This window comes from Nicotiana sylvestris, chromosome 3, assembly GCF_000393655.2.
Source record: "Nicotiana sylvestris chromosome 3, ASM39365v2, whole genome shotgun sequence".
Classification (NCBI taxonomy): Eukaryota; Viridiplantae; Streptophyta; class Magnoliopsida; order Solanales; family Solanaceae; genus Nicotiana; species Nicotiana sylvestris.
Genome location: NC_091059.1, coordinates 166667537 through 166739625, shown reverse-complemented (window position 1 = coordinate 166739625; position 72089 = coordinate 166667537). Strand labels below are relative to the sequence as shown.

The following is a 72089-nucleotide window of genomic DNA, read 5'->3' as shown; positions in this document are numbered from 1 at the left end:
ATAAAATTACATTATGTCCATTATAAGTATTCATAATACCAAAATTGCCCTTAGTCAAAGAAACCCTAAAACATGGTACTCTCTCCGTTTCATATTATATGAGGTAGTTTGACTCGGCACGGAATTTAAGAAAAAAGAAGAAGACTTTTGAAACATGTGGTCTTAAAAGCTTAAAGGGTAAAAAGTTTGTGAGGCCATGACATTTGTGTGACTATAAAAGCTTCTCATTAAGGGTAAATGAGTAAAATGAAAGAGTTTAAAATTGAATTATTTTCAAATTTAGAAATGTGTCATTTGTTGTGGAACCGACTAAAAAGAAAAGTATCTCATTTAATATGAAATAGAGGAGTACTTCTCATATTTTCTTCACTTGTGAAGACTGTTGTTCCTCTTCTTTCCTCTTTCTCTCTGCTTCATCTTCATTTTTTCTGCACTTTTCCTCAAGCATTTCAGTGGAAATCAAATCTCGTTGTAAGTTCTTCTCGATCTTTATTGTAATCATGATAATTTATTGATATTACAGCGTCTTTCTTAATCCATATACTTCCTCTGTTTCTACAATATGTATTTTGTATAGCGTTTTAGAAGAGAACTACATTAATTCTTTACTCCTTATATTTGCACATATTATAAATAAGGTCTTATGTGAAAAGGATCGGAGTCCTCCTTATGTGCTGGTTATATGCGTCGGTATTTTTGTAAATCTAGAAATAAAGGTAAATTGTGGCAACTGGCGTAAGTGCAGTAACCTAGTTATGTTGTATATTTTTGTTAGCTTCACAGAAAAATTATCGTGGTGGGGAGAACACTCAAATGCTTATAAAATATCCATGTACCAAAATTGGGGACTAAACTTTCCTGACTTTTCCTGTTTATGAGAAAACCTGCCAAGTTATCACAGTAAATAGAGCCTACTTGATGTATTGGATATTTCATTAGTCACTCCAACTAATGAGAAAAATTTTTCTACTTTAATTAGATATTTGTTTCTCATTTCTTCGGATTATTTACATTCAATCATGACGGAAAGTAACGCTAAGTGGGACGATGAGGTTCATATTACATTTATTGAGTTGTGTGAGCAAGAGATTAGAAAGAAAAATAGACCAAACACTTACTTATCTAAAGATGAGTGAAAAAATATAATTAATGAGTTCGAAAAGAAGACGAGAAGAGTGTATAATAAAAAATAATTGAAAAACCATTGGGATTACATGAATGCTTAATGGACACATTTTAAGCAGTTGATGAGAGGAGATACAAGTTTAGGATGCGATGCCACAAAAAATACAATTATAGCAGATGATGATTGGTAGGAGCAAAAAATTAAGGTACATCTCTCATATTGCTACATGTGTCGTTTTTTCTTTTTCATTGCTAAATTTCTTTTTTAGCTTAAAGTGGCTTTGAATTTATTTACAGGAGAATGCTCGATATAAAAATTTAGGAACAAAGATCTTTCGCTCATATTGTTTCGCTACGATGCACTATTTGCTGATGTTGTTGCCACAGGAGAAAGAGCACGTACAGCAAATCAAGAGCAATCGTCCGGCATTGGACTAAATCTTGACGAAGAGGGAATAAATCATATTGATGGTTGTGACAAGAACACTTTACTCTTCTTAATGATAAAATGAGCGATGAGAGTGATGATCTACATAATATAAATTCTCTTATGTTTCAAGAGCCATCACTAAAAAGACAAAAATCAACTGATGGTGTTAGCACTAGCTGTCAAGTAAGAAAGAGTAAGAAAAAAACAGCTGCAACATTAATAAAAGAGGATGTACACTCTCTCATAGAGTTTATGTCTAGCAAAAGCACTGCTACATCTCCTGCAGTTGATGAGACATCCATCGAGAAGTGTATTGGCACGTTGTAGCAAATTCTTAATATTTTAGCAGGGAGTAAAATTTACAGTTTCACTATGAATATGTTCCGCAAGAAAAATAACCAACAAATATTTTTGGGGATGCCTATTGATGAAGCTCGAAAGTCTTGGTTGGAGTTTAACTATCAGTTATACCTCAAGAAAAATAGATAATGTATCGTTGTGGTTGAATATTTTTATTGTTCCGTATTTGAATATTGTAGTTGTATGTGTAAACTTTATTATGGTTTTATGTGTAAGCTTCAGTTATGGTTTTTATGTGTAAACTTGCACGGAGTATTTTCCTACACATTTATGTGTAAGCTTCAGTTATGGTGCTAACTTCACTGATGGTGGGACTCATCTTTGCTTTATCCGTTGCCTGGTTTGTAGCTACCTTTCATTTGCTTTTATTTGTTGCCTTTCATTTGCTACCTTTCATTTGAGGATTAACAACATCAGATTAGTACGTAGCTACCTTTCATTTCCTTGATTGTTGCCTGCCTATCTTCTATCTTTGTTCTTGTTTTTCTGCTTACATCATACTTAGTCTGTCTTTTCCATAACCCTATGACATTGGAGGCACAGGCATCCATATCTTCCTTAACCTACTCAAAAGAAGTAAAAGAAGATTAACATTTTGCTTGCCCCTTCTTTATGTTTATAGTGATATGTGTTTTGGTGCTGTATAGGTAGCTACTAATCTGATGCATGGCAATATCTATGTGACAACTAAAGATATTATGATATGCATCCTTGTATATTTCCTAGCTTGCAATGGTCATGTTTTGTCTGGCGGAAATGGAGAAATGGAAAATGATTCCTAGCTTCAGTTAAGTGTCTGTTTCCTAGCTTCAGTTATGTGTATGTTTCCTAGCTTACAATGGAAAATGAAGAAATAGGTTGAGATGATCTGCAATTAGTCAATTAGTTAACTTTATGTTTCTGATAGAATATAAGGGTGCACCAAACTATATAGAGAATCAGGTTCAACAGAATGTACGCACACAGCAGTAAGTAATAACAAGAGGAATTTTACGTGGAAAATTTCTAGCTCAACGAGATCAAAAATCATGACCTACCCTTGTAGGATTTCAACTTCACTAATGAAAAACTTTTAGATTACAACCTATGCAACCTAGGAATTAACCTCTTAATTCCTCACTAACTTGTAATACTTTATTACAAGTGACTTTGTAATAACTTTATTACAAAGACTTTACAACTCGACTAACTCTAGCCAAGACTCAAACACAAAGGTTTAAGATTTACAAGAGTTCCCTACAGAATACTTCTAAACAAGCTAAGTAGGAATTACAATTGAAGAACTAATACAAACTTTCAACTCTACTGAGGACATACAAAGACTTGATATAGGAACTGGTCCGTAGCAGCGTCGTACTTTGTTCTTGATGCGCTGGAGAATCGTTTTTCTTGATGATCAATCACTTGGAGTGCTTGAGTGAATTCTCTAAGTGTTCAAGTGAATATGTTTTACCTTCCTTGATGTTAATAATACATGTGTGGCATCAAATTCAACGATATAAGCAAGGTAGATAAAAAGCCTTCCACAGAAAGTTGACTGCTGCAATGTTCCTAACTTTAGCGTGTGTAGGCAACAACTTTTCCAACTGGAGAGTTGGCTTCGTACAGCCACATCGGGAGCTAGTAGGGACCTGTTCCCTCATATGTTCCTTTGACTCTGGAGATTTGAAACATATCTCAAGCTGGAACCTTGTGATCTTAAGGTCTTGAGAATGTGTAGCAGGTTCCTTATCTGGTTCTTGATAGTAAGTTTGTTAGATCATCAAAACATAAGACAAGGTACTCGTAACCACGGTACTTGTAACCTATAAATTTCCCCCTTATTGATGATGACAAACTTATAATTGAAAATCCGACAAAAACCAGATAGTGCACCAGGTACCTTAGTGAGTTCCCTCTGAATCTGTTTTTCCCCCTTAATCAGTGCACATCATCATTATTCAATTATGCAAAAATGCACCAGGAACCTCAGAGAGTTCCCCTTTAAAATTTGAACCACAGAGAGTTCCCCATTAAAATATGTATTTCCCCCTTTTGGAATCATAAAAAATACATAACAAGTAAGCAACATAAAGAAGTCTAGCTTGGTTAACTCATGACACTTGTATGCACAACATGATAGAAAATAGAGACAAGAGAGAAATAACATAAACAACAAAAGGGAAAGACTTGCATTAACAATACTTGGACTTTTATAGGCGGGATCAGAATCATTGTTACCATCCACAATTCCAAAACAAAACAAAAACAAGTACCAGAAACAAAAACATCACCAAAACACACTTAAAAGATAGACACTGGAAACTAGACACCGGGGGACACTACTTAGTGGACGCTGGAGGAAGAGGGCTTGGAAGAAAAAGCAAGGGTTTGGAGGACAAGATTAATGGAAGCATTCGCGGACATTTGCTCATTGAGCAGTCTTTCTTTCAGTTCCTCCACCTGTTTCCTGAGCTCAACATTCTGCTTTGTCAGGCAGGCAACCTCTAAGCTATGAGAACTACTGCAACCGGATGCCTCTTGTAGCCGACTGAGCTGACTCTGAAGAATCACGTTCCTAGCCTTCAACTTCCGGATCTCCTCTGTGGCACTATTTTGAGCATTTATCATTTGAGAGATAGTAGAGGTGCTTCCAACTCCTTCGACCTTTTCAATACTCTCACACTCCTCAAGAGTGGTCTTGGAGAAAGTTTACTTTTTAGTGCCCACTTTGGCCTGTCCCGGAGGCACTTTGAAGAATTCGAAGACCTTGGTGAGTAGAAACCCTCACGGTAGTCCATGGTTGATATCCTTAAAGTTTGACACCTTTTGTATATGATCAATCATTATCCCAGGCAGATTGATGGTGGTAAAATAATCCAGGGCTTCCATAAGGAGCAGGTCAGCTTTGGACGTAATAAATCTCCTCTCAGCGCGGGGAAGCAGCACTTTGTTAACCATCTCAAAAAGCAATTGATATACTAGAAGGAGTGCGTTCTTATGCAAATGTTCCCCCTGCTGGATTGCCTTGTCCTTGACAATGGCATTTCTAAAAATTGAAAATTGACGTGTAGGAACCCCGAATAGATAACATCCCTTCAGTAGGAACACCCAGAATTAACCCCAATACAGCAAAGTCCATTACTATGTCCACCCCATTTACCAACACACAGATTTGATCGTTTTCAATTGTGAAGAGGCCGGCTTAAAAACTCCGCACCTCCTCCACATATACTTCTGGAGCATAATTTGCAAACAAACAAGTCCATTGTTGGAAATCACAAATTTCTACTAACTGTCTCATCCTAGCAAGCTCTACAATGTTAGGGGCAAATGTGCGGCCTAGAGTACCTTTTGATTTATCAACTTCTCTTTCTCAAAACTCAAAGACTCACCAACATTTTGTTTCTTGATGGTACCTGTCGCACCCCCTTTTTCTCGCAAAATCGGGTTTATGACATTTGGGAGGACAACTCATTCCCTTTCGGGAATTGGGTTTGAAGTGAAGAGTCGCCACCTAATGATTTGAGTGCATTAGGACACAAGGGAAGGTTTGATTTGAACAACCAGAGATTGGGTAATGACTTAAAATTATCTCAAGTGGAAGGTGTTGGCACCCCTCAAGATCCACTAGTGTGGTGCCCGGCCAAGCTATTGCTGTGACTTAAGTGCAAATAACACATAGGCAAATAAAGGCTTCAAATAAGAGGGAATTTTCACGTAATGGTTACAAATAAACAAAAGTAAGAAAAAGGAACTAAAAGAGTTGATTTTCTTAAAAGAAATGGTTTAAAAAGATTTAAAAGAAACAAAGAAAACAAAGGGAAGGGGGTCTTAGGTTTATTAATAATATGGATCACCCCACACAACATCCGGTAATCACTCCTCAGTGAGGGGCTACACGTGATATTATCGCGTGGTCATCATATCCATATCTACCCTTTCCTACCCCGTTGAGGTATTAAAGCGCGAAATGGTCTCGTTTACTTATTGCATGCTATTACTCGCCCAAATCCCATCAGTCCCGGAGGCATTTAGGACTACTAATCCTAAAAGGGAGGTATGTTGGACTTATTTGTAGTTTCAGAAGGTAAAAATACTAAGGCGACAAACAAAACATATATGACATGTATGGGGAAACATATAAACAAATGAAAAAGGCTCAAACAAACCTCCTTTTAGCAGAGAAAAAGCAAGTAGTTAGCATGACTTACACATAATGTTTAGGGTCTGATTAAACTTAAAGGATCGAGGCAGACTGATTTATTGCATATTTCAGATAAGAAGTCTGAATCAGACCTGCCTACTGGTTGTAATTAATAAAATCTGATTCAGTTTATAAACTGTCCCATGGCTTGCCTAAGTGCTAGACGAAAACCTATAGGCATGATATCTACTGATTTCAGAAAAGATGAAGTATACTGATTTTAGAAAAAGGTTGTCAGTTATTCAAGAAAGACGAGTTTTGACAAAAGATCATAAATTCTGCAGACCTTAGACAATGACTTTAGATTTGTAGGCGAGTGAAACATTTCAGACTTGGTTATTAATTCCTATAGGCATGCTTTCTAGGCGTTGTTGATTTTAAACACTTTTACAAACATAACAAGAGTGCAGAAATCCAATAGGCATGACATCTAAATGTTGTACTTCGTTTAAGCCTATGAACATGATATCTAAATGCAGTTAGTTATTTAATCCCTATAAACAGGTTTGCCTAGTGACAGATGCATATGCAGGATTCAGATTTCCAGTTAACTATGAGCATGGTATCTATATGAGAGATGCAGAAATATAACTATAGGCAGGATATCCATATGAATGCAGAATTTCAGAAACTTATAGGCAGGATATCTATATGGGTGCAGAATTCCTTATAGGCATAGTATCTACATATGAAAGTGCAGAATTCATATAGGCAGGTCTATGTGATATGCAGAAATCAGAAATTCCCTATGAGTAGGACATCTACCCCTTTTACATACATAGTTATTCCTCCCTTTTTTCACTAGCCATCCCCAATAGTTTATTACAGTCCAAAAAAATAAAGTAAGGAAAATACATCGAAAATTAAAAGTACAGCCAAGGAGATCCTGATTCAGACTTCATGTTTGAAATATGAGGTAAACCAACTCCAAAGATCATGATCCAAAACCTTTCTCACATTTGAGTGTGTCAAAGTTCCTTAAGAGCCTCTAAAGGACCCGGGCAATGCTCATACCCAAATGTATTATCAGATTAGGACAAGTGCTGTATGGAAAGGCCAGCCCTTAAGTGTCCAAGTTCATAGGGAGCTCAACGGGTCCCAAGGCAAGGCTCACAAGAGAGGGGAAAAACTTAAAGACTAAGAGAGAATGCAAGTGCAGAAGTGAAATTTTGAAAGGGGAAAGGGAAAAGGGAATAACTTAAAATCAGTGCACATAGGGGTATAGGGGAGTGGGGGAATTTGCAAGAACACAAGAAGAGCAGGCTGATGGGCATACCCAGCAATGGGATATGCTGGCACACCCTCCAGTCTGTTTAGAGGTTAAGACCCCATTGGTTCAAAACTCAGTTCATGGACAACAACTCATATTGACATGCCCTAAGTGACCATTCACAAACACATAGGGGTAATGGGATAGGGAGCAAAGATTCACAACAGGAACATGCAGTAGAACATAGGCATACTAAGCTAAATGTCGAACTCCACAAAAAACAGTTAAGTAGACATGGATACAAAGACTGTACGTAAACACATTGGTGATGCTAAAACCTAAATTAGGACATACCAGTTTCAAATAAATAAGTAGAAAAAGCAGTAGTCTTATAAAAGCCAAAGTGCAAACGGGAAGATAGAATACTATAAGTGTGAGTTCAGAAGAGATTGTGAAATTGTAAAGTGTGAAGTCTGTGTTTGTGAAAAGGGTCGTGCCTTTTATAGTGTAGAAAGCAGGCAGAAATAAGGTAAGAAAATAGTTTGAAAACTGATTGTCAATCAATTACACAAGGCTTCCCTTAATTAAGGGATTCAGATTCAAAACGAGTAAAACCATTTATGGAAAGGAATTGAATAAACACTTTGTGTAAAACATCCAATTGAGGGCAAATACATAAAGGTTATTTAAGGACAAGGTTTTTGACAGTAAACAGTTTGTGCAAATAAGGTAAGGGAGTCAATTAACAGCCAGTAAATCACTAGGTTTGAGATTTGGTATGAATGAACCAAGTCATAAAAGATGAAGAAGGGTTTTACTTAAGTCGAGTAACAGAGGAAATCAATAAAAGATGGAAAGAAATCAATCAAGCTATATTCAGAAGGAAGTTTGCACTAATTGCAAATTTGAAAACCATTTAGAGGAAAATTCATCATATATAAGGAGCATGTGAGCATGAAAGAAGACTGTCGTGTAAATTAGTAGAAAAAATCCAGTGTAGAAGAGTTTAGCAAAAAGTTCAGCATTGTATGAAAACAAACATGTCCAAACTCAGTTCAGAGACTCAAAGTTAGTCTGAAAGAGTTAAGGGTTCTAAAATAAAACCCTAGTTCAATCAAACCTTGGCAGAACCCCCAAATTCTAGGGTTTCCACCTTGAATCAAGTACAGAGATGAGGAGGCAAGTAGTCAACATGCTTCTTCCAGCAACAGAACTCATGAATAGCATGTAAATACAGTAGAGGGGTTCAAGGCAAACAGAGGAAAGAAACTAATTCGAAACATGATGACAAAAGACTGATAAGAACAGTAGAAGAAAGCATGCTTAAGAAGATCCTTTTAAAAGAAACTTAAACAAAGTTCAATAGAAGAAAAATAGTAAGAACACTTAAGAACATGGTAGGCGAAATATACCAGAACATAGTAGAAGAAAATAGCGGGACATAGTAGAAAAACATACAAGAACATAGTATAGAAAGCACAGTAAAAGAACATACATAGTAGAAGAAAAACATAGAACACAGTAGAGGCACATACACACAAAAGAAAAGGGAAAGAAAGTCAAAGAAACACTTAAGCATTTTCAGAAAACCCTAGATCGGAAAGAAAGATTTTTTTTAAAAAAAGTAATTTTCGAAAGAAAAGTTAGGGAAATCGTTTGAAAACTCAAGGAGAGCACAGATATAGAACGGATCTAAAGAAATCGGAGAAAAACCTCGAAGGGTTAGGGCTTCAGAAGAACCCTAGAAATGAGAAAGGCTTTGAAAGGCCACCGATCTAAGTCGGAGAGGTCAGAAACAGGCTCAGATAACCTTGGTACGCCGGAGCAAGGCCAGAGATGACCTTGGAACCTCGAATCGATAGAGGTCTGTGCTCATCCTTTCATGGTTAGGCTTCAAATCTTCAGGTATCAGGCGCGTGGGAGCAAGAGGAGGTGGGTATAAGACTTCCATAGCCTGAGAAGCCATGGATCCCGGTGGGTTTCAAGGTAGAATTGATGGGAGGCGGCTAGGGTTAGAGAAGGTTCGAGAGTGTTTTGAGAGAGGGGAGGGTTTCAGAGGAGGCTGGTTAGATGAAATGATTTAGGGTTAAGGGGTGTTGGTGGATTAAAAAAAGAAAGGACGGATTGTGGTCGTTGATCATTTTGATCAACGACCTGGATTTAATGGGGGGCCGGGCGGATTGAACTTAATTGGATCAGGGGCGGGTAGTTTAGGAATTGGGCCGGTCCATTTGAAATTGAAATTGGGGTTAATTGGGGGGTTGATTTGGGCTACAATTGAAATGAAATAGGGCTAGTATTTAAATAGCCACTTTTCCCCTTTTCTTGTTATAAAAAATAGTAAATGATTTCTGAAAATAAATTAAAGGTACAAAACTAATTAATAATGTATAAATATTAAATAAAAATACTGGAATCAATTTTGTAATTATAAACGCAATTAAATCTTACAATAGGCTGAAATTGCAATTATATGCAATTTAGCTTTAAAAATACTAAATAAATTTATAAAAATGTGTAAAAAATTACCTTAACTATATTTTGGTATAAATATGAGAATAAAATAAGTTAATCACTCAAATGATAATTTGAGGAATAATTATTAGTTTTTGTACTGCTAAAATAGGGCAATAATTTGATTTAAAAATCTTTAAAAAATTAGGAAAAATACTAAAACATTTGGACACACTTATATATGCATACATATGCTATTTTAAAAGTATTTTTAATTTATAAAAAAAATATACAGGGAAATATTGGTTATCAACAGTACCAGGTTCCTCATCATCATCCACTTTTCTTTTCACTGACTTGCGGATAGATTTTTCCTTCTCCACTGACATTTTATGCGTATGTTCACCAGAATTTTCCACTTCTTCATCATCAAACTCTCCACCACTCTTTTTCACTACCTTATCACCAGATTTCTCCACAAATGTTTCACTAGGAGCAGCATCGACACTCTTTTTTGGACTATCAACACTTGTAGAAGTATTTCTTTTGGGTTGAGGGTGAGAGTGCTTCTGCTTCGGGGACTTGTGATTCAAATAACTAGGTTCATCTTATGCTTCCTCATCTACATTTACCACAGGGACAAACGTTTCATGCACAGCTTTTCCGTCCTTTACCAGCCTTTTCTTTCTTTTACTCCTTTGACTTTTCTTGAGAGCAGACTCTAGAGCCTCCTTTTTCTGCAACCGTGTAGTGGGTCGCTTAGTGGTTGGCTCTGGAGATGCAACTTGCTTACTCATAGCCCTAATAAAGCTAGCAATCACCAAATCATCTATATCTTCTTCACTATCAGACTTCATCTCAGACATCACCATATTCAGAGGCTCAGCATAGAAGTGGGGAGAAGGACCAGGATCAACACTGACCTGGGGAGATGACCCCTAGCCTGGATCCTCCGCGGAGGGATCAGGTCCATCACTTGGGACCCCAGTAGCATCATTTTGGGCCGATTGTTCAGATTGCACAAGTGCTACCCTTTCTTCTGTGGACTGAGGCTCTTCCCCCTGAGACTCAGACCCTCCTCCACCTTCCTCTAAAATAACCCCTTCTGAAGCGATGGAGAGCATATTTTCTATTCCATCCTTTTCTTGTGGTTCCATGGAAACTTCAATAGAGGGAGGAGTGATACCTATAGAATCGCAACCTGTCATGGTTGTCTCAGCCTTTTAATGACTAATCACTAGATTATCACTAGAGGGCTCATCCATGGATAGAGTTGACATTTCCTAATTTTTTCCTTGAACCAAGTCACCCTATTCACTTTGTTTGACCGGTGAGACTGGAGGAGGATAGGCATTCTCAGACTTGCTCAGAGTCATCTCCTCATGACTTTGATAAGGAAAAAAATATGAGTGGGTAGGAGAGGGATTAGAGTATGGAGGAGACTCTGCTTTAGGGTTTGGACTGGTGGTTGTGTTGGGGGAGGAGTCTACCGTTGGAGTTCTTACTGGTGTAGACTCAATGAGAGTACTGTGTGTACACTGGGGGTTGCTTAATTTTTAGACATGGTGAATTTTCACTCGAAGAGTTTGTTGATTGAGAAGAGAGAAGACAAAGAGAAGGTTTTGAATTTTGAAGAGAAGGGTTGTGATGTTGACATACATATTTATGATGAGGGGTCGGTTCTGAAATGGTAGCAATTTTGCTCGGGGAGTTGGATCGTTCAGAGCAGGTGAGACGCTTTAGATGAAAAGACACAACAAAAAGAGACTGACATGCTGATTATGTGGCATTGTTTTTGTCCATTTTAAACTGTGTATGAGAGAAAAAAGGATCTACTAACTTGTGTTAAGAGAACCCGGTTCCCTGACAGGTTTTGCAAGTGAGTTTATCCCCTTTTACTAGTATGTACTGCATCAGCTGCTCGGTAGTCATCATGCGTGTCTACCTGTAATAGTATAGAAATGAGTTAGACATGGCCAGAAAATACTTTTGCTAATGTTACCTGTATATGACTTTCATAACCAATCATTGGGAACCAGGTCCTCAGTTAGGTTTTATCAACCCTAGTGCTAGGCGATTTTTCTCTCAATATTTTCTTCTCAGGGCTTTGGTGAAGATGTCTGCAATTTGATCTTCAGTGATCAATGTACTCAAACCTCTTGTGTTGGACTTGATTTTTGGCTATGTTGAGTGCACTTGTTTTGTCGCACAAGAGTGGTACACAATTAGCGTATACCCTAATGTCTTCTAATAGCTGCTTGATCTACAACAATTGAGCATAGTAGGAGGCGGCTACTACATATTCTGCTTCAGTTGTTGAGTGTGCCATTGAATTTTGCTTCCTTGTACCCTACGAGATAAGATAGGAAAACCCAGAGAATATGTCGTTTCAAACTTTCTTTTCCTATCCACTAGATAACCTGCATAATCAACATCAACTTATCCAATGATATCAAATTATCACATGAAGGATAGAAGAGAACCAGGTCCTGTATTCCTTTAAGATATCTCAAAATTCTTTCAGCAGCCTTCAGATGAGACTCCTTTGGATTTGACTGAAACCCACTATGAACACAATGTCTGTTCTACTTGTAGTGAGATACAAGAGTGATCCAGTGATAACTCTATGCATGGTTTGATTTACAGGAGAACCAGGTTTATCCATGTCTAGACGTGTAGCATTGGCAATGGGAGTGTCGATGACTTTTTATGCTTCTATGTCAAACCTTTTCAGCAACTCTTTGATGTACTTCTGCTGACTTATCAATGTTCCAAAATACCCACTTGGTTCCTATAACAACTCCATTTATAGGTCAAGGAACCAGATGTCATACCTTGAACTGCATCAACAACTCTATTTTCAGCGTCTGTTGTTGTAATTGTGAGACCAGGTTCCTCGCTAATGGATGGAGAAGTAGTTGTATTATCTTTACTGGATTTCTTGACATGACTCATCATGTCTACCTTCCCATTTGCCATGTTAATAACTTCATCTGGAATCAGTAAGTGTTCTCCATCTTGATCAGCATTCCCGTCCCTTTTTTAGACGAGTAAACCAGGAAGATTCCTTCATCTCTTTTAGCATCAAATTTTCCAAGATGATCCTTGCGATTGTTGAGAACATAACATTTGCAGCCAAATATCCTCAAATGAGTCAGCAACCTAGGTGAAGATGTTTGCAATACCTTTGTCAACTAATATTGATCGTGCCATATCTTCAATAGTCTTGTTCTTTTTTTCCTTAACTCCATTTTGTTGCGGTGTTCTTGGAGCTGAGAAGTGGCGAATAATCCCACTTTCAATATAAAATTCATTGAATCTAGCATTATCAAACTCTATCCTACGATCTGATCTGATGCAAGCCATATTTGTTTCCATCTTCACTTGGATCTTCATGACAAAAGCCACAAATACTTGAAATATCCCATCCTTGGTTCTGAGGAATAGAGTCCAGGTGAACCTGGAGTAGTCATTCACTATCACAAAGATATATCTTCTTCCTTTTCTGTTTGACTCCCTCATTGGTCCACATAGATCCATATGAAGAAGATCACGTGGCCTTGAGGTGTTGACTACCTTTTTGGGTTGAATGAAGATCTAACATGCTTTCCCTTTTCACAAGCATCGCACATTTTGTGTTCCTTAAAGCTCGACTTGGGCAGACCGCGAACTAGGTCCTTTTGGACCGGTTTATTTAGTAATGAAAGGCTTGCATATCCCAGCCTTCTGTCCTATAGTTAAGCATTGTCATCAATGGCTCTTCAAACAACTTAGATTGCCACTTTGCAGAGACTCAAACACAACAACATAATTATTCTTGTATCTTTTGGCCACAAGCACCACCTTACCAGTCACAAGATTTGTGACTGTGCATCTCTTGGACAAAAATTCCACTTTATTTCCCTTGTCACATATTTGAGAGACACTTAAAAGACTGTACTTCAGTCCATTGACATAGTGCACGTTCTCAATTGAGTGAGTGATTGACTTCCTAATCCTTCCAACTCCTAGAATGTATCTCTTTTTTCCATTTCCAAAGGATACACTCACTCATTGCAGGGCTTTTACTGAAGGAAATCAATTGTATTTCCAGTTATGTGCTTTGATCACCACTATCCACGTACTATTTGTAGGCTGCTTCCTTTTGTTGTTCCCTGCACAAAAAAATCAGGAGTTAGACTTAGGAACCCAAACTAGTTTGGGTCCCTTGTAATGAGGAAATGGGTGAATGAGGGATCTTTTAGTCCTGTCGTGCCCCTTTTTTCTCGCGAACTCAGGTTTATGACATTTGGTGGGACAACTCGTTCCTTTTGGGAACTGGGTTTTCTCATTTGAAGAATCACCACCAAATGAGTTAAGTTGCATTAGGACACCAATAGAGATTCAATTATAAGTTTGTTTAGGTAACTAGAGATTGGGTAAGGGCTTGAAATTATCCCAAGGGGAAGGTGTTACGCACCCCTCAGGATCCACTAGTGTGATTCCCGACCAGACATTTATTGTGAATTTGGGGTACAATTGACATATAAGCAAATAAGGCTCAAATAAGATGGGATTTTGATACACAATAGTTTGAAAGTAAACAAAGTTTGAAAGAGCAATTAAAAGAGCAAATTTTAAATAAGAAGTTACAATGCTAAAAAGGAGAAGGGGGAAGTAAAAAAGGGGGTCCTAGGTTTATAAAAAATATAGATCACATCAATGCAATACCCGGTAATCACTCCTCAAAAGAGGGGTTATACGTGGCATTAGCGCACCGGTTATCATATCCATATCTATCCTTTCCCACCCCATTTAAGGTACTAAAGTACGGATTGGTCTCGAACACTATTGCATGCTATTACCCGTCCCGTTCCTATCAGTACCAGAGGCACTTAGGAATACTAATCCTAAAGGGGAGGAGTACTAGGCTGACTTGAAGTTTCAAAGGTAAAAATCTACGTCGGCATACAAAACATATAAAAGACTGCACATTACAGGGGAAACACATAAACACATAAGGCTCAAGTATACCCCTTCAAACAAAAGCACATAACTAGAATGACTTGCACATACTTTTTAGGTATGATTAAAGCACATAAAGATGAGGGAAGTTAATTATTGAGGCAGAGTAGTTTATTACATAAATCAGATAAGAAGTCCGAATCAGGTCTGCCTGCTGGTTGTTGCATTTAACAAAAAGCGGATTTAGTTTTACTTCTATTACTTTAAGGTTTGCCTAAGTGTTTAGATGGGGGTCTTATAGGCATGATATCTACTTAATTCAGAAGGTAGTGAGACAGTGATAACTCAAAATGTACTGCTTGAAATCCTATAGGCATGCTTGCTAAACCTTGATGAAAATAAGGGAATTATTAAATAGAGGTTCAAAATAGATAAATTTAAATTAGACCAATTCCAGATTCTGCAGGTGATGGTATCTACTATTATTGATTTTAATCCCTATAGGCATGATATCTAACATTGAATGTGAATAGAAACGAAGCAAAATTCTACTTGGGAATCCCTATAGACGTGACTTCTATATGTTACTAATTTTAGACCCTTATAGACATGATACCTAACATTGAATATGAGTAGAAACGAACAGTATTTTGCCTAAGAACCCCTATAGGCATGATTTCTATATGTTACTGATTTTAGCATGCTACTGGGTTATAACCAATTCGGACCTAAAAACATGATATCTAAACGGTGACACATGTGCAGAATTTCAGATAATCCCTATAGGCATGTTATCTAGATGTGAATTGAACAAGCGAGTCCTATAGACATAGTTTCTAAATGTAGTATGAATATGCACAATTAGAGCAGTCATATAGGCATGTTTTCTAAATGCGAATTGAACAAGTAGAGAATGCAGTCCTATAGGCATGTTTTCTATCCTTGAGCATGCATAATTTTCCAACCCTTTTTTTCACTAGCCAGCCCCAAATGTTCATTACAAATATTACAAACCACGAATAATAAATTACATCAAAAGAAGTACAAAGAAAAGTTACAACCAGTGGAGGCATGATTCTTGACTTTCTCTCTGAGTTATGAGATAAACCAACTCAAAATACCATCGATCCAAAGGCTTTCTCAGACTTGAGTGTGTGAGAGTTCCCTAAGGGCCTCAATAGGACCCCGAGCAGTGCTCACACCTAAGATTCATAACCAGAATAGGGACAAGTGCAGTGTAGAAATGCCAGCCCTCATGTGTCCATGTTCAGAGGGAGTTCATGGGTCCCAAGGCAAGGCTCACATGAAGGGGGCAGAAATTAAGTCTAAGAAGAGAGTGAAAAGTGTAGGAACTGAGTTTTAAGAGATGAGAGAATAAAGGATAAGGAAAGAGTTATGAGAGACAGTCATTAACACTTCAAAGAGTTGATAACTTCACACAAAGGGGCAGGGGATTGGGAATCCATTGCAAGGAGCCTATATACTTAGGCATGGGTTAACTTCGGGCATGTACAACAATAGGGAGTGCTGTCGTGCTTGTAAATCAACTCGAGCACAGGACATATAAGGGAAACATGGGAGTTATGATCCTAGGAGGATCAAGTTTGGGTCATGCTCAGCAATGTTCAATGTTGTCATGCCCCAAACTAACCATAAGTATTAATCACATTGGGGTAGGGATTTAGTATTCATAATACATTGATTTAGAACAGGAGAAAAGAAATTACAGCATGCTAAATAATGGTACTAAATTAAATACAAGCCGTAGGCTGACAAGGATGAAAGAACATTAAGTAAGCATGTTGTTGCTGATGCTGAAAACTTAATTAGAACATACCAGTCAAAGAAGCAAAGTACATTAAAGAAAAGTAGTAGGACTTCAAAATATAGCTTTGGCTTTCAACCGACTAAACAGGCAGTAGCACAAGTAGTAGTAAAGCAAGAGAGAGTGTTTGAGTGTAAGTGTGAGTTCAGAACTAAAAGTGTTCGTATTTTTGAAAGAGAAGGAGTACAGGGTATTTATAGTATTTTGAAAACGAGTAAGAAAGAGGTAATAAGCTACAAACATGAAAACAATCATGATTCAGAATCAATTATACAAGTGATTGCCCTTAATTAAGGGGTCACTTGCTTAACGGCAGTGACAGGTTCGAAATAAGGAAAGCAATCACTTAAAAATTAGGATGACAGTTGCCATAAAAGAGGTAGTAAAATAACAAGTAAGCAATTAGAGTCTAGGTACAGAGATACTCTAATTTTTGAAAGGATTCAGTAAGGCAAAACAGGAAAGAAATCAATTAACCTTAATAGACGAGTGAAATCAGAATCTCACAAAGGAATGGTTTAACTTAGTCACGAGTTTGAAAATTAGTCAGAGAAGGAGACTCAACATATAAATAGGGTGCATAAACACTATACATGCGAGGCTAGGCCTGTTGGCAAAAGGAATAGCACACAACAGTAGCACAAAGATTCAGTAGATAGCAATATTTGAAGCATGACAGTCCAGTAGGTCGAGTAGTGAAGAAAACATAGAATGTCAAAAGCATGCGAAGGTCTCACAGTAGCAGGTGAGGAAAACCCCTTCAGAAAAATTAGGGTTTTGAGCATATTTGAGTTTTAGAGAAGACAGAAACCGAATAATCAGAAGAATCACACAAAAGGAACGAAAGATTTAGAAATAAAGAACTTCAAATCGAGTCATGCACTTAAATGAATAGTCTCAAACCCAAAACCCTAGGATTTTCAACAATAGAAGAGTTTTAAAAAGAAAATAAGCAAACAAATCGGACAAAACTCAGGCAAACAAATATTCATTTAATAAACAGTTAAAAGAAATTAGGGGTTTCAACATGCAAACTCAGGTAGAAGAACGATATAAGCAAACATAGACAAACATGTCAAAGAATCAGAGAAACATTTTGAAATAACTTAACAGAAACCATAATCGAAAAGATAAGGGGTTTTGAAGGCGGAGTTTTAAAAGAAAATTTGAGAAAAATGCTTAGAAGTTCAAAGCAAACATAGATCTGAAGCAGATCTAAAAAGAAATCGAAAGAACCTTAAAGTCTAGGGTTTCAGAAGAACCCCAAGTGGTGAGAAAGGCTTTGAAAACCAACGATCTAAGTAGCACAGTCAAGAGTCTGACACGAATAGCCATGGCTGGCCGGGGAAAAAGTCAAAGACGACCGGAGAACAGTTATGAACTGCAATTGAACAAGGCCTAGACCAAGCTTTTTCGAGATCTAGCCTTGAGACCATAAGAATCGAACACGTAGAAGCCATGTGGGTGGATATAGGTCTCCGATGACTTTGGGAACCACAGATTTGGGGAGGTATTAGGGTTGTAGTTTATGGCGGCTGCTAGGGTTTGAGAGGATTGCAGAGAGAGTTGAGAGGGAAGGGGATTCAGAGTGGCGAATTTGGAAATGAGGCTAGGGTTCGGGGTCGTTTCAATTAAAAAGGCAAGGACTGGATCAAAACGTGCAAGCGGGCGGGTTGTGAAGATGGGTTTGGGTCGGATTAAATTGGAATTGGGTCAGGGGTTCAAATGGTTTCAATTGAGTTCAATTGGGGTCAGAATTGTGCTATAATCGAAATAAAATTGGGCTAACATTTAAATAGCCAATTTTGCCTATTTAATTTTAAAAAATAATAAATTAATTTTTGGAAATAAATTAAAGGTACAAAAATGATTTATAGCACATAATTAACTATTTAAAAATACCAGACCTAATTTTTATGAATATAAATGTAATTAATCTTAAAAGAGGCTAATGTTGTAATTATATACAATTTAACTTTAAAAATACTAAATGACTTTGTAAAAACATGCAAAAATTATATTACCTCTATTTTAGCATAAATATAAAAATCCAATAAATGAATCACCAAAAATGATAATTTTGGGAATTATTATTGGATTTTTTGAATAAAATAGGGCAATAAATTAATTTTAAAATCTTTAAAAATTAAGAAAAAATAATAAAATATTTGGAAATACTTATATATGCATACATATGTTTTTTTGAAAGTATTTTGCATATTAAAAATGTACAGGAAAAAATTGGGTATCAACAGCTGCCCCTCTTTACCCGGGAAGGATGAAATAGTAGCCGGGTAAAGATATGATGGCCAATTTTGACCGAGTGAGATAGTTCGAAGAAGTTTAGGCCATGCCCTAGTTTCTGAGCTATCTACATATCCCTATTTTTACAAGAATCAGGCCATATGTAGTTCCAAATCCGTCGGCGGAGTATGCCGATGGAGACCTTTCAAGAACGGACGCAATATCTAGGGTCGGGTGTGTGGAAGGTTTGTGGAAATGTTTAGGTTTATATGGATGCGGAAACTGGGGTAGGATCGCTCCTACCGAGATGGTCGTTGCTTTCCGATTTACCTGCGAATAAGCAATACAAGTATATATTGTGCATAAATTTAAACATGATGCAGTTTCCCGTCGGACCATGAGGATTGTCTTCGGATGGTTAGAATGACGTCCTTAGATCATGATGTCCTGGGCCATGGAGTGTGTAATAAAGGATTTGCGGGCTATGAAATGATGCTCTCGGACTTTGAGGATGATGCCTCCGAACCATGATGCTTTTGAATAATGATATGCAAAAGATTAAAAGGGGTCCTCAGGCCATGACATAGCATTCTTGGGCTATTAAAATGGTGCCTCCGAACAATGACGCCTTTGGATAATTTGGCAATCTTTCAGCCCATTCAATATAGTAGGTGGCGATCTTTCAGCCCATGAGATGCAGTAGGTGGCGATCTTTCAGCCATGCGAATGTAGAGGTGGCGATCTTTCAGCCATGCGAATGTAGAGGTGGCGATCTTTCAGCCACGCAAATGTGAAAGAGGTGATCTTTCAGCCATGCAAATGTAGAGGTGGCGATCTTTAAGCCATGCAAATGTAGATGAGGTAGAGCTTAATCTCGGAAGGTAGAATGGTAGCCTTCTGCGATGCAGAAATGCAGATGGAGACAATTAGTCTCGGAAGGTAGAATGGTAGCCTTATGCAATGCAGAAATACAGATGGATAAAATGTTTAGTCTCGAAAGACACAACGATAGCCTTATGCAAGAAATAAAATGGCAAATGGTAATAGAGCTTTCTTAGCAGATAACAAGTTGCGATATCGTGACTGCTGGAGATATGGTGCCACACGAAATATCACCGGCGTGCGTGGATAGAAAATGTTGGTAAGTGCAATAGTTCTGAGAATTGTATTCCTGAACAGTGTTTGTCTCGTGAGTGTATAGCATGTCTGATGCTTTCGTAATCCAAGTGCCTGCATCCAAAGAAAAATCTTGAATTTTGCAAAGGGGGGAAGGTTAGTTTGTATTCCCGCTAGCTCTACTTAACTTGATCGGCTTTGATCTAGTGATACTGTATGTATTATTGGGGTAGTGTTGCTAAACAAAGCAATTTTAGTAATAAACATGCATGAATTTGTAAATATACGACATATGTATATAATTAAGATAGTTTTTAGATAAACCGACGATTGTGATCTGGTTCAAAACACTGCAACCTTTCTTGCTATGGAATTTTGAGGGTCCTCCTCAAAATTCTGCCCCAATTTAATGGTTGATGTTTCTTATTGTTGCTTGCGATAATTGGCTGAAATTACTTTGGAATTTTGAGGGTCCTCCTCAAAATTCTGCCCCAGTTTCCAATTGCAGGGGGAAATGAAAAGTTTATTCAATTGTGACTGAACCCATAGGGCTGCCTACGTATCCCCTCTTATACGAGAATCAGGTCAGGTGTAATTCAATTACATCATATAGGGGAGCATATGGATTACACATAGTAACGTTTGACTGCATCTGAGTTGATTGGCTTTAGCCATACTTCTTCGTCCATTTCTACGAGTATGAGGGCTCCTCCTGTCAGAACCTGGTAAATCATGTATGGACCCTACCAGTTGGGAGAGAACTTCCCTTTGGCTTCATCTTGATGTGGGAAAATTTTCTTTAACACCAGCTGCCCCAGTGTGAACTGTCTCTGCTTGACTCTTTTGTTGAAGGCTCTGGACATTCTATTCTGATAAAGTTGACCATGAAAAACTGCATTCATTCTCTTTCCATCTATAAGAGCTAACTGCTCATAACGACTCTTCACCCATTCTGCATCATCGAGCTCAGCTTCCAGTATAATCCTTAAGGAAGGAATTTCTACTTCGGCAGGAATGACGACTTCTGTATCGTAAACCAGCATATAGGGGATTGCCCCAGTTGATGTGCGGACTGTAGTGCGATATCCCAATAGAGCAAATGATAACTTCTTGTGCCACTGCTTATGCTTCTCTATCATTTTCCTCAATATCTTCTTGATATTCTTGTTGGTGACTTCTACAACTCTATTCATCTGAGGCCTGTAGGCTGTAGAATTCTTGTGTCTGATCTTGAAGGTTTCACACATGGCTTTCATCAAGTCACTGTCGAGATTGAAACCATTATCAGTAATGATTGACTCTAGAATACCGAATCGACAAACAATATGGTCACGGACAATGCCTGCCACGACTTTCTTGGTTACTACTCTGTAAGATGCCGCTTTGACCCATTTGGTGAAATAGTCGATTGCTACTAGGATAAACCTGTGCCCGTTGGAAGCGACAGGCTTGATTGGTCCAGTGACATCCATTCCCCAAGCGGCGAACGGCCATGGCGAGCTTGTTGCATTAAGCTCATTTAGAGGTACCTTTATCATGTCTGCATGTATCTGACAGTGGTGGCATTTTCCGGACATGCTGGATGCAGTCTGTTTCCATAGTCATCCAAAAGTAACCAGCTCGGAGTATCTTCTTTGCTAAGACAAAGCCGTTCATATGTGGCCCGCAGGTCCCAGCGTGGATTTCCTCTAGCAGCTTGGATGCTTCTTTTGCGTCGACACACCTTAACAATCCCAAATCAGGAGTCCTCCTATATAGGATTCCTCGATGTGAAAGAAGTTGTTGGACAACCTCCGATGTGTACGTTTCTGAGTAGGATTTGCAAGTTTTGGGTATTCGCCCTTTGCCAAATATTCTTTGATATCATGAAACCAAGATTTTCTGTCTGCTTCTTCTTCAACATGGTCACAATAAGTTGGCTGATCATGGATCTTTACTGGAATGGGATCAATGAAGTTTTTGTCTGGATGTTGTATCATGGATGATAGGGTGGCCAATGCATTGACGAACTTATTCTGGACTCTAGGAACATGTTGGAACTCCGTCCTTGTGAACCTCTTTCTCAACTCCTGTACATGATGCAGATACGGGAGTATCTTGGAGTTCTTGGTTGCCCATTCTTCTCGGACCTGATGTATAAGTTGGTCTGAATCTCCGATCACTAGCAACTCTTGAATAACTTTGACCTTTGATGGATCCAGTTCTATTCCTCGGTGATTCATAATAAACCCAAGTAGTTTTCCAGTAGGAACCCCAAATGCACACTTCGCAGGATTCAGTCTTAGGTTGTACCTTCGCAGTCTATTGAAGAACTTCCTCAAATCTTCCATGTGATCAGTGGCCTTCTTGGACTTGATGATAACATCATCTACGTATACCTCTATCTCCTTGTGTATCATATCGTGGAAAATGGTGGTCATGGCCCTCATGTAAGTGGCCCCTGTATTCTTTAACCCAAACGACATCATCTTGTAAAAATACATTTCCTACGACATAATGAAAGCCATTTTCTCAGCATCTTCTTCATCCATCCAGATCTGATGATAACCAGTGAAACAATCTACAAATGACTGCAACTCATGCTTGGCACAATTATCGATCAGGATGTGTATATTCGGCAAAGAGAAGTCGTCTTTCGGACTGGCCTAGTTGAGATCCCGGTAGTAGACACAGACTTGGACCTTCCCGTCCTTCTTTGGTACTGGCATGATATTGGCTAACCATATCAGATATTATACTACCCTGAGAACCTTAGCTTTGACCTACATAGTGACTTCCTTCTTGATTTTTAGACTCATATCAGGCTTGAACTTTCTGAGTTTTTGCTTTACCGGCAGACATGTTGGATCGGTTAGCAATTTGTGATCCACAATAGAAGTACTCGAACCCGTCATATCATCGTATGACCAGGCGAATATGTACTCATATTCCCTTAACAATTTTGTGTATTCCTTCTTTTCTGTTGGCGATAAGTGGACGCTGATCCGTGTTTCTTTGACGTTTTCTACATCTCCAAGGTTAACAATACAGTCTCGTCCAAGTTGGACTTAGGCCTGTTCTCAAAGTTCTCAACTTCCTTAACAATCTCTTCTGGTATGTCATCTTCCTCTGAATCTATGTCTGTTTATTGCGTTGCCTCATTGCATGTCACAGACATTGGTTTATCAAGATAACTAATAGTAATGATGTGTAAGTAAAGTAATGAGAGAAAAATAATGATGAGTGTTGATTCATAAGAAAAGTCAAAATACTTTGATAAATTGCATAATCGTTTTGACCTTTGGAGATCTTATTGCAGGAATTGAAACATGCGAGAAATAAAAATCTTTTAGTAAATTAGGCAGTGCTTGTTTTAGCCTTGCTACCCCGAGGCTCGTCGGGCTCTGGTCATCCTGATGGTCCAGTTATTGAGGCGTGCCTCTCTGCTTACAGCCTATATGGAAAGGTTTTCCTCCCCCTCCTCTTCGAGAACAACACAACAGTCCACGTCATTATCTTCTAGGAACAAGTTCTTCATCGCTGCCAGTGCTTCTTCTTCATCTGACCCATAAATAATGTCGGCCGGTTGGAAGGTCTGTTCCAGATGTGGTATCGGATTCTCCAGTAGGTAGTAAAGACCGCGCCATGGTGGTGACTAGTTGTTGAATTCTTCCCAGGTGTACTCATATCCCAGACCGAAAGTGGTGTCATATTTCTTGAGTTTTATGGGATAAGTGATTCCTTGAAGGTTCTTGCCAAGCCCCTTGCCAGGTTTGTACCCACTCCACTTCAGTATACTCTCGATCTTGTTATCCCACCATTTGTCCTTGTCAGCAGCATTTATGCATTTGATGTGATGGTAAGTCTCTCCACCCAGCTTCCTTCTTCCTTCGATTGATGGAATGGTCTGGCGACTGTATATAGGGTTGCTACCGTCGCTGTGAATGATCACCTCCTGGTGAATCCATTCAAATTTTACCGCCTGATGTAGTGTTGCTGCTACGGCCCTAGCAGCATGAATCCATGGCTGTCCCAATAGCAGACTGTAAGATGCTGGCACGTCTATCACTTAGAAATCGACATCGAACCATGTTGGCCCCATTTGAAAACACATATTAATTTCCCCAATAGTGGACCTCTGGGAACCATTGAAAGATTTCACATTGATAGCCCCATCCTTTATTTCATGTAGTCCGTTACCCAACTTCTTGAGTGTTACCAGTGGACAAATGTTGAGACTAGAACCCCCATCGATCAAGATCCTGGTGATAAAGTAGTCATCGCATTGCACAGTGATATGCAGTGCTTTGTTGTAACCCAACCCTTTAGGTGGTAGCTCATCCTCGTAAAAAGTAATTTTATGACTTTCCAATACCTGCCCTACCATGTTGGCCATTTCCCCACCAGTGATGTTGCTGGGCATGTATGCTTCACTCAGAATCCTCACCAGAGCATTCTTTTATGCCTCAGAATTTTGTAGCAACATAAGGATGGAGGTTTGCGTCGGTGCTTTGTTCAACTAGTCGATGACCGAGTATTCCCTGGCCTGTATCTTTCTCCAAAGATTGTCTGGACCTATCTTAATGATGGGTGACCGATTAGAGGCCTGCTTGCTTGACTCAGCTAGATATTCCGTGGTATAGACCCTACTAGTTCTCGTCATACCCTATGCGGCAACAGCTTCCTCGAACCTAATCTTGCCTTTCCTCCTTGCATCGGCCGTATAGTCCCATGGTATAGCCTTTATATGGAATGGTGTCATGGTCGACATTGGCACTGGGATCGGCGTGGGTATCTTTACTCCAAACGGAGCATGTACCTTAGGTGGTAAAACTACCACTTCGAATGGTATAAGTGCATTTACTGGAGACACGAATTCGACCTCGATTGGTGTTGGTGCCTTTGGAGATGACATTGCTTCGAACTCAAGTGACACAGACATATTTACCTTAGCGTCCCCAGAGGGCTGCATCTGAACTACGATAGAATTAAGAGTAACTATTGGCTTCTTTGGGTTATCACCCTCTACGATCAACCCGATTGATCCCTCGAGATCCCAATCATCCTCTGTTTCAATCATGTGAACACCTCCATCCTTGTGGTCTGGTAGAGGATTATTGCGTACATTTGGAGCAGGTTCCTTTTCCACAATAATCTTGTTATCAATTAAAGTCTAGATCTTGTCTTTCAAAGAACGACATTCATCAATGGTGTGTCTTTTCATGCCGGAGTGGTATGCACAGGATTTGTTTGGGTTAACCCACTAAGAAGGGTTCTCAAGAGTTGCAGTAGGGACAGGGGTGGCATAACCAGCAACTTTGAGTCTCTCGTATAATTGGTTAATAGGTTCAGCAATGGCGGTATATTGTTTCAGAGGTCTGCGGTCAAAATTTGGTCGAGGTCTAGGGAAGTTTTGGCATGTATGAGGTGATTGATAGTGGGACAGTTGAGCATTGTATGCTTGGTAAACATGTGCGGGTTGGGAATATCTAGGGGAAATAGGCAGATATGTATGTGGGAGGAGGAGGTGATTGATAAGTGGGTGGTGGAGTTTGGTAAGAGGGTGAGGGTGCTTGGTAGTTCGGGATAGGCTGATATGTGAGTGGAGGCATTGGGTAGGTTTGGAATTTGATGGGAGATTTGGTTCTTTGTGCAACCATTACGTCCCCTACGTCCCTTTTCTTGGACACACCACCGGACTGTAAGGCCTTATTTGTAGCTTGCAAGGCCTCGAAGTTTGTAACCATACCATTCTTGATGCCTTCTTCGATCCTTTCACCCAGTTTGATAATGTCAGAAAATTTATGGCTCCCGATCAGCATTAGTCGTTCGTAATACTGCAGGTCTTGAGTCCGAACAAAGAATTTGTTCATCTGTTCCTCCTTTAAGGCAAGTCTGACCTTAGCAGCTTCGGACCTCCATTGAGTAGCATACTAGCGAAATGTTTCTGTGGGCTTTTTCTTTAGATTCTGAATGTAAAACACATCCGGCGCATTCTCCATGTTGAACCTGAACCTGTCCATGAAGTCGGACGCCATGCTTACCCAGTTCGACCACTTCTTCGGATCTTGGCTAATGTACCAAGACAAAGCATCTCCCTTCAAGCTCCTCATGAGCAGTTTCATGTGGATTCTCTCGTCTTTCCCTACTCCAACCAGCTTGTCACAGTACGTTCTCAAATGGACCCTTGGATCCCCTGTACCATCAAACATTTTGAACTTTGAAGGTTTTTACCCCTCGGGTAGTTCGACATCAGGATGTATGCAAAGATCTTCATAATTCAGCCCCTCAATTCCCTTGCTTCCTTCAAAGCCTTGGATTCGGCTAGTCAATTTCTTAAGTTCTTCAGCCGGGTTCCTGATGAGCGAGTCTTTATCATCAAACTCGGGTGTGCTTGAGATGGGTAAGTGGAGTGTGACATGGTCTCCACATAGATGGGGGTGTTATGGTGGGTGTGAAAGTGGTCATTTGCGGAGTTTTTGGGGTTCTGGGATGAGCAGTGGGGTGTTGTTTGAGGTATGGCAGGTGTTGCAGCGGTGGTGAGGAGCGAGATGGTTTTGTTGCTTTGGGATATTCTGTGGAGGTGCGGGGTTTTGAGCAGTTGGGAAATTGATATCTGGAGTGGTGAGGGAAAATGACAGATTTTCCAGATTCCGGACCTGATCAAGTTCTTCTTGGAATTTCAGCAGTTTTTGTTCGAGTTGGGATGCATTTTCCTTGGACACCTGAGTACCATGACCATGAGTGACCTCTACCTGTTCAGTTGAGTTTTCCTTTCTAGCATTGTTCAAATCTTCCATCTTCCCTTTGTTCTTATTTTTGACAGGACTAAGAGGAGGAGTGGGTGGAGGGCCCGTGGATCTCGTGGAATAAGATGATGTTGCCAGAGTGCACGAACTAACCTTTGGAGAGGGGAATAATAAATAAAAAGTAAAACAAAAAGGTAACCAAGTTAGTGAGGAATCGTAAAAGTATTGCAATATTTAAACACATAGTGCGGGAATGTAAATTGTGTCCTAATTTGGGAACCTCTTTGTGCCCGAGGTAGGCCTAGCGACAAATTAATTTGGAGAACTTAAAATGCTAAATACCTCATTTTATTGATAGAAAATAAGACGAATCCCAAATCGACACTAAATAAACAGGAAATAAATGTCAGTACTGGCCACTGGCTTTATTACATTTCATAAAGCAAAAGAAAAACTCCTATCTATTTGGTCCCAGAAGGACCTTCCCCAGATTCGGCATCCTTGGCTCCGTCGAACAGCTTTCCCAACTCGCGAAGTCCCAGCAATAGGTAAGCTCTGGCTAGATATCCGCCTTCGTTTCCTTCAGCATTTTGGCAGACTTCGACCCTCTTGAGGAATTTCCTCTCTAGCTCTACTATACCTCGCTACATGTATCCCGATCGCTTATTGGCACTGACAGCCATGTCTTTCCACTCCTCAATCAGCATTTGGTTGGCTTCTTGTATCTCATGGTGCTCGCTTTCGCACTTCCGGATCCTCTTGCATAGTTGATTGTACTTGACCTATGCCTCGGCCCTTTCATCTATGATCCTGTGGCCCATATCAAACCCTGGCTGGCCTAGACCATCGTGATTATCTTCCAACTAGCTTAAATAGTAGGGAGCGCAACCAGCATGGTATCTGTCTGGCTCGATGGTATCTCTTCCCATGACGATCTTGCAGTGCCATATATGCTGAGCTTGGCACTTATAAGGACTATCATCAGCCTGAAAGTTAGCCTGGAAATGACTCATCTTGTCGACCCTGGGTATAACCTGTTTCCTACCAGCTTGCCTCATAAGCCAGAGAGGGACATAAGGGTATGTTCCTCGTAGACCAATGAGTAACAGGAAAGGTGCATCTCTGGATCGGGTGATGAATTCCTCGGTCGGAAACCACTCGAACATCCACTGTACCCAGCCCTCGGTTAGCTTATTGAATAATTCTACCCATCATTTGGCATCTTTTGGCTGCGCAAACATGTTGGGCATGTAATTCATTCGCTTCGGATAATGGAAAGCGATATGATCATCCCAATCTCTTCGCTGAATCTCTTGTAGGTATTCACCCCTTTAGAGATGCTCCATGAGCCAAAGCTGAAGTAGCAAATTGCAACCTTCGAAGTGTTTGTCTCCCTGTTGACACTTCTCAAGGGCTCGATATATTTCTGCAATGATCATGGGCACAATGCTGAATGGTTGCCCGCCAATTCCTTCCATTAAGGTCTTAATTACCATAGCCAGTCTGGTGTGCATTCTTGCTCTCTTCATTGGAAACACGATCACCCCAGGAAACAAAACATGAATAGAAAGACTCTTCGGTGAATATGCTCTAATGAAGTGATGGCAAATTCGTCAGGATAGGTATGGTAGGATTTGTTGTGACCGTACCTCTCATACAAATAGTCAAAGGGGATATATGATTATTTCAGACATGTAAGTTCTGGATTCTTCTTCAGACCCATTATTTTGAGGAAACCCCTGCCCTTGCAGTTCTCAAGCATTAACAAACCCATAGTTTCCCATGCTATACCGGCCAATCCTCCTATCTCTTCTAGCAAGGGTGTCATTTCAATGTCCCCGAAGCGGAATACAGACCTCTCACAATCCCAGAATAGAGTAGAAGCTTCTATGATCTTGTTGTTGGGTTGGATTTCCAGGAGAGAAGGTAGGTTTCCCAAATATTTTCGGACAAGAGTTTGATCACCAGAGTGAAGATCTTCCCACCAGCTTAGTAGTTTTGGGTGGATGTTGGTGACCATGCCGAATCTAGGGACTTCGTGCCTCATATTTCTGCAAGACAAATAAGGCTAGGCCCTTACCCCCCACCATACTCGACTATTTAATATCAACAATTGGCATAAAGCATTTAGTTCTCCAAATAAATGCACAGAACGTGGTAGTGTCCGTTTGGGTTTAGGGAAACCCAATGGACTTTGGACAAGTCTATCTTAAAGAGTCATTATGTGGACAACCTAACTGACTCGGCTAGGTTTGACCATGATGCATGCACAGTTAAAACAGAGTAAGGTTTCTATGGGGTTTTGGTACCCTTGAGAGGACAACTCAAAAGGGAAAGGCACGGAACCATCAACTACACCGCTGATCGACTGGTTTTATCGCAAATATGCCTTTTTCAAATTTAGGGGGTGATAATATCGGAAGAGCGCAACCACTCATTATAAGGGTTGCTATTAGATTTATTTAGCACGAGTGGAATATGATGTTGAGCATGATTATATAATAATTAAAAACATGTTGTCACGTATTTGCATGTTTAAGAAAGCAGTAAATACAACAGTTTCATAATTTAAAGCAGTAGTAAAGGAAAGTAGTAAAGGAAAGAAACAAAAGACAAGTCAGTTTTGCAATTGAAAAGGGGAATTGAATGCTTAAAGGAATTAAACAAGTAATTGCATATAAATTTACAATAATATTCTGAAATGGTAAAAGCCTAAAAATCCCCAGCAGAGTCACCATGCTGTCGTACCCCTTTTTCCTCGCGAAATCGGGTTTATGACATTTGGAGGGACAACTCGTTCCTTTTAGGAACTAGGTTTTTGCATTTGAAGACTTGCCACCTAATGAGTTAAGGTGCACTAGGACACCAATAGAGATTCAATTCTAAGTTTGTTTGGGTAACCAGAGATTGGGTAAGGGCTTGAACTTATCCCAAGGTGAAGGTGTTAGGCACCCCTCAGGATCCACTAGTGTGGTTCCCAGCCAGACAGTTATTGTGAATTTGGGGTGCAAATCACATATAAGCAGATAAGGCTCAAATAAGAGGGGATTCGAAACACAATAGTTTGAAAGTAAACAAAGTTTGAAAGAGCATTTAAAAGAGCTGATTTTAAATAAGAAGTTACAATGCTAAAAAGAGAATGGGGAAGTAAAGAAAGGGGTCCTAGGTTTATGAAAAATATGGATCACATCAATGCAATACCCGGTAATCACACCTCAAAAGAAAGGTTACACGTGGCATTAGCACACCGGTCATCATATCTATATCTACCCTTTCCCACCCCATTTAAGGTACTAAAGCGCGGATTGGTCTCGAACACTATTGCATATTATTAACCGTCCCGTTCCTATCAGTCCCAGAGGCACTTAGGACTACTAATCCTAAAGGGGAGGGGTATTAGGCTGACTTGAAGTTTCAAAGGTAAAAATCTAAGGCGGCATACAAAACATATAAAAGACTACACATTACAGGGGAAACACATAAACACGTAAGGCTCAAGTATACCCCCTCAAACAAAAGCACATAACTAGCATGACTTGCACATACTTTTTAGGTCTGATTAAAGCACATAAAGATGAAGGAAGTTAATTATTGAGGTAGATTAGTTTATTACATAACTCAGATAAGAAGTCTGAATCAGGCCTGCCTGCTGGTTGTAGCATTTAACAAAAAACGGATTCAGTTTTACATCTATTACTTTAAGGTTTGCCTAAGTGTTTAGACGGGGTCCTGTAGGCATGATATCTACTTAATTCAGAAGGTGGTGAGACAGTGATAACTCAAAACGTACTGCTTGAAATCCTATAGGCATGCTTGCTAAACCTTGTTGAAAATAAGGGAATTATTAAGCAGACGTTCAGAATAGACAAATTTAAGTTAGACCAGTTCCAGATTCTGCAGGTGATGGTATCTACTATTATTGATTTTAATCCCTATAGGCATGATATCTAACATTGAATGTGAATAGAAATGAACCAGACTTTTACTTGGGAATCCCTATAGGCATGATTTCTATATGCTACTGATTTTAGACCCTTATAGACATGATACCTAACATTGCATATGACTAGAAACAAACAGGATTTTGCTTAAGAACCCCTATAGGCATGATTTCTATATGTTACTGATTTTAGCATGCTACTGGGTTATAACCAATTGGGCCTTAAAAAACATGATATCTAAACGGTGACAAATGTGTAGAATTTCAGATAATCCCTATAGGCATGTTATCTAGATATGAATTGAACAAGCTAGTACTATAGACATAGTTTCTAAATGTAGTATGAATATGAAGAATTAGAGAAGTCCTATAAGCATGTTCTCTAAATGCGAATTGAATAAGTAGAGAATGCAGTCCTATAGGCATGTTTTCTACCCTTGATCATGTATAATTTTCCAACCCTTTTTTTTTCACTAGCCAGCCCCAAAGGTTCATTACAAATTATTACAAACCATGAATAATAAATTACATTAGAAGAAGTATAAAGAAAAGTTACAACCAGAGGAAGCCTGATTCTTGACTTCCTCTCTGATTTATGAGATAAACCAACTCAAAATACCATCGATCCAAAGCCTTTCTCAGACTTGAGTGTGTGAGAGTTCCCTAAGGGCCTCAATAAGACCCCGGGCAGTACTCACACCCAAGTTTTGTAACCAAAATAGGTACAAGTGCAGTGTGGAAATGTCAGCCCTCATGTATCCAAGTTTAGAGGGAGCTCATGGGTCCCAAGGCAAGGCTCACATGAAGGGGGCAGAACATAAGTCTAAGAAGAGAGTGAAAAGTGCAGGAAATGAGTTTTATGAGATGAGGGAATAAAGGATAAGGAAATGATGATGAGAGACAATCATTAACACTTCAAAGAGTTGATAACTTCACACAAAGGGGCAGGGGATTGGGAATCCATTGCAAGGAGCCTATATATTTAGGCATGGGTTAACTTTGGGTATGTACAACAATAGGGAGTGCTGTCGTGCTTGTAAATAAACCAGAGCACTGGACATATAAGGGAAACATGGGGGTTATGATCTTAGGAGGATCAAGTTTGGGTCATGCTCAGCAATGTTCAATGTTGTCATGCCCTAAACTAACCACAAGTATTAATCATATTGAGGTAGGGATTTCAGATTCATAATACATTGATTCAGAACAAGAGAAAGTAAATTACAGCATGCTAAATAATGGTACTAAATTAAATACAAGTAGTAGGCAGACAAGAATGCAAGAACATTAAGTAAGCATGTTGTTTCTGATGCTGAAAACTTAATTAGAACATACCATTCAAAAAAGCAAAGTACAGTAAAGAAAAGTAGCAGGACTTCAAAATATAGCCTTGGCTTTCAGCCGGCTAAACATGCAGTAGCACAAGTAGTAGTAAAGCAAGAGAGTGTGTTTGAGTGTAAGTGTGAGTTCAGAACTAAAAGTTTTCGTGTTTTTGAAAGAGAAGGAGTAACGGGTATTTATAGTTTTTTGAAAACGAGTAAGAAAGAGGTAATAAGCTACAAACATGGAAACAATCATGATTCAGAATCAATTACACAAGTGATTGCCCTTTATTAAGAGGTCACTTGCTTAACGGCAATGACAGGTTCGAAATAAGGAAAGCAATCAATTAAAAAGCTGGCTGACAGTTGCCATAAAAGAGGTAGTAAAATAACAAGTAAGCAATTCGAGTCTAGCTATAGAGATACTCTAATTTTGGAAAGGATTCAGTAAGGCAAAATAGGAAAGAAATCAACTAACCTTAATAGATGAGTAAAATCAGAATCTCACAAAGGAAAAGTTTAAACTTAGTCACGAGTTTGAAAATTAGTCAGAGAAGGAGACTCAGTATATAAATAGGGTGCATAAACACTATACATGCAAGGCTAGGCCTATTGGCAAGAGAAAATAGCACATAATAGTACCACAAAGATTCAGTAGATAGCAACATTTGAAGCATGGCAGTCCAGTAGGTCAAGTAGTGAAGAAAACATAGAATATCAAAAGCATGCGAAGGTTTCATAGTAGCAGGTGAGGAAAACCCCTTCAGAAAAATTAGGGTTTCGAGCATATTTGAGTTTTAGAGAAGACAGAAACCCAATATTCGGAAGAATCACACAAAGGGAACTAACGATTTCGAAATAAAGAAATTCAAATCAAGTCATGCACGTAAACGAATAGTCTCAAACCCAAAACACTAGGATTTTCAACAATAGAAGAGTTTTAAAAAGAGAATAAGCAAACAAATCAGACAAAACTCAAGCAAACAAACATTCGTTTAAGAAACAGTTAAAAGAAATTAGGGGGTTCAACATGCAAACTCAAGTAGAAGAACGTTATAAGCAAACATAGCCAAACATGTCAAAGAATTATAGAAACATTTTGAAATAACTTAACAGAAACCCTAATCGAAAAGATAAGGGGTTTTAAAGGCAGAGTTTTAAAAGAAAATTTGAGAAAAATGCTTAGAAGTTCAAAGCAAACATAGATCTGAAGCAGATCTAAAAAGAAATCGAAAGAACCTTAAAGTCTAGGGTTTCAGAAGAACCCCAAGTGGTGAGAAAGGCTTTAAAAACCAATAATCTGAGCAGGAGAGTCAAGAGTCTGACTCGAATAGCCATGGCTGGCCGAAGAAAAAGTCAGAGACCACCAGAGAACAGTCATGAACTGCATTCGAACAAGGCCTGGACCAAGCTTTTTCGATATCTAGCCTTGAGACCATAAGAATTAAACACGTAGAAGCCATGAGAGGTGAATATAGATCTTCGATGACTTTGGAAACCATAGATTTGGGGAGGTATTGGGGTTGTAGTTGATGGCGGCGGCTAGGGTTTGAGAGGATTGCAGAGAGAGTTGAGAGGGAAAGGGATTCAGAAGAGGAAGAATTTGAAAATGAGGCTAGGGTTAGGGGTCGTTTGAATTAAAAAAAGGCAAGGATGGTTGTTGGCCATTGATCTAAATGATCAACGGCCTGGATCAAAACGGGCGAGTGGGAGGGTTATGAAGATGGGTCTAGCTCGGATTAAATTGTAATTGGGTCGGTGGTTCAAATGGTTTCAATTGAGTTCAATTGGGGTCAAGATTGGGTTATAATCGAAATGAAATTCTCTAACATTTAAAAGCCAATTTTCCCTATTTAATTTTAAAATAATAATAAATTAATTTCTGAAAATAAACTAAAGGTACCAAAATGATTTATAGCACATAATTAACTATTTACAAATACCAGACCTAATCTTTAGGAATATAAACGTAATTAATCTTAAAAGAGGCTAATGTTGTAATAATATACAATTTAACTTTAAAAATACTAAATGACTTTGCAAAAATATGAAAAATTATATTAACTCTATTTAAGCATAAATATGAAAATATAATAAATGAATCACCAAAAATGATAATTTGGGAATAATTATTAGGTTTTCTGGATAAAAATAGTGCAATAAATTGATTTAAAAATCTTTAAAAATTAAGAAAAAATAATAAAATATTTGGACATACTTATATACGCATACATATGCTGTTTTGAAAGTATTTTGCATTTTAAAAATGTACAGGGAAAAATTGGGTATCAACAAGTCCATGCAGGCATCATATGTTTTTTATATGAGGGACCAGGTCCTCTAGCAGTAGTTACTTTCTCAGCAAAGACTTTATTTTTCTGATGAGACTGAACCCTGGGCTTGCAGTTTTCCTTTAGGTGCCCATTATTTCTACAGTGGGTACACAACCAATAGTCGGGTACAGTAATATACTTGCTATGATGGTTGTAGGGAGTCTTCTCCCTTTGAAACCCAATTCCCTGCCTGTTTCCCCCATTGTTAACATACATGGCAGTAATAGCACCAGTGGATAGGTCCACTTAATAGATTTATCAAGATCACTCTTCCCTTTCCCTAGTTCTTCCTGAAGCTGTTCATTTTTCTCAAGCTCAGCACACAAACTGGTCTTCACCAAATTTAACTCATTTTCAAGCTTAATGTGTGCCTCACTCGCAACTTCTTTTCCCTTTTCAGAGTTTCCAGGCCTACTTTCCATTTTAAGTTCCTCAATTGTCTCCTTCGAGTCTACTACCATAACTACTAGGTCATCTCTCTCTTGCTCAATGATAGCAACTCTCTTAGTTAAAGTTTCTTTTTCTTTACTTACACACTCAATGGTTTCTTTTAAGTCAACTACAACAATCATTAGATCATCTCTTTCATGTTCTATACTGGCAATTTTCTCATCTAAGGCATCCTTTTCATTTTTTAGGTTCTCTATTGTTTCTTTAAAATCAACTATAACGACTACTAGGTCATCTATTGTTTGTTCAACTTCTCTGAATTCCATAGTTAATGTATCTGTATCATTTATAAGACTATGGTACGCATCAATTAATACATTTGCTAATGACATGAGCTTTTTAGGAGAGTAAGATTTCAGATTTCTCTGAACATCCAGAAAATTTACCTCATTATCGTCGTCATCTTCATCATCATCAGATTGTGCCATCAAGGCAAATATTAAATCATACTCAATTGCATCATTTTTCACTACTATCATTGAACTACCACCATGATCATTTTCTTCTTCAGATTCGCTGGAGGAGTCTCCCCATGCAACAAGATCTTGCTTTACAACATTGTCAACGTCATACTTTCTCTTGAAGCATTTATCAAGAACCGGGTTCCTCTTGACTGCTTTGTCAATGTTGTTATTGTACTAATATTGCTTTAGGAGAGGGCAATCCTTGATGAAGTATCTTGGCTTGCCACATTTATGATGGAGGTCATAATTTTTTGGCTTGCTAGAACTTCCCCTTTTTGGAATGCCTCCATTCCTGCGAACCATCTTCTGGAATCTTCTTGTCAAGTAATCTATATCACCATCCTCACCCCTTGAATCACTGATGTCTGTCTTGAGGACCAGGTTCTTCTCCCTCTTGGTCTCTCTTCTTTCATTGTCCTTCTTCTTCTTCTTCATTTCATAAGTTTACAAGTTTCCAACAAGTTCATCTATGGTCAATGTCTGCAAGTCCTTCGCCTCTATAATGGCGTTTACTTTGCCTTCCCAAGACTGGCGGTACACTAAGGATTTTCCTGACAAGCTTGTTTCTCGGAATAATTTTACCAAGAGAGTGAAGTTCATTAATGATGGAGGTGAATCGAGTATGCATATCTTGGATGGATTCATCATCTTTCATTTTGAAGAGCTCATATTCAGTTGTGAGCATATCAATCTTGGATTGCTTCGCCTGTGTTGTTCGCTCGTGAGCTATCTGAAGATCCTCCCAGATTTCTTTTGTTGATTAACATGTTGATATCATGTTATATTCATCAGGACCAATGCCACAAAAAAAGAATTTTCTTTGCACAAAAATTCTTTTCTATGGCCTTTCGATCAACGTCATTGTATTCCTTCCTCGTATTGGGGATGGCTACAGCTGGGTCACCAAGGTTCTTGGTAGGAACAAAGGGTTCATAACATATGGCATCCCATAGCTCAGAATCATGAGCCATGATGAAGTCGTGAATCCTAGTCTTCCACCATCCATAATATTGTTCGTTGAACCTAGGTGGTCTGTAAGTAGACTGGCCTTCTTCGATGTTTGGGGGAGCAACCATGAGGATCTTTTCTAGGTGTTAACCTTATAGAAAGAACTTGCTCTGATACCAATTGATAAAATATAAGGGTCCATCAAACTCTATAGAAAACTAGGTTCTTTATCAGGTTCAACAAAATGTACACACACAACGATAAGTAATGACAAGAGGAATTTTACATGGAAAATACCCATCTTAACGAGATAAAAAACCACGACCTACCCTTGTAGGATTTCAACTTCACTACTGAGCAACTTTTAGATTACAACCTATGCAACCTAGGAATTAACCTCTTAATCCCTCACTAAATTGTAATACCTTATTACAAGCCACTTTATAATAAATTTATTACGAAGAATTTACAACTCGATTAACTCTAGCCAAGACTCAAACATAAAGGTTTAAGGTTTACAAGAGTTTCCTACAGAATACTTCTAAACAAGCTAAGTAGGAATTACAATTGAAGAACTAATACAAACTAACAACTCTGTTGAGGACATACAAAGACTTGATATGTGAACTGGTTTGTAGTAGCGTCGTACTTTGTTCTTGATGCACGAGACAATCATTTTTCTTGATGATTAATCACTTGGAGTACTTGAGTGAATTCTCTAAGTGTTCAAGTGAATGTGTTTTACCTTCCTTGATGTTAATAATAGATGTGTGACATCACATACAATAATGTAAGCAAGGTAGGTAAAAAGTCTTCTACAGAAAGTTAATTGTTGCACTATTCCTGTACTGTAGTATGTGCATGCAACAACTTTTCCAGCTGGAGAGTTGACTTCGTACAGTCACCTCGGGAGCTAGTAAGGACCTGTTTCCTCATCTGTTCCTTTGACTTTGGAGATTTGAACCATATCCTAAGTTGGAACCTTGTGATCTTAAGGTCTTGAGAATGTGTAGCAGGATCCTTATTTGGTTCTTGATAGTAAGTTTGTTAAATCATCAAAATATAAGACAAGGTACTTGTAACCAAGCTACTTGTAACCTATCAGTTTCCATTTTAGTTAAATGGAGAGTCAAACTTTAGCGACTTGGTAGATCCTTATCCAAGTTATTCGTCAGATGATGAAGATGAAGAAGAACTGGAGGAAATACGGAGGGAGCAAGATGAGAAGGAATGGATGGCTTTATGTCAAATAACAGGTAGATTGATTTTGATGTATTACAAAAAATACCTATATAAAGAACCTTGTCGTACATCTAGTCGCTCTAGAAATGCATTTATTCAAGAGATATTAAGAGGAAACAAGATTCATTGTTATGAAAATTTTCGATTGAGGAAGTTGGTGTTTGTTGATTTATCGAATGATTTAACTGAAAAGTATGGGCTTAAACCTCACGCAGAATGTCTATACAAGAGATGTTAGGCATGTTCTTGATGACATGTGCTCATGGAGCTGGAAATCTATTGATATAAGAAATCTTTCAACATTCGGGGAGAAACAATTCATAGACACTCTCATAGTGTTTTAAAAGCCATTTGTGAGCTTGTGAGAGATATTATAAGACCACATCTAAATTATAATGATGGTGTAGGAGCTCACAAGCCATGTAACGGTCGATATCTCCCATTCTTTGGAGTAAGTGATAATTTTACCTAATTATTTTTTATTAAGCTTATAACTTAAGTTTTATAAGTATTACTAACTTAAGTTATATTTATATTTATATATGTATATAGGATTGTATTGGAGCACTTGATGTACACATGTTAAAGTAAGATTAACGCAAGGTCAAGAGATACCATATATTGGACGTAAAAATTATCCGATTCAAAATATTCTTGATGTCTTTGATTTTAATATGTGTTTACATTTGCATGGGTTGGGTGGGAAGGAGAAACTCACGATAGTCGTATATTTGGTGGCCGTTCGTAGACCAGAACTCAATTTTCCACGTCCAATTGGAAATAAGTATTATCTAGTTGATGCAGAATATCCGCACATGAAGGGATACATGGCTCCATACAAAAGATAATGTGAGATACCACCTAGCATAATTCCGCCGCAGTTCAACAAGAGAATTGCGAGAACCAAGAGGATGAATTAAAAAATTTAACTATTTGCATTCTTCTTGTAGAAATATTGTAGAACGCACATTTGAGGTATGGAAAGCGAGATGGTTTATTTTGCAAGACATGCCTTTCTATCACATTGACACTCAAAAAGACATTGTACTTGCTACTATGGCCATTTATAACTATATTAAAAAGAAATGCAATATGGATGATGCATTTCGAGCAGCTGAGAATGAGAGATATGTTTCATCTGTTGACCTGATGTTGGTACATCTTCGAAAACTAATAACAATATAAATGCGGAAAATGTGGAAGAGCAAAGTGATCTCGTTTGGATGGGTCTTCGTAATTTGATTGCTATTGAAATTGGTGAAGATTGATACTTGTAATTGTAGAGTAAAATCACTAGCTGGTTATGATTAGCAACACGCCTTAAAAGGTTATTTTGTTTAAACATTTGTTAAATTTATTGAAATATTTTTATTAAGAGAGAAATTTCTTCTATGTATTTGTCCACATATAAGTCAATGATTACCATACCTGGCATAAGAAGAAATGAACTTCCTTCTACTTTCAATGGATGTAACTGCGTCTTTAATTTGTCAAGAGTAAATGGACTAAAAGGGAAAGAGGAATTCAACAAAATAATTTGGTATTTTAAATAGGTTGAGACTTTTATGAAAATTTACTTGATAGAAAGCGGTGAAAAATGAGCATTCAAGAATTATATTTATAAAAATTATTTAAAGTAATCAATTAAATTGAAATTAAATTAAAATATAAATTATTTTTTATTTGCATTAATTCATAATTAAATATATTGTAGTAATCAGCTCCTTTATAATGTTAATAACTTTAAGGATATTTTTGTCTTTTTAATTGAAAAAATGCTTACCAGCACTTGTTTGTCAAACACTTTAACATATTTTTTTAAGCTTCAGCACTTGTATCCAAACATGTAACTGCTAATTTATAAAACAAGCTTCATCACTTAAAAGCTGACTTGTGCTTAAAAGCCACTTTTTTTAAGTCAATCCAAACGGGCTCTTGGAGTAAACAAACTTCAATCATATTGCTGGAGAGAAAAACAACCTCTGTGAAGATCAGTAAATAAAGAAAACAACTTTATTTGGATTTTCTAAAAGAGCTAAAATATGATTCAACTGAAGGGGTTGATTGATTCCATCAAGCAAAACACATCTTCATAAGTATTCCAACAAATGCATATAGTGCTATGCCCTCTTGACGACCCTAACCATGAGACCATGTTTCATTTGCATGACAATAGAAGTAGCGGGAGAGATATTTTGAGCTTCCACTAACTGGATATCATAATTATATAGGATGGTGGCTGCCGCTATTTTCATCTGAACAAATGCCATTTCTTTCCCTAAACAATCCTCGGACCCGCATTAAATGCTGTAAATTTGAAAGATGGCTCATGTTTAATTCCTCCTCGTTCTGAGATCCATCTCTCGGGTTTGAATTCTAAGCAATCTTTCCCCCATATAGTCTCCATCCTCCCCATCGCATAGAATGGTAGAATCATTCTCGTTTTTGGGGGTGACACGGTGACCGCTAGGAAGGATGTCATGTTCAAGTGGAACTTTGTGCTCTAAGAAACTGATGGAAAGAGCCTAAGAGTTTCGCACAAGGCAGCATGTAGATAGATCAATTTTTGTGTTTCTTCTTTGTTGAAAAACTTGACGTTTTCATCCTTTTTCAGATGTAGTTGTTGCTGAATCTCATCTCTAATCTTTGTCTTGACTGAGGGATTTTTAGCCAAGAGCCAGAAAAACCAAGTGAGAGCTGCACTTGTGGTGTCTCTCCCAGCAAGCATTAAATTCAAGAAAGTGTCCTGAGAAATTTTTGTAAAGTACCCAAATCTCCTTTGTTCCATAAATTGTACATTCTAATATAGGCAGTTAAAAATGTGAAATTGACCTCGTCTTTGATGGTTTTATTCATCAACTCCTCTTGCTTTTGTAAAATGCAAGGATATATGAACTGATCCAAAGCCTCCCATGCTTGAGTGAGCTTCTTCTCTTTACCAATTTGAAGCCATTTTTGCAATTTCCAACAACTTTCTGGCATTATATGTCGGTGTAAAACTGCATCAAGAGCATCGCCAAATGCCTTTTCATATGGCAAAAAAGGCAAGTCAATGGACAAGCTTCTCGGATCATGATCAAGTAACAACTTGGTGATAGAATCAAAAGTGAACCTTTGAAAAACGTCTTGTAAATCCAATGTTTTGCCTTGCTCAGCAAAAGCATAAAAAATTGGTTGAAGCCCTTTTTCGAAAGTGTACCACATGTTCCTCTCTAACAAAGTTTGAAACTTTGCATGGCTCATTATGGACAAGGTGGTTTTCCTATGAAACTCCCATAATTCATGATCAACATTAAAGATTCCATTTCCCAAGATATCAAACATTTTACGAAACTCGGGTCCCTTTGGATAGTTTGAGAAGTTTTTACTAAATATACGTGTATTGGGAAAAATTGCATTTATATATGCAAGTGATATGTTGAGACATGTGAACTGGTCAAATAGTCAAAGAATTATAATTAGTCAAGAGGCACGGACAGCAGTAGAAATGAGCAAAGGCAAAGGAAGAGGCACGAGAGGATATTTGAAGGATTCAGCGCCCGTACCTATTTAAATCATTTATCAAAATGAATGGATCTGACCATAATAAAGAGCGCAGATACGGAATTCGACAGGCATTAAATACTGGATACGTTAGAGAATTTGAATTGATTACAATGATTGTGTAACGTAGCATTCAATGTCTTTAATTATTCATAATAGCCTCGTTATGATTTGGAGGAAACACATATCTTCAAGATACCTATAAAAGGGAGGTATCTGGTCACTTATAAACACAAGACACAATCAGAATATACTTTGATTCACTTGTTTTTCTCCTGATTACACTCTGGTTACTCTAAATTACTTTCTTCTACATATTCTTTTAATTATCAGTAACCCGCGTTCTTCTAAATTCTAAATTTGACTGAAATTCTATTTTTTGGTTAAACAAATTGGTTCCGTTACCGGAAATCTGATAATCTATTTTTTTTTCACTTGACCTTCCTTGTTACATCAATTATGTCGAATAACAATGACAACACCACAGGAAACCAAGAGAACCAACAAATTAAGGGAGATCCATAGAATATTAACATTCAAGTTCCTATTTCGCAGGACTCTCCACGGCAATCTCGTGAGGGTACTCCTGATGGATCTCAAATAAATGAGTATACTCAATTTGAAAATGCTGAAGCTGTTGATGAAGCTTTGGAGAAATTAATTACTGCTCAGGTCAACAAAGCTGTTGAGGCGCTTGTTAACCAGTTACCTATTGCAACACCCACACCCTCTCCAATTAATAACACTATAGAAAACCTTCGTTCCGGGCTTGTTAACTCAGGCAACGGTGGAACTCCCAGTAAACCGCAGGAGAGAGAACCAGGTAATGTAATTAATTCTGATTTACAAAATTTAGTACTAACCTTGCAGAAACAGCTCAAGGAACAAAGTGAACGCAAAGAGCAGATACCTGGGGTGCCGCCCATAATCAAAGGGGTAGACATGGACAGATATTCGCAACAACCCTATAAGCCGAGTGCTGCCCCACTCCCAAATCCAAAAAAGTTCAAAATGCCTGATATTCCAAAGTATGATGGAACAACAGACCCATGAGACCACGTGATTGCATTCACAACGGGCGTAAAAGGCAATGATTTGACTAAGCAGGAGATCGAATTGGTATTAGTCAAGAAATTTGGTGAAACACTCACCAAAGGAGCACTAACATGGTATTTCCTTTTACCTGAAAATTCTATAAACTCTTTTGCTGAGCTTGCAGATTCTTTCATCAAAGCACACTCGGGTGCCCAAAAGTGGAAAAATGAATGGAGGATATTTTCAAAATTTTGAAAGGAGATTCAGAATTGCTTAGAGAATTCGTGGACAGATTTCAACGCGAAAGAATGACATTGCCGCGTGTACCGCAGCTATAGCTTTCACAAGCAATTTGAATGAAAAAAGCTCGGAAGCTACGAGGAGACTCAAGGAAAGCCTTCGAGAATTCCCAGCTACAACGTGGAATGATGTTTATAACAGGTATAGCACGAAGTTGAGGATTGAGGAAGATACTGTTCCCTGATCTCAAAAAGAGGAAAGTATACTTTCAAGACGTGCAGAGAACGAAAAAAGATCCGACAAAAATAGGTACGAGCCCTACATGGGACTTGCGGGGAAAAACTCGCGGTCAAAAAAGGATAATCAAAGGCATGATCACAGATCAAGAAACAGAGAATCAGGTTCTTCATTAAGATTTAGGAACGAGCGAAACAACTATGAGTCACGGGATGATGATAGAAATTTAAAAGCGAGATTTGGAGGTTACAACTTCAACGTCAGCACCTCCGAGCTCGTAGCTATTTTGAAAAGCATGGGAGATAAGGTCCAATGGACAAAGGAAATGAGATCGAATCCAAACAGGCGCAACCCTGACCGTTGGTGCAAGTTCCATAATGATCACGGGCATAAAACAACAGATTGTAGATTTTTACAAAGTGAAGTTGATCATTTATTAAAACAAGGATATCTTACTGAGTTGTTCAGCGAGAAAGGCAAGCAAACTTACATGAAGAATAGGCAGGAGCCTCCCAAACCACCTTCTCCCAAAAGAACTGTTAACGTTATAAGTGGGGGTAAAGATATCAATGGTGTGTCATATACTGCAGCTAACAAAACTTCCAAAGTAACGATTACTCAAGGGAAACAGGTGCGACATGTTCTAGAAGAAGGCAATATTACATTCAATGATGCAGATACAGATGGCGTATTAATCCCTCATAACGATGCACTAGTAATATCTTTAATTGTGCATGATACTAATGTGAAACGAGTTTTGATTGATCCAGGTAGTTCCGTAAACATTATTTTGGTAAGAGTGCTACATGAGATGCAAGCTGAAGATGGAGTAATACCAAAGGCGCATACTCTATATGGATTTGATAATTCCAGTGTCGTCACAAAAGGAGAGGTAACACTCACCACTTTTGCTGAAGGGGTCGTCAAAGATACAAAGTTCCAGGTAGTAGACAAGGAGATGGCTTACAATATGATTCTGGGGAGACCATGGATCCATGAAATGGATGTTGTTCCTTCAACCTTGCATCAAGTTATCAAATTTCCATCGCCATGGGGAATTTGTCAAATTCGCGGAGATCAACATACGTCCAGGGATATTAACTCCGTTGTAGATATAAGCACAAGAAGTGGAGGCAAATAGCAATCACAGAAGGCAGTTGAGGACATCACAACACAAACCTCAACTGAACAAGCGCGAACAGATATAGACTCAAGGCCTGATACCATTCAAGAACCATAAGAGAATGAAGATATCAAAACAACGATAGAGGGATTAGAACCTGTCGTATTATTCGCTCAATGTCCTGATAAAAAGTCTATGTCGGAGATAATCTTGACCAAGGAATGAAAGGTAAGTTAATTGAATTTTTGAAAACTACAATGGACTACTTTGCTTGGTCCCACTCTGACATGACAGGAATACCACCGGAGGTGATGAATCATAAACTAAATGAAGATCCATCATATCCTCCCGTGAAGCAAAAGAAAAGAAAGCAGGGAACTTTCAAGAATCAGGTGATTCAAGAAGAAGTCCAAAAATTGCTAAAAATTGGTTCCATTCGAGAGGTGAAATATCCTAACTGGTTAGCCAATATTGTTGTGGTTCCAAAGAAAAACTGTAAGTGGTGGGTTTGTGTAGATTATACAGATCTTAACAAAGCCTACCCTAAAGATTCTTTTCCACTACCACACATAGATCAATTAATTGATGCAACTGCAGGTCACGAATTGTTAAGTTTTTTAGATGCATATTCAGGTTAATCACATTAAAATAGATCCGACAGATGAAGAAAAAACTTCATTCATAACAAACAGGGGGACTTATTGTTATAAAGTAATGCCTTTTGGTCTAAGAATGCAGGTGCAACGTATCAGAGGTTAGTTACCAAAATATTTCAGGAACATTTAGGAAAGACAATGGAGATATATAGATGATATGCTTATCAAAACTCAGTAGTCAAAAAATCACATATCACACTTATCTGACACATTTTCAATTTTGTGCAAATTTAATATGAAGTTAAATCCCGAAAAATGTGCATTTGGCGTTACATCAGGCAAGTTTTTGGGTTTTCTTGTTTCTAATCGTAGAATTGAAGTAAATCCTGCACAGATTAAAGCCATTAAGGAAATCCCTGACATACTTTCAAACAAGAAAGAAGTTCAAAGATTAACAGGGAGAATTGCGGCCTTGGGAAGATTCATCTCTAAAGCATCAGAGAAGTGTTTTAAATTCTTCTCAGCTCTTAAGAAGCAGGATCATTTTGAATGGAATGAGGAATGTCAACAAGCACTTAGGAATTTGAAAACGTACTTATCAAATCCACCTTTGTTGGCAAAACCAAAGGCTGGGGAAAGTTATTCCTCTACCTTGCTATTTCAGAGGTGGCGGTAAGTGCTGTTTTGGTCCGAGAGGAGCAAGGTAAAAAATACCTATCTATTACGTAAGTAAATCTTTGTTAGATGCAGAAACGAGGTATCCTCAGTTAGAAAAACTTGCACTTGCGTTAATCATGACATCTAGAAAGTTAAGACATTACTTTCAGTGTCATCCTATCGTTGTGGTAACTACCTACCCTTTACATAACATATTACATAAGCATGAGTTATCAGGTAGGTTAGCTAAGTGGGCAATAGAGTTAAGTGAATACGAAATTGCATACCAACCTAGAACTGCTATAAAATTACAAGTATTAGCTGATTTCGTGGCTGATTTTAGTCAGGGAATATAGTTAGAAGCAGAAAAAGAATTACAAGTGTTCAATGGAGCTAACCCAGGAACTTGGACTTTATTCACTGATGGCTCATCTAACGTGAGAGGAGCAGGTTTGGGGGTAGTATTATTACCACCTACGGGTGAAACCATTCGGCAAGCTATTAAATGTCATTCCATAACTAACAATGAGGCAGAATTTGAAGCTATGATTGCAGGTTTAGAACTGGCACGGGAACTTGGCATAAATTAGATTATAATCAAGAGTGATTCACAACTCGTAGTTAATAAAATGCTGGGGACTTATACAGCCAGGGAAGCAAGGATGCAGCAGTACTTGGAAAAGGTACGGGAATTGATAAAACAGTTTCAAGATTGGAAAATTAGACAAATACCCAGGGACGAAAATCTTGAAGCAGACGCCCTGGCAAATCTTGCATCTGCGGCCGACGTGGTAAACGATGCAAATGCCTTAGTAATACATTTATTTCATTCAGTTCTTGATCCTGATATGAATGAGGTAAATTTTAATAACTTAACCTGGGATTGGAGGAAATAAATTGTTGCTTTTTTTGTAGTATGGAACCGTCTATGATGACAAGAAAAAGGCTTATGCGCTTCGAAGGAAGGCCGCTCGGTACTGCTTAAAACAAGGCAATCTATATCATAAAATGTTCGGTGGACCCTTAGCAAGATGCCTTGGACCTTCGCAAACAGAGTATGTAATGAGAGAAATACACAAGGGTCATTGCAGGAATCATGCAGGTGGAAGATCACTAGAAAGAACCTTAATTAGGGCAGGTTATTACTGGCCTAAAATGGAAGAGGAAGCAGAAAGTTTCGTGGCCAAATGTGATAAATGCCATAGGTACGGTAACAATATGCATAGACCTACGGAATTATTACATCCGGTCATTGCGCCATGGCCATTTATGAAATGGGAATCGATATAGTAGGTCCATTACCGCAAGCGAAAAGACAGGTAAAAGTTTTGCTTGTTCTCACTGATTATTTTACTAAATGGGTAGAGGTAGGTGCATTCAAACAGGTGCGAGAAAAGGAAGTCAGAGATTTTATTTGGTGGAATATCATATGTCGATTCGGCGTACCAAAGGAGATCATATGTGATAATGGTCCTTAGTTTATTAGAGATCAGATCACGGAATTTTTTTAAAGTTGGCAAATTAAAAGGATTATGTCAACACCCTATCATCCGGTGGGTAATGGACAAGCAGAATCAACGAACAAAGTCATTATCAACAATTTAAAGAAACGACTAGAGGAATCAAAAGGAAACTGGCCTGAAGTGTTACCTGGAGTTTTATGGGCATATCGCACAACTGCAAAAACAAGTACAGGTGAAACACCGTTCTCATTGGTTTATGGAGCTGAGGCTTTAATTCCAGTTGAGATAGGGGAACCAAGTGCACAGTTCACATAGACGACACAAGAATCTAATGATGAGGAGATGCGGGTCAACCTAAATTTACTCGAGGGGTGAAGAGAAGCTTCTTTAATAAGAATGGCAGCACAAAAGTAAGTTATAGAACGATACTACAATAGAAAAACACGCCTCAGGTTCTTCAAAATTGGGGACTTCGTGCTTAAAAAGATTTTTCAGTCTACAAAGGTAGCTAACATAGGGAAATTATGTCCAACATGGGAATGACCCTATAGAGTGCGTGATGTTGTAGGAAAAGGAGCATATGAACTGGAGACAATGGATGGCAAGATACTACCTTCGCATCGGAATGCTGTTCATTTAAAGAGATAGTATTTCTAAGAAAAACCCACGGTCAGGTATAACCATTTTAAATTCATTTTTAAATTGTTAAAATTTTACTAACAATTTTAGATGATAGGCAAAACACTAATCCGTACTAAATGATGAGTCACGACCTGTAAGGCACATGGAGTAACCTAAAATTCCTGGCCTAAGGTTACAATTATTCTGATAGAAATGCAAACGGGTTATGCAGTCTTCATCTATAATCGTCCCTCCGAGTCCGGTATGTTTTTCCTTTTCAGGAAAAGGACCAAACGAGAGAAACTATTAAGTGCTCGAGGCTTCATACTTCAACACTCAAACACTTGGGGGACTACATAATATACACAGACATGTGTATAAAGAAGGCAAAGAAGATTAAGGAAAAATCAAGCCTAAAAGAGTCAAGTGTAGAGTAAAAGTCATAAAGCCACGAGCTAAGGCCAAAGAAAAACCTCACTATAGTTAGGGTAAAGGCTATATACTAAAATGGGTTATAAGGAAAAACCCTGTGTCTGTTATTCTTCTTTTAAATCTGTTACAAGAAAAACAGTTACGAGAAAGTTATAGATGTAATTCAAATACATGTAAAGTTTTATTCGAAACTAGACAAGGTTCAAAAATAAAAACTTGTCAAAGTTATTTCAGAGAAGCATGTGTATTCCTATTTCTTTTGTCGTATGATAATACCATTATAAAGTTGAGACGTCTTCTTCATTAAGTATTGGAATATAAAAGGGCCCTCTTTTATAAAACTCATGTTTAAATTAATCATGAGGTTAACAGAAGCATTTTTCGAAAAATAAAAATGCAAATTATTCTGTAAGTCCTTAAAAATAAAGGCGAGAATAAAGCAAGCAGAAGTTTAAGATAAAAAAACTTGTTAATATGTAAATAAATCTAAGACTAAGTTCGAACTTAGTCATAAAACTACGAAATTGTTTAGATTACCCCATTAAAAGACTTGGGGACTGAAGTTCCTAAAATCAACCCTCAAATGAAGTTAAGGGTTTGATTACAATCTTCCAAAATCAAAACAAAAATAAAATCATTTGAGTGATCAAAACTAGTCACTGAGAAGTTTGTGGTATTGAGGCAGGAACGTCGATAGTAGCAAGCTCAATTTGGGCAGGTGCATCAGCAGGCGCGACTTCAACTTGGCTTGCAGCAACGGGCTCGATCGGGTTTGAAATAGTCATGATACCCGTATCATCTTCAACGTTCATGAGAGCTTCAGCCACGGGAACTTCATCCATGGGAGAAGGGAAGTCCTAAGTTTGTTGAGCTTTTAATGGTTTCGTTGATTTTAGCTAACTCCAACTTTGAAGTTTTCTTGGCCAGCTTCAAGTAGGGTATCACGACGGAAATTCAAAAAAGCCCAACTTGCCTCAACAACAGATTTTTCTTCAAGGATCTCATAATCCTTTTCCCAAGCAGCGATCTCATTTTTTAGCTCTTCATTTTCAGCCAAGGCGGAGCTGTGGGAAGCTTGAAGAGAGGCGTGGGAGCATTCTAAAGCACGCACCTTATCAGCAGATATTCTGAGGTCTTCTTGTGCTTGAGTCAAATTTTGCACAAGCTCCCCAGCGTAAAATTCTTTTTGATTTAAAAGAGCCTTTAATTCTCTGATCTCTTCACTAGCTTTAGATAGCTGCTTTGAAAAGGAGGACTCGAGACGCTCTTTGTCTTTCTCAGCTTGGTGTGAAGAAGCTTTTGTAACTGCCAATTCTGAAGTTAAAGCCCGTACTCGCTGCTCTAAGGTATTCTTACTCTCTTGTAAGCTCTCTATATCAAGCTGAGCACTCTCAAATTGCCCCTTCAAATTGGTTGCTTCCAATTGAGAGTCGCATGCTATCTTCTCCAAAGGAGCAATTCTTTTCATCAATTCTGTGCCGTTAAGATTGGCCTAAAAAAAAGAGAAGAAGTAAGAATCCCAAAGATGAAAAATTTTGCAAAGTAAAAAAGGGAGAGAAGGAAAATACCTTCAGAATGGCATGCACGATATCATTCATTAATGTCAAGGAACTGTGGCTCTCCAACTTTGCTTTTTCAATTGGGCCAATAAGAGGCTCCAGCCATACATCCGCCTGACCTGACTTTCTCAAAAGGTTGTTCTCAGCAGGAATTTCAATAGTTACCCGCCTCATAGCGGCACTTCTACTTGAAGACCCCGTTTCAATATGATGAACTATAGGAGGGGGAATAGTCAAATGAGGAGCCGGAGAAGAGGTGAGAGCAGTAGAAGAAGGAACAAAAATAGATGGGGCCGGTAAAGAAGGAATCACAGGCACGGGTAATGAAAAAGACGATAAAGGTACTTCGTCTAAAACAAGCCCGACATCTTCACGACCAAATCCACTGATGAAAAGTTGGTTGATAGACTCACGAGTATCGCGGGGAGTGATGTCATCATCAGGAATTATTATTAGGGTTTCAACAGGTTCGGTAAGAGAAACCAAAACTTCAGCTTCGTCATCGGAAATGATGCGTCTCCTAACTTGTGACCTCGTTATCAAGGAACTCTCATTTTCCTCTTCTTCAGAATTTTTCTCTTCAGCAGCCTTCCTTTTCGCAGAAGAGGAACCCAAGACTATTTCTCGGGCTCTCTCTAAAGAGATACGGGTTCCCGAAGGAGTACGAGTCCCCAAAGAGACACGAGAGGCTGCAATTGCTTCAGCAGTAACCCCTCGAATAGCAAATCATGACAAAAAAAGGATAAAAGTTAAAACAATAAAGGAGAATATAGGCACGAAAAGAACAAAATGTGAACTCTTACCATGAGTTTTTACCTTCCAACCAAAGCGGTTAGAAAGTGTTTTCCAAGATCTACCGTCCATTGGCGCGATCTTCAGCAATTTATCTACCCAATCATGAAAATTGGGAACATCCCCTACAACTCCCATGGTTGCTAAAAAAAGGGGGAGAGGTAAAATTAGAAAAGCTGATAAACTTGAAAGAATAAGGTACGAGAGGGATAAAAGACCTACGTGCAAAATTTCACTTCTCAGGGAAGGGAACATTATCTTTACCCACTAAACCAACAGTGGGGGCAGCAATAAATCGGGCATACCAGCCACGATCCTTGTCATCTTCAAGGCTACCAAAACCCTCTTACTCCTGGCTACTAGTGTAAAAATACCATTACGAAAAAGCTTAGGTGAGTAAAGATGAATCAAGTGAGGGAAAGTAAAAGGAGCTTCAGCTTTAGTGGCTAAATGCCTTCAACAGGCAACAACCCTCCATATGATTGGGCTAATTTGACCCAAGCAGACATTGAAGAAACGGCATAATTCAAGAATGACTGGGTTGATTGCTGGTCCAAAACCTAAAGTAAAATGTAAGTGTAAACAAAAGAGAACACAGTTAAATAGGAAGTAATTCTCTGATTCGGATTAGGGATAATAATGGGAAAATCATTACTCCAATGACAGTTCTTACGAATCACAGGAGTCAAAACCTCTGTAATTTGAGTAGGGTAAGTATCGATACGATCTAATGCAGAAACCTGGTTTCTAAGAGATTCCATGTCATGGTAAAAAGACAATTCTGAAGGGACTATCTCATCTACTTAAGGTTTGCGTAAAGGTTCAGAATGATCTTTACCCCTAGAAGAAGATTTGTGAGAAAGGGAACCTCTGGTTCTATAGGAAGGACCAGAATCAGAAGAAGGCATAGACGAACCACCTCGAGTAGATCCTAAACTACGAAGTCTACCTCCCCTTCTGTGCCTAACAGGGGCATTGGGGAAGGAGTCAGTAATGAAAACTCTCTCAGGGTTAGGGCTTGGAGAAGACATATCGAAGAGGAATGATTTAAGGAAGAAGTCAACAGAGATTTGGAGAAATAAGTGTTCAACAAGATTTATGTGATAAAAGACAAGGGAAAAAAATTATATTTATACCGATAAGCAACTGCCAAAAGTAAAAGTGCGGAGGTGGAAAGACCATAATTATGATAACTGGCATTTCGTTAATAGTGGAACTGTAAAAACCTTGAAAAAGGCTGCAAAAACTGCAGAGCCAATGGAAAATTGATACGTGTACGAAATATTAAATGGAAGTGACAATTGAAATGTCAATTTTGTCATAGCATTAATGGTGACAAAAATTCTCGTTTTAATGAAATCCACTTCCCAAAGGAATGGATTCAGTGCCCGTACCTATTTAAATTATTTATCAAAAGGAATGGATCTGACCATAATAAAGAGCGCAGATACGGAATTCGACAGACATTAAATACTGGATACGTTAGCGAATTTGAATTGATTACAATGATTGTGTAACGTAGCATTCAATGTCTTTAATTATTCATAATAGGCTCATTATGATTTGGAGGAAACGCATATCTTCATGATACCTATAAAAGGGAGGTATCTGGTCACTTGTAAACACAAGACACAATCGGAATATACTTTGATTCACTTGTTTTTCTCCTGATTACACTCTGGTTACTCTAAATTACTTTCTTCTACATATTCTTTTGATTATCAGTAACCTGCGTTCTTCTAAATTCTAACTTTGACTGAAATTCTATTTTTTGGTTAAACAATATGATGAATATTTGAAGGATCACAAGTAAAAACATGTCCAAGTTGGCAAACATAGGACCTTGGAACTCATAAGTGGCCCCAACTTCTATAAGTATCTGAGTCATATATTCATGCATACGATGAAGATTCATAATAAGTTCTAGTAACATCCGGATGAATGGCCAATTTGTTGGTTCTGACGATGTTTTTGTCCATCTATGTCGTAGGTACCATGTAATAAAATAAGTGAAACAAAAAATTATCAATAGAAGAGGAGAGTATTCAAGGAAATCCATTGCGGATGGGAGGGTTTTTTTTCTTTTTGGTCAAGCTAGCTTTGGTTCTGCTTGTAATTTTTGTAGGAATGAGCAATTCATTACCTTCAAAAAATTTATATAGGAGTTGCAATATTCGCACCTTAAGTTGGAGCGGGGCCCAATATTATTTAAAAGTGTGATAATTAGTTGAGGGGTTTGACAATTGACATAGATTTTACCGTTCTTGAATAAGGAATGGGCAATTTCACTTAAGAACAGTGTGGTGGATCTTGAATTCTGAATTCATGGGAGCTTAACTTTTTTTTAACGTAAAGTAGTATCAATTGTGATGACCCAAAAGGTCATCTTATGTTTAAGAACTTGATTCTATGTTCCGAAGCCTTCCAAACTTCATTTTATTCCTCCTTGATTTGCCTGCGCAGTCCGGACGCGTTTCCGGAAAGCTTTTATGTAAAAAATTGATGAAATAATAATTTTTGGCCTAAAAAATTAATTTTAGTTGACTTCGGTCAACATTTTGAGCAAACGGACTTGGACCCGTATTTTAATAGTCATGTTGGCCGTAGTAAAATATGGGACCTGGACGTATGCCCGGAATCGAATTTCGAGGTTCCTAGCCCGAGAATTGAATTTTCGATAAAAATTGTAAGGCTGAAATTATAATGGTTTAAAGAATTTGATTAATGTTTGATCTTGTGTATCGGGCCCGTATTTAGTTCCGGATCCTGGTACAGGCCCGTTATGATATTAATATCACATCTGTGAAATTTGATAAGAAACAGAACTGATTTGACGTGATTCGAACGTCCGGTTGAGAAAATAGAAATTTCAAAGTCTTCTTAAGAATTCCATGTGATTTGGTGCTAAATTCGTAGTTCTAGGTGTTATTTTGGTGATTTAATAACGCGAGCAGATTCTTATGATGTTTAAGACTTGTGTGCATGTTTAATTTGAAGCCCCGAGGGCTCGAGTGAGTTTCGGAGCTACGGAGTGATTTGAAACTTAGAAAAGTTGCTGGTATTCTTCAGCTATGTTGCAGGCCTCAGACCTCGCGAATGCGAGGTCAAGGTTCGCATTTGCGATTACTATTGAGGTCGCATTAGCGAGCTTCTCATCGCAAATGCGAAGAGAAGCTGGGTCAGCCTATGTTCGCAAATGCGAACAATCCTTCGCATTTGCGAAGTTGGTCTGGGAAGGGGTCCTTCGCATTTGCGAACAATTAATTCCCATTTGCGAAAGAAGTAGAAATATGACAGGTTCGCATTTGCGATACCTTTCTCGCATTTGCAAGCTTCGCAATAGCGAAGCTCAGGTCGCAAATGCGACATCTGCAGCTGTGTAAAGGGGGCTTAGACGGGATTTTTCAATCATTCTTCAAATTTTCAAAACAAAAAACCCTCTAGGCGATTTTTCAAAGACCAATTCTTCCCCAAATCATAGGTAAGTGATTCCTAACTCATTTCTTTAAATCTTTCACTTCATTTTATAAGATTTCAACCTATAATCTAAGGTTTTCATTGTGAAATTGGGAATTTTTGAGCAGAAATTAGGGATTTAAAAATTTGGGGGTTTAGACCTTGAATTGAGGTCGGATTCCAAAACTAATTACATATTTGGGCTCGGGGGTGAATGAGTTAATGGGTTTGGTCCGAACCTCGAGTTTTGACCAAGCGGGCCTGGGGTCAATTTTTAACTTTTTGGGGGAAATGTTGGAAAACTTATAATTATGTATTGGAATTGATTTCTTTAGCGATAATTGAATTTATTAAGTTAATTATGATTAAATACAGGTGGTTCGGGGGTGGAAACTAGAGAAAAAGCAATAATTGAGCAGTGAGTGGCCTGTGGATCGAGGTAAGTGTTTTGGTTTCATTGTTTCATATTATTGGTTTAAGCTGGTTATAGGTGTTCATTAGTATACTTTGGATTGGTCTCACTAAGTAGTATAATTCGAATGAAGTTTTATAATTTTACCGCTTTTCGTTGGTGGGAATTCTGGATCGTGACAAGTTGGTATCGGAGCACTAGGTTGCCTATTTCTCATAATTCACGAACAATCTAGGTAGACTCTGAGGGATCAGTACAAAGACGTCTATGCTTATTCCCCAGAGGCTACAGAGTTTACGAGCAATTTCACTTCTATTCTTCTCTATCGTGTGATTTGATCTCTTAATGCTAATCGAAATCTCTACTCTTGGTCCTTTGCAGATGGCTAGAACACGTACCGCTTCATCAACTGAGCAGCTGCCAGAGCCCCTAGTGGCAGCTCCTAAGAGGGGCAGAGGCCGAGGCAGGGGCAAGGCTTAGGCAAGAGCTCGAGCAGTAGCACCAACGACGGAGCCTCAGGTAGAGTTTGATGAGGAGGCTCCAGCTCAGAATGTTCCAGCTGGACTAGCTCAGGTTCCAGAGAGGTTCGTCATTACCCTGGTACTTCAGGATGTTTTGGTCCGTCTAGTAGGCCTTATGGAGAGTGTTGCTCAGGCCGACACATTTTCTGTAGCACCAGCCGTCTCTCAGGCTAGGGGAGGAGCCCAGACTCCCCGCTATTCACACTCCGAAGCAGATGGCTCCCCAGTTTCAGACTCGAGCAGCTCAGCCAGTTGGGGTAGTTCCATCGGGTGTTGCAGCATAGACCGACGATGGATCAGCTATGTCTTATAAGGCTTTCTGGAGATTGGATAGGTGTACCAAGCTTTTCACCACTCACTATGGTCGTACATCTTTATAGGATCCCTAGGACTATCAGGAAAGCTGTCACGGGGTGTTATAAAACATGGGGATAACGGAGACCAATAGGGTCGACTTTGCTGCCTTTCGCCTGTCAGGTTCCACCAAGAAATGGTAGAGGGATTTTTGTTTGGCTAGGCCAGCTGGGCTATTTCTGGAGAAGTATCTTCCTATCACTTAGAGAGAGTACTATCGGAGGTAGTTCGAGCGCCTTCAGTAGGGTTCTATGACTGTCACTTAGTATGAGACTAGATTTGTTGATTTGGCCCGTCATGCTCTTCTTATACTTCCTACCGAGAGAGAGAGAGAGAGAGAGAGAGAGAGAGAGAGAGAGAGAGAGAGAGAGGAGGTTTATTGAGGGACTTGCTCAACCTATCAGATTGTAGATGGCTAAGGAGATAGGGAGTGATATTTCTTTCCAGGATGCAGCCAATGTGGCCAGACGAGTTGAGATGGTTCTATCTTAGGGGAGTGGTCAGGGATCTGACAAGAGGCTGTGTCACTCTGGTGGATTAAGTGGGACTTCATCTAGAGGTCGGGGTACTTTTGGTAAGGGTCATCCTCCTAGGCCGTTTCATTCAACACTTCAGACTTCCCATGAAGCTTTAGGGAGTAGTGGTTCTTATGTACCTCCTTTAGGGCAGCCATCTTATAGTGCACCACCAGCACCTATCAGAGCACCTCCTCTTCAGAGTTATTATCGCGGTTAGTCACCCCGTCAAGGTCAGTCTCAGTTTCTACAGCCGCAGTATCAGGATGGATGTCTCGAGTGTGGTGAGTATGGGCATATCCAGAGGACCTGTCCGAGATTAGTGGGTGTTCATTCACAGCATCAGGGTTCTCGCGCCATGATTCCGGCACCGCCCGCTCAGCCAACTAGAGGTAGGGGTCAATGAGCCAGAGGTAGAGGTCAGGCTGCTAGAGGTGGAGGTCAGGCCGTTAGTGGAGGTCAGGCCGCTAGAGGTGGAGGCCGGCCAACAGGAGGCCTTTCTAGGGATATGGTTCAGAGTGGTAGGGCCTAGCCCCATTGTTATGCTTTCCTAGCCAGGCCTGAGGCTGAATCATCCAATGTTGTTATCACAATTATTGTTTTAGTTTGCAGTAGAGATACTTCAGTTCAATTTGATCCGGGGTCTACATACTCCTATGTGTCATCTTACTTTGCTTCATATTTGGTTGTGCCTCATGATTCTTTGAGTTCTCCCATGTATGTGTCCACACCGGTGGGGGATTCTATTTTTGTAGATCGTATCTATAATTTGTGTGTGGTTATTATTGGGGGTCTTGAGACTAGCATAGATATCCTACTTCTCGATATGGTTGATTTTGATGTTATTTTGGGGATGGATTGGCTGCCACCTTAACATGCTATATTGGACTATCACACCAAGACCGTGACGTTAGCATTGTCGAGGTTGCCCCGATTAGAGTGGAGAGGGACTCCTGGTCATTCTACCAATAGGGTCTAGAAGGAGTGTTTAGATTATTTGGCTTATGTCCGTGATTCTAGTGCGGAAGTTCCTTCCATGGATTCTGTACCAGCTGTTCGGGAGTTTCCAGAGGTATTTCCTTCAGATCTACCGGGGATGCCAGCCGAGAGGGATATTGATTTCTGTATTGATTTGGTTCCAGGCACTCAGCCCATTTCTACCCTGCCATATCGCATGGCCCCGCCAGAGTTTAAAGAATTGAAGGAGAAATTGCAAGATTTGCTTGATAAGGGCTTTATTAGACATAGTGTCTCACCTTGGGGTGCACCGGTGTTATTTGTAAAGAAGAAGGATGGATCGATGAGGATGTATATAGACTATCGGCAGTTGAACAAAGTCACCATCAAGAACAAGTATCCATTGTCGAGGATTGATGATTTATTTGATCAGCTTCAATGTGCCAAGGTGTTTTTGAAGATCGATTTGAGGTCTGGCTTCCATCAGTTGAGGATTAGGGCATCCGATGTCCCTAAGACAACTTTTTGGACTCGGTATAGGCATTTTGAGTTTCTAGTGATGTCATTTTAGCTGACAAATACCCCAAAAGCATTTATGGATTTGATGAACCAGGTGTTCAAGCCTTACCTGGATTCCTTTGTGATTATTTTCATTGATGATATCTTGATCTACTCCCACAGTCGAGAGGAGCATGAGCAACATCTTTGGATCATACTTCAGACTCTGAGAGACAGAAAGTTACATGCTAAGTTTTTAAAATGTGAGTTTTGGTTGAGTTCATTTGCTTTCTTAGATCACGTTGTATCTGCAGAGGGTATTCCGGTGGATCCTAAGAAGATTGAGGTCGTTCAGAATTGGCCTACACCTACTTCAGCCATGGAGATCTATAGTTTCTTAGGATTGGCGGGTTATTACCATCGGTTTGTGGAGGCGTTTTCATCTATAGCAGCCCCATTTACCAGGTTGACCTAGAAGGTTGCCCCATTCAGATGGTCAGACGAGTGTGAAGCGAGCTTTCAGAAGCTCAAGACAGTTTTGACTACGACACCAATGTTGGTGTTGCCCATGGGATCAGGGCCTTATACTGTATATTGTGACGTATCACGTACTGGACTTGGTGAGGTATTGATGCAGGGAGGCAAGGTTATTGCATATGCTTCGTGGCAGTTGAAGATTCACAAAAAAAAATTATATAGGTCATGACCTAGAGTTGGCAGCCATTGTCCACGTACTGAAGATTTGGAGGCACTATCTATATGGCGTGTCGTGTGAGGTGTTCACGGATCATAAGAGTTTGCAATATTTGTTTAAGCAGAAGGAGTTCAATTTGAGGCAGATAAAGTGGTTGGAGCTATTGAAAGACTATGATATCACCATCTTGTATCATCCCGGGAAGGCCAATGTGGTGGCTGATGCTTTGAGTAGGAAGTCAGCTAGTATGGTCAGCCTTGTGTACATTCCAGTTGGTGAGAGGCTGCTTGCATTAGATGTTCAGGACTTAGCCAATCAGTTTGTGAGGTTGGATGTTTCTGAGCCTAGTCGTGTTTTAGCTTGCACAATTGCTCGGTCTTCCTTATTTGAGCGCATTAGAGATCTGTAGTATGATGACCCTCATTTTCTTGTCCTTAGGGACACAGTGCGGTACGGTGATTCCAAGTAGGTTACGGTTGGAGATGATGGAGTTTTGAGGATGGATGGTGGTGTTTGTATACCTAATATGGATGGACTTCAGGAGTTGATTCTAGAGGAGGCCCACAATGCCTGGTATTCTATTCATCCGGGTGCCGCTAAGATGTATCAGGACTTGCAGCAACATTATTGGTGGAGTAGGATGAACAAGGATAAAGTTGCATATGTAGCTCAGTGTCTAAATTGTCTGCAAGTAAAGTACGAGCATCAGAGACCTGGTGGTTTGCTTCAGAAGATAGAGATTTCTGAGTGGAAGTGAGAGCGTATAACTATGGATTTCCTTGTTGGACTCCCACGGACTCAGAGGACGTTTGATGTGATTTGGGTCGTTTTGGATACACTGACCAAGTCAGCGCATTTTATTCCTATGGCAGTTTCCTATTCTCTGGAGCGGTTGGTAGAGATTTATATCCGTGAGATCATTCGTCTTAACGGTATGCCTGTGTCTATCATTTCTGATCGAGGTACGTAGTTGACCTCACACTTCTGGAGGGCAGTACAGTGTGAGTTGGGTACGTGGGTCGATTTGAGCACAGCATTTCATTCTCAGACGGATGGACAGTCCGAGCATACTATTTGGATCTTGGAGGATATGTTTCGCGCCTGTGTTATTGACTTTGGAGGTTCTTCGGATCAGTTCTTGCCGTTAGCGGAGTTTGCCTATAACAACAGTTATCAATCGAGCATCCAGATTGCTCCCTATGAGGCATTATATGGTAGATGGTGTCGATCGCCAGTTGGGTGGTTTGAGCTAGGGGAAGCTCAGTTATTGGGTACAAATTTGGTACAGGATGCATTGGATAAGGTTAAGATCGTACAAAATAGAATTCGTACAGCTCAGTCTAGGCAAGTTTTGCTGACAAAACGGTTAGTGATATATTGTTCATTGTCGGAGAAAGAGTGCTACTTCGGGTATTGCCCATGAAGGGCGTAATAAGGTTTGGAAAGAAGGTCAAGTTAAGCCCTAGGTATATCGGACCTTTTGAGATCCTTGATCGAGTGGGAGAGGTGGACTATAGGCTTGCGTTGCCACCAGGTTTATCAGTGGTACATCTAGTGTTTCATGTGTCCATGCTTTGGAAGTATCACGGCGATCCATCCCACGTGTTAGATTTCAGCACTGTCTAGTTGGACAAGGATTTGACCAACGGGGAGGAGCCGATAGCCATATTAAATAGGCAGGTTCGTCAATTGAGATCGAAGAGTTATCCTTCGGTTAGAGTGCAGTGGAGAGGTCAGCCTATTGAGGCAGCTACCTGGGAGTCCGAGTCTGATATGCGAAGCAGATATCCCCACTTTTTCACTAGCTCAGGTACTTTTCTATGTCTGTTTGAGGATGAACGGTTGTTTTATAGGTGGAGAATGTGATAACCCAAAAGGTCATCTTATGTTTTAGAACTTGATTCCATGTTCCGAGGCCTTCAAAACCTTATTTTATTCCTCCTCAATTTGTGTGCGCAGTCCGGGCGCGTTTCCGGAAAGTTTTTCTGTGAAAAATTGATGAAATAATAATTTTTGGCCTAAAAAGTTAATTTTAGTTGACTTCAGTCAACATTTTGAGTAAACGAACCCAGACTCATGTTTTGACGGTCCTGGTGGGTCCGTAGTAAAATATGGGACTTGGGCATATGTTCAGAATCGAATTCCGAGGTCCCTAGCCCGAGAAATGAATTTTTGATGAAAATTGTAAGGCTAAAATTATAATGCTTTAAAGAATTTGGTTAATGATTGATCTTGTTGGTATCGGGCCTGTATTTTGGTTTCAGAACCTGGTACAGGTCCGCTATGATATTAATATCCTATTTGTGAAATTTGGTAAAAACGGAGCTGATTTGACGTGATTCGGACGTCCAGTTGAGAAAATAGAAATTTCAAATTCTTCTTAAGAATTCCATGTGATTTGGTGTTAAATTCGTAGTTCTAGGAGTTATTTTGGCGATCATATCGCGCAAGCAAATTCGTATGATATTTTAAGACTTGTGTGCATGTTTGGTTTGGAGCCTCGGGGGCTTGGGTGAGTATCGGATAGGCTACGGAATGATTTGGAACTTAGAAAAGTTGCTGGTGTTCTTCATCTATGTTGCTGGTGTTCTTCATCTATGTTGCGAGGTCGAGGTTTACATTTGCGATTACTGTTGAGGTCGTATTTGCAATGGGCATTTGTGAGCTTCTCATCGCAAAGGCGAAGATAAGCTGGGCCAGCCTGTGTTAGCAAATGCGAACAATCCTTTGCATTTGCGAAGTTGGTCTAGGGAAGGGGTCTTTCGCATTTGTGAACAATTAGTTCACATTTGCAATAGAAGTAGAAATGCGACAGGTTCGCATTTGCGATACCTTTCTCGCATTTGCAAGCTTCGTAGTTGTGAAGCTCAAGTTGCAAATGCGATATCTGCAGCTGTGTAAAAAGGCTTAGATGGGATTTTTCAATCATTCTTCAAATTTTCAAAACAAAAAAACCCTCTAGGCGATTTTCCAAAGACCAATTCTTCCCCAAATCATAGGTAAGTGATTCCTTACTCATTTCTTTCAATCTTTCACTTCATTTTACAAAACTTCAACCGAGAATCTAAGGTTTTCATGGTGAAATTGGAAACTTTTGGGTATAAATTAGGGATTTCGAAATTTGAGGATTTAGACCTCAAATTCTCAAATTGAGGTTGGATTCCAAAACTAATTACATATTTGGGCTCGGAGGTGAATGGGTGAATGGGTTTTAGTCCGAACCTCGAGTTTTGACCAAGAGGGCCCGGGGTCGATTTTTGACTTTTGGGGGGAAATGTTAGGAAACTTATAATTATGTATTGGAATTGATTTCTCTAGAGATATTTGATGTTATTAAGTTAATTATGATTATATACGAGTGGTTCGGAGGTGGAAACTAGAGGAAAAGTGGTAATTGAGCAGTGAGTGTCTTGTGGATCGACGTAAGTGTTTTGTCCAACTTCGACTCGAGGGATTAAGGATCCCCGACTTAACTGCTATGTGAAAATCTATGTGTGTGGTGTATTGGTGAGGTGACGAGTACCTATGCGCTGCCAGTTTATCTGTTTTGATTGTTCCCTGCTTTAACTGCTACATGTTTTGTTGATATTTCCATGATTAGTTGCTACTTGTCGGATATTGCTTTCGTTGTAAAAAGTATTCGATATTACGTGGTTTCATTGTTTCATATTATTGGTTTAAGCTAGTTCCATACTTCTTTTTCGCTTTATTACATACTTTATGCAAGTTATATTGTAATTGCCCCGCCGGAGCCTCGTCGAAGTTATGCTCGACACTTATCAGTACATGGGGTCGGTTCTACTGATACTGCACTTTGCACTTTCTGTGCAGATTTCGGAGCAGGTAGTGGCTGATTGAAAGATTGGCTGCATGTTCACAGTTTGGAGATCCAAGGTAGTCATGTTGGCGCCCCCAAGCCCTGGCATCCCCTTCCCCCAAGCCCTGGCATCCCCTTCTATATTTTTAAATTTCTGTTTTTCTTTCATTTCAAAACAGATGTAATTTCTTTCAGACCGATATTTGTAGTAATTTATAGTATGTTTGTAAATAGCGACACCAGATTCTGGGTAGTAACAATTATGGTATTGTTAATAGTATATAGATAAAAGGTCATATACATATTTCCGCATTTACTTCAACTTGATTTAGCTTATTAAATTTTAATCTATGAAATGTAAAGGAATATGGTAAATAAAATTTTAACAATGGCTTGCCTAGCGAGTGTGATGTTAGGCATCATCACGGTCCCGTTGGTGGAAATTCTGGGTCGTGACATCAATATAAGTGCATAACTATATATTTGAACACGATAATTTAAAAATTAATAAAAAAACTCATAGTATTAATATGGACACCGTAAAACCATGATGAATAACACAACTATTGATCCTGAAGAACTGTTGGTCTTCAAAAGGGGTTGAACTTTTGTCACGACCCGGATTTCCCATCGTCGGGACCGTGATGGTGCCTAACATTGCACTCGCTAGGCAAGCCAACATAAGAGTTATAATCACCTTTTTCCTTTTCATTTTTATAATTAAAATTTAACAAAACTACATCAACGGAAATAAAAGCGGAAGTACATAATTAACTAATTAACCTTATACTATTAACAAAACTGAAACTATTAGTACCCAGAAACTGGTGTTACAATCCACAAACATTCTATGAATATCTACAAGTATTGGTCTAAAAGAAAAGTACATCTGTCTCGAAAGAAAATAAAACAAAAATGTAGAACATAGGAGGGGACGTCAGGGCCTGCGGACGCCTACAGGACTACCTTGGGTCTCCTGGATGAATTCCTGCACCCAATCTCTCGATCAGTCACAACCAGTTCTAAAATCTGCATAGAAAGTGCAGAGTGCAGTATCAGTACAACCTACCCCATGTACTAGTAAGTGTCGAGCCTAACCCCGATGAGGTAGTGATGAGGCTAAGGTGGGGCATTTACAATATAACCTGCATATAGTTGATAATAAAGCAAAAAGAAGTATATAACGAAATGGAATAGTTATTTGCAGTAAAAATAAATACGAAACCCATAGCACATTTGGCCAAGCTGCAAAAATCAGCTTATTTTGAGAAGTGCTTTTCTCAAAAGTACTTTTGGTAAGAAGTAGTTTGTGTTTGGATAATTAGTTTGAAAAGCACTTCTGAGAAGTTATTAGTGTTTGGCCAAGCTTTAAAAAACTGCTTCTAAGTGTATTTTTCTCAAAAAGTGCTTCTCAAAAAAGTGCTTTTGGAGAGAAGCTACTTTTTTCTGCTTCTCCAAAACTGCTTTTGCTTCTCCTCAAAAGCCTTTTTTTTCCTTCCAAATGCTAGGCCAAACACCTCAATTTTTGGCCAAAAGTGATTTTAGCAAAAAAGCACTTTTGGCCAAAAAGAAGCTTGGCCAAACAGGATATCAATTATCTTGCCAGTACTCAGCTATAACCAATCTTTAAGAGAGTTATAATGCTACAAAATAGAATCACAATAGAGGAAAAATACATAAACAACAAAATGATGCGGTGCGCATCCCGATCCCACCATATAATCAATAACAATAAGAACATTCACCCTTATTACTCATTGTTGTGGCGTGCAACCCGATTTCACCAGTCCACCATTAATACTCCCTAATATATCACCGTTATTCCTTATGTTGCAGCATGCAAGCCGATCCCACCTATCCACCCTTATTACTCCTTATTGCGGCGCGCAACCTATCCCACCAGACAATCACATTTCACCCTTATTACTCATGTCACAGCGTGCAACCCGATCCTACCATATCAGTACCAATCATACAATAAAAATATAAATTTCACAGTTTAGCTCAAAAACCCTCCATAATATTTGAACCTCAAACCAAGTCAAACACAAGACTACACAATTATGAAATCTTATCAATTATTATTGCACATCGAAACGAACCAAAATGTATCATGAAACACCAACAAGCCAACTTGAACCAATAATGTAATAAAATGAAACTACGGAACAAATAATACCTTCAATAAAGAAAACTACATCTAACAAGAAACAATTAGACATGGAAGCACAATAAGCATGTAGCAATTAGGATAGGAAGACAATATATTAGGAACGGGGAAGGGAACAAGCTAAACAAATAATTTGGCGGCGCATAGGTACTCGTCACCACACCTATATGCCAAACACATGGAATTTCACATAGCAACTAAGTTAGGGATCCCTAATCCCTCGAGTCAAAGTTAGACAAAACACTTACCTCAATTCAATGGGCAATTCAAAGCTCCATTACTGCTTTTACCTCTCGATTCCACCTCCAATCCACTCGTATCTAGTCATAATTAACTTAATAACATCAATTATTGCTAAAATAAATCAATTCCAGTACAAAATTATAAGTTTCCCAATATTTTTCCCAAAAAGTCAAGAATCGACCCCGACTTGCTTGGTCAGAACTCGAGGTTCGGACCAAAACCCATTCACCTATTCACCCACGAGCCCAGATATACAATTGGTTTTGGAATCCGACCTCAATTTGAGGTCTAAATCCCCAAATTTTGAATTTCTTAAGTTCTACTCAAAAATCCCCAATTCCACCATGAAAATCCTAGATTATAGGATGAAATCTTGTGAAAAGAAGTAAAAGATTAAAAGAAACAAGTTAAGAATCATTTACCTATGATTTGGGGAAGAAAAAGTATTTGAAAAATTGCCTCTAAAGTTTTAGGGTTTTAAAAAAGTGAAAAATGAATGAAAAGTCCGGTTTATATAGCACCCCGGATCCTCACTACACGGTCCGCTAAATTCCAGGCGCGGCTGCAAACCTCTACTATGGTCCACAAAATTATGGGTGCAACCGCGAAACTGACCCTTACCCTACCGCATCCGTGAATCCCCCACCGCGGCCACGTTCTTCAACCTGCGGTCCGCGAAGTTCCCATGCGGATGCATTCTTCTTCCGCGGTCCATGAATTTCACTCCGCGGCCGCACTCCTAAGAGCTGAGACCTGCAATTTCTGCAATATCCAACACCAGGTCTTTTCCTAAGTCTAGACATCCCATAGCCTATCCAAAACTTACTCGAGCAATCGGGGCTCCAAACCAAACACGCACACACGTCTTAACATATCATATGAACTTGCTCGTGCGATCAAATCGCCAAAATAACACCTAGAACTACAAATTTAATATTCAATTGCATGAAATCTTCAAAAGAGTTTTAAAATTTCTAACTTTTCATCCAAAGATACAAATCACGTTAAATAAACTCCATTTTCACCAAATTTCACAGATATGACTTAGATATCATACTAACATGTACCGAGCTCCGAAAGCAGCATACGGGCCCGATACCAACGAGATCAATTATTAATCAATTTCTTTAAATCATTATAATTTTAGTCTTACAATTTTCACCAAAAATTCATTTCTCGAGCTTGGGACCTCGGAATTCGATTCTGGGCATATGCCCAGGTCCCATATTTTCCTTTACCCAAAATGTTGACCGAAGTCAACAAAAATTAACTTTTTAGGCCAAAAATTGTTATTTCATAAATTTTCCAAATAAAGGCTTTCTGGAATTACGCCCCTACTATGAACGCAATTCGAAGAGAGATACATGAGATTTTTAAGGCCTCGAAACACAGAATCAGGTTCTAAAACAGATGACGACTTTTTGGGTCATCACATTCTCCACCTCTAAAACAACCGTTCGTCCTCGAACGGACATAGGAAAGTACTTGAGCCAGTGAAAAGATGGGGATATCTGCTCCGCATATCAGACTCGGACTTCCAGGTAGCTGCCTCAATAGGCTGACCTCTCCACTGCACACGAACCAAAGGATAACTCTTTGATCTCAACTGACGAACCTGCCGGTCTAGAATAGCTACCGGCTCCTCCTCGTAGGTCAAATCCTTGTCTAACTGGACAGTGCTGAAGTCTAACACGTGGGATGGATCGCCATGATACTTTCGAAGCATGGACACATGGAACACTGGATGTACTGTTGATAAACTTGGTGGCAACGAAAGCTTGTAAGCCATTTCACCCACTCTCCGAAGAATCCCAAAAGGCCCAATGAAACTAGGGCTTAACTTGCCCTTCTTCCCAAACCGTATCACACCCTTCATGGGTGACGCCCGAAGCAACACTCTCTCTGCGACCATGAATGCCACATCACAAACCTTACGGTCGGCATAACTCTTTTTCCTGGACGGTGCTGTACGAAGTCTATCTTGAATGATCTTAACCTTATCCAAGGCATCCTGCACTAAATTTGTACCCAATAACCGAGCCTCCCCCGGCTCAAACCACCCAACTGGCGATCGACACCGTCTACCATATAATGCCTTATAAGGAACCATCTAGATGCTCGTTTAATAACTGTTGTTGTAGGCAAACTCTGCTAATGGCAAGAACTGATCCCAAGAACCTCCAAAGTCAATAACACAGGCGCGAAGCATATCCTCCAAGATCTGAATAGAACGCTCGAACTGTCCGTCCGTTAGAGGATGAAATGTTGTGCTCAACTCGACCCACGTACCCAATTCACGTTGTACTGCCCTCCAGAAATATGAGGTAAATTACGTACCTCGATCACAAATGATAGACACGGGCACACCATGAAGGCGAACGAAAAATCTAACGGTATATCGATCTCTGTTAAAAACTCCGAACAATAGGAAACTGCCACGGGAATGAAATGCACTGACTTAGTCAGCCTATCCACAACAACCCATACTTTATCGAACTTCCTCTGAGTCTGTGGGAGTCCAAGAACGAAATCCATAGTGATACGCTCCCACTTCCACTTAGGAATCTCAATCTTCTGAAGCAAACCACCATGTCTCTGATGCTCGTACTTTACTTGCTGACAATTTAAACACCGAGCTACATATGCTACAATATCCTTCTTCATCCTTCTCTACCAATAATGCTGCCGCAAGTCCTGATACATCTTAGCGACGCCCGGATGAATCGAATATCGAGTACAGTGGGCCTCCTCCAGGATCAACTCACAAAGCCCATCTATATTAGGCACATAAACACAACCCTGCATCCTAAAAAATCCATCATCTCCACATGTAACCTACTTGGCATCACCATGCTGCATTGTGTCCCTAAGGACAAGCAAATGAGGATCATCATACTGCCGCTCCCTGATACGCTCAAACAAGGAAGATCTACCATCTGTACAAGCTAGAACATGGCTGGGCTCAGAAACATCCAACCTCATGAACTGATTGGCCAAAGCTTGAACATCTAATGCAAGCGGTCTCTCACTGACTGGAATATACGCAAGGCTACCCATACTAGCTGACTTCCTACTCAAAGCATCGGCCACCACATTTGCCTTCCCGGAATGATACAAGATGGTGATGTCGTAATCTTTCAATAGCTCCAACCACCTTTTATACCTCAAATTGAGCTCCTTTTATTTGAACAAATACTGCAAACTCGTATGGCCCGTGAACACCTTACACGACACATCATATGAATAGTTCCTCCAAATCTTCAGCACGTGAATAATGGCTACTAGCTCCAAGTCATGAATGGATAATTCTTCTCGTGAATCTTTAACTGCCGTGATGCATATGCAATAACATTGTTGCCTTGCATCAATACCACACCAAGTTCAATACGAGATGCGTCGCATAATATTGTATATGGCCCTAAACCTGTGGGCAACACCAACACTGATGTTGTAGTCAAAGCTACCTTAAGCTTCTAAAAGCTCATCTTACACACATCCGACCACCTAAACGGAGCACCCTTCTGGGTCAACCTGGTCATCGGGACTGCTACAGATGAAAACCCCTCCATAAACCGACGATAATAACCCGCCAAACCCAAGAATCTTCGGATCTCTGTAGTTAATGTGGGTCTAGGCCAGTCCTTGACTGCCTCAATCTTCTTAGGATCTACCTGAATTCTCTCTACTGATACAACATGACCCAAGGAAGCAACTGAACTTAACAAAAACTCACATTTCAAAAATTTAGCATATAATTGGTTGTCTCTCAAAGTCTGAAGAATCATCCGAAGATGCTTCTCATGCTCCTCTCAGCTGCAGGAGTAGATCAAGATATCTTCAATTAAAACAATCACGAAGGAATCCAGGTAGGTCTTGAACACCTGGTTCATCAAATCCATAAATGCTACTGGGGCATTTGTCAAGCCAAATGACATCACTAGGAACTCATAATGGCCATATTGAGTCCGAAAAGCTATTTTAGGGACATCGGATGCTCTAATCCTCAACTGATGGTAGCCAAACCTCAAATAAATCTTTGAAAACACCTTGGCACCCTGAAGCTGATCAAATAAGTCATCAATCATCGGTAATGGATGCTTGTTCTTGATGGTTACTTTGTTCAACTGCCGATAGTCTATGCACATCCTCATTGACCCATCCTTCTTCTTTACAAACAACACCGGCGCACCCCAGGGTGAGACACTAGGTCTAATAAAGCCCTTATCAAGCAAGTCTTGCAACTCCAATTCTTTCAACTCTCGCGAGGCCACACGATATGGCAGAATAGAAATAGGTTGAGTGCCTAGAGCCAAATCAATATAAAAGTTAATATCCCTGTTGGGTGGAATCCATGGCAGGTCTATAGGAAATACCTCTGGGAACTCCCGAACAACTGGTAAAAAATCCATAGAAGGAACCTCCATACTAGAATTACGATCATAAGCCAAATAAGCCAAACACCCCTTCTCGAACATACGCCGAGCCTTCATATAAGAAATAACTCTGCTGATAGAATGACCAGGTAGTCCTTTTCCACTACAATCGAGGAAACCCTGACAATGCTAAGGTCACGGTCTTGGCGTGAAAATCCAATATAGTATGATAAGGTGATAGCCAATCCATCCCCAAAATGACATCGAAATTAACCATATCAAGAAGTAGGAGATATACGCTAGTCTCAAGACCCCCAATAATAACCACACACGAGCGATAGACACGATCTACGACAATAGAATCCCCCATCGGTGTGGACATATATTGGGGAGCACTCAAAGAATCACGAGGCATAGCCAAATATGAAGCAAAATAAGAAGACACATAGGAGTATGTAGACCCTGGATCAAATAGAACAGAAACATCTCTACAGCAAACCAAAACAGTACATGTAATAATAGCATCGAAGGACTCAGCCTCAAGCCTGGTTGGGAAAGCATAACATCGGGACTGGGCCCCACCACTCTGAACCATATCTTTGGGATGGCCTCCTGCTGGCTGGCCGCCACCTCTAACGGCCTGACCTCCACCTCTAGCGGGATGACCCATACCTTTGGCTCGCTGACCCCTATCTCTATCTGGCTGAGCGGGCAGTGCCGGGATCATGGCACGAGAACTCTGTTGTTGTGGCTGAACACCACCAATCTCTAATAGGTCCTCTGAATATTCCCATACTCATACACTCAAAACATCCATCTTGATACTACAGCTGAGAAAGCTGAGACTGACCCTGACGAGCCGGTTGGCCGTGATAATAACTTTGAAGCAGAGGTGCTTTGATAGGAGTTAGCGGTGCACTATAAGTTGGCAGCCCTGAAGGAGGTACATAAGGATCACGACCCCCTAAAGTTCCATAGGATGTCTGAAGTGCTGAATGAAACAGTCTGGGAGGATAGCCCCTACCAAAAGTACCTAGACCTCTAGATGAGGCCCCACTGAATCCACCGGATTGACGAGGCCTCTTGTCAGACCCCTGACCACTCCGCTAAAACCTTCTCGATAAACCTCCTTACCCTTTCTCTCTCTCTCTCTCTTGGTGGGAAGTATAAGAAGAGCATGACGGGCCAAATCAACAAATCTGGTCTCGGACTGAGTGACGGTCATATAATCCTACTGAAGGCACTCGAACTGCCTCCGATAGTCCTCTCTCTAAGTGATAGGAAGATACTTCTCCATAAATAGCTGAGAGAACTGATCCCAAGTGAGAGCTGGTGATCTAGCTGGTCTGGCCAAACAATAATCTCTCCACTATTTCTTGGCAGAACCTGACATTTGAAAGGCAGCAAAGTTGAACCCATTGGTCTCCACTATCCCCATGTTTCATAACACCTCGTAACAACTATCCAGATAGTCCGGGGATCCTTTGAAGATGTTCCACCATAGTTAGTGGTGAAAAGCTTGGTAAACCTTTCCAATATCCATAAGGCCTCAGAAGATATAGCTGATCCTTCGCCAGTCTGAGCTATAACACCCGACAGAACTACCCAACCTGGTTGAGCTACTGGAGTCTGAAGTAGGGGAACCATCTGCTCCGGAGTGTGAGTGGCGGGAGTCTGTGCTCCTCCCCCAGCCCGAGAGATGGTTGGTGCCACAGTGAATGTACTGGCCTGAGTAACACACTCCATAAGGCCCACTAGACGGACCAAAGCATCCTGAAGTACCAGGGTAGCTATAAACCCCTATGAAACCTGAGCTGGCCCTACTGGAACGGTCTAGCTGGGAGCCTCCTCATATAACTCTACCTAAGGCTCCGCCGCTGGTGCTGCTGCTCGAGCTCTAGGCTGAGCCTTGCCCCTACCTCGACCTCTAGCACGGCCTCGGCCTCATCCTCTGCCCCTCACAGGAGCTGCCACCTAGGGCGAGGGCTGCTGATTAACAGATGAAGCGGTACGTGTTCCCTCCATCTATGAAGGAACAGAGTAGAGAGTTCAATTAGTATTGAGAGATCAAATTGTACGACAGAGAAGAGTAGAAGTGAAATTGTTCCTAACTATGTAGCCTCTAGGGGATAAGCACAGACGTCTTCGTACTAATCCCTCAGACTCTATTAAGCATGTTCGTGAATTGTGAGACCTAGACAACCTAGTGCTCTGATACCAACTTGTCACGGCCCGAATTTTCCACCATCGGGACCGTGATGGCGCATAACATCGCACTCGCTAGGCAAGCCAACATTAGAGTTATAATCACCTTTTTCCTTTTCATTTTATAATTAAAGTTTAACAAAACTAAATCAACGGAAATAAAAGCGGAAGTACATAATTAACTGATTAACCTTATACTATTAACAAAATCGAAACTGTTACCACCCAAAAACTGGTGTCATAATCCACGAACATTCTGTGAATATCTACAAGTATTGGTCTGAAAGTAAAGTACATCTGCCTCAAAAGAAAACAAAATATAAATGAAGAACATAGGAGGGGATGCCAGGGCCTGCAGACGTCTGCAGGACTACCTTGGGTATCCTCGATGAGTGCCTGCACCCGATCTCTCGATCAGCCACAACCAGCTCAAAAATCTGCACAGGAAGTGCAGAGTGCAGTATCAGTACAACCGACACCATGTACTAGTAAGTGCCGAACCTAACCCGGACGAGGTAGGGATGAGGCTAAGGCGGCGCATTTACAATATAACTTGCATACAGTTGATAATAAAAGCAAAAGAAAGTGCGGAACAAAATAGAACAGTAATTTGCAGTAAAAATAAATACGGAACTCAATTATCTTGCTAGTACTCAGCTGTAATCAATCCTTAAGAGAGTTAAACTGCTACAGAATAGAATCAAATCAGAGGAAAAATACATAAAAACAAAATGATGTGGCGCGCATCCCGATCCCACCATATAATCAATAACAATATGAACATTCACCCTTATTACTCTTCATTGCAGCGTGCTACCCGATCCCACCAGTCCACCCTTATTACTCCTCAATATATCACCCTTATTCCTCCTGATGCGGCGTGCAACCCGATCCCACTTGTCCATCCTTTTACTACTTGTTGCGGCGCGCAACCCGATCACACCAGACAATCACATTTCACCCTTATTCCTCATGTTGTGGCGTGCAACCCGGTCCCACTATATTAGTACCAATCACACAATAAAAATAGAAATTTCACAGTTTAGCTCAAAAACCCTCCATAATATTTAAACCTCAAACCAAGTCAAACAGAAGACTATACAATTATGAAATCTCATCAATTATTACTGCACAGCGAGACCAACCAAAATGTATCATGAAACACCAACAATCCAACTTGAACCAATAATGTAATAAAATGAAACTACGAAATAATTAATACCTTCAATAAAGAAAACTACATCTAACAAGATGCAATTAGACATGGAAGCATCGACAAACACATGGAATTTCACATAGCAACTAAGTTGGGGATCCCTAATCCCTCGAGTCAAAGTTAGACCAAACACTTACCTCAATCCAACGGGCAATTCAAATCTCAGTTACCGCTTTTACCCCTCGATTCCTCCTCCAATCCACTTGTATCTAGTCATAATTAACTTAATAACATCAATTATCGCTAAAGAAATCAATGCCAATACAAAATTATAAGTTTCCCAACATTTTCCCCAAAAAATCAAGAACCGACCCCGAGTTTGCTTGGTCAAGACTCGAAGTTCGGACCAAAACTCATTCACTCATTCACCCACGAGCCCAAATATACAATTGATTTTGGAATCCGACCTCAATTTGAGGTCTAAATCCCCAAATTTTGAATTTCTTAAATTCTACCCAAAAATTCCCAATTTCACCATGAAAACCCTAGATTTTAGGATAAAATCTTGTGAAAAGAAGTAAAAGATTGAAAGAAATAAGTTATGAATCATTTTCCTATAATTTGGGGAAGAAAAAGCATTTAAAAATCGCCTCTTATATTTTAGGGTTTTGAAATAGTGAAAAATGAATGAAAAGTCCCATTTATATAGCACCCCTGGATCCACATAACACGGTCCGCTAAATTTTGGGCGCGACCGCGAACCTCCAGCGTTGTCTATGATATTATGGGTGCGACCGCAAAACTGAGCCTTACCCTACCATGTCCGCGAAACCCCCCCCCCCCCCTCGTTCTTCAACCCACTGTCCGCAAAGTTCCCACTACAGCAACGTTCTTCTACCGCGGTCTGCGGATTTTACTCTGCGGCCGCACTCCTAAGAGGTGAGACCTGCAATTTCCACAACTATCCAACACTAGGTCTTTTCCTAAGTCAAGACACCCCGTAGCCTATTCGAAACTTACTCGAGCCCTCAGGGATCCAAAGCAAACACGCACACACATCTCAACACATCATATGAACTTGCTCGGGCGATCAAATCGC

General features: G+C 39.5%; 1 long non-coding RNA gene and 1 pseudogene across 1 annotated transcript; one reads left to right on the top strand and one right to left on the bottom strand.

Moving 5' to 3' along the window:
• The first annotated feature begins 366 nt into the window (after positions 1–366).
• On the top strand, positions 367–2244 carry LOC104227589 (uncharacterized). The gene is made up of 3 exons (XR_711149.2): positions 367–471; positions 1245–1331; positions 1423–2244. It is a non-coding gene; the product is annotated as an uncharacterized lncRNA (long non-coding RNA).
• A 37090-nt stretch (positions 2245–39334) lies between these two features.
• Positions 39335–51678, bottom strand: LOC138888313 (alkane hydroxylase MAH1-like; annotated as a pseudogene).
• Positions 51679–72089: the final 20411 nt, after the last annotated feature.